This window comes from Coregonus lavaretus (genome assembly GCF_964263955.1).
Source record: "Coregonus lavaretus genome assembly, contig: HAP1_SCAFFOLD_601, whole genome shotgun sequence".
NCBI lineage: Eukaryota > Metazoa > Chordata > Actinopteri > Salmoniformes > Salmonidae > Coregonus > Coregonus lavaretus.
This window is the reverse complement of record NW_028165085.1, coordinates 145,001-200,000: the sequence shown is the minus strand read 5'-3', so window position 1 is coordinate 200,000 and position 55,000 is coordinate 145,001. Positions and strand designations below refer to the sequence as shown.

The 55,000-nt window shown below is 44.3% G+C and overlaps 2 protein-coding genes across 3 annotated transcripts; one reads left to right on the top strand and one right to left on the bottom strand.

The window, feature by feature from the left end:
* The first annotated feature begins 11,817 nt into the window (after positions 1 to 11,817).
* Positions 11,818 to 32,221, top strand: LOC311116287 (5-azacytidine-induced protein 2-like). 2 transcript variants are annotated; one of them, XM_084191390.1, is made up of 8 exons: positions 11,818 to 12,026; positions 13,564 to 13,799; positions 15,610 to 15,726; positions 17,403 to 17,502; positions 19,123 to 19,256; positions 19,536 to 19,585; positions 22,066 to 22,196; positions 28,948 to 32,221. In XM_084191390.1, exons 2-8 carry the CDS (start codon positions 13,575 to 13,577, stop codon positions 29,331 to 29,333), a joined length of 1,143 nt encoding a protein of 380 aa, XP_084047516.1. In that variant the 5' UTR covers positions 11,818 to 12,026; positions 13,564 to 13,574; the 3' UTR covers positions 29,334 to 32,221. The 2 variants fall into 2 exon arrangements, with proteins under 2 accessions (XP_084047516.1, XP_084047515.1); XM_084191389.1 differs by having other exon boundaries at positions 11,870 to 12,026; positions 13,568 to 13,799.
* Positions 32,222 to 37,755: 5,534 nt separating this feature from the next.
* Positions 37,756 to 48,697, bottom strand: LOC311116288 (COX assembly mitochondrial protein homolog). Its single transcript, XM_084191391.1, has 4 exons — positions 48,582 to 48,697; positions 47,274 to 47,366; positions 40,188 to 40,278; positions 37,756 to 38,716 (listed from the first exon to the last, which is right to left on the bottom strand). The coding sequence occupies exons 1-4, from the start codon at positions 48,598 to 48,600 to the stop codon at positions 38,596 to 38,598; spliced, it is 324 nt and encodes a 107-aa protein (XP_084047517.1). The 5' UTR covers positions 48,601 to 48,697; the 3' UTR covers positions 37,756 to 38,595.
* Positions 48,698 to 55,000: the final 6,303 nt, after the last annotated feature.

Sequence of the window (55,000 nt, the reverse complement as noted above, 5' to 3'; positions counted from 1 at the left end):
ACAACACTTTAGGACAATCAACACATTATTCAAACAACACTTTAGGACAATCAACACATTATTCAAACAACACTTTAGGACAATCAACACATTATTCAAACAACACTTTAGGACAATCAACACATTATTCAAACAACACTTTAGGACAATCAACACATTATTCAAACAACACTTTAGGACAATCAACACATTATTCAAACAACACTTTAGGACAATCAACACATTATTCAAACAACACTTTAGGACAATCAACACATTATTCAAACAACACTTTAGGACAATCAACACATTATTCAAACAACACTTTAGGACAATCAACACATTATTCAAACAACACTTTAGGACAATCAACACATTATTCAAACAACACTTTAGGACAATCAACACATTATTCAAACAACACTTTAGGACAATCAACACATTATTCAAACAACACTTTAGGACAATCAACACATTATTCAAACAACACTTTAGGACAATCAACACATTATTCAAACAACACTTTAGGACAATCAACACATTATTCAAACAACACTTTAGGACAATCAACACATTATTCAAACAACATTTTAGGACAATCAACACATTATTCAAACAACACTTTAGGACAATCAACACATTATTCAAACAACCCAGTGTCACGCCCTGGCTCTGGGGACGCTTGTATGTTGAGCCAGGGTGTGTGTTCTTTGTTTATTCTAGTTCATGTATATCTATGTTGGCCAGAGTGGTTCTCAATCAGAGGCAACGAGTGTCAGCTGTTGCTGGTTGTCTCTGATTGGAAACCATATTTAGACAGGCTGTTTTTCCCACAGTGTTTGTGGGATCTTGTTCCTGTGTAGGTTTGTGGTTTGCACCTTTGGACGTCAGGTATCGATTTGTTGTTTTGTTCGTGTAATCATTTAAATAAATAAATGAGTATGTTCACCTTCCACGCTGCGCCTTGGTCCTCCTCTCTTCCCGACGATCGTGACAGAAGATCCCACCAAAACTGGACCAAGCAGCGTGTCCAGGAGCCATCACCAGGGGAATCTTTAGCGGATCTCCTTTGCCTCCTCGACTGGGTCAAGCCGTGTGAGGAGGAGAGAGGCTGGACTTGGAAGCAGAGGAGCGAAAGTCTGGCGAGAGCTATGGAGGCCTGGCCCACGGGGAGGAGAGACCCCCAGAACATTTTTCGGGGGGGGCTCACGCCGTGGACGACGGGGCAGCAGGAGGCCGCGATAGAGCGGTCCAGCGGGTTTGCAGAGGAGGCCGCCAGGTTAAGGGGGCCACTGGTCACAGAGGGGAGGGAAAGTGTAGAGGCACGGCGAGAGGTACTGGGGTGTGTTACCAGTCCGGCCCGTTCCTGATCCCCGCACCAAGCCTATGGTGCGCGTTGCCAGCCCGGCCCGGCCTGTTCCTGCTCACCGCACCAAGCCTGTGGTGCGCTTCGTCAGCCCGGTCCGGCCCGATCCTGCTCCCCGCACCAAGCCTGTGGTGCGCGTTGTCAGCCCGGTTCAGCCCATTCCTGCTCCCCGCACCAAGTCTGTGGTGCGCGGCGCCAGCCCGGCCCGGCCCGTTCCTGCTCCCCGCACCAAGCCTGTGGTGCGCGTCGTCAGCCCAGTCCGGCCCGTCCCTGCTCCCCGCACCAAGCCTGTGGTGCGCGTCGTCAGCCCAGCCCGTCCCTGCTCCCCGCACCAAGCCTGTAGTGCGCTTCGTCAGCCCGATCCGGCCCGTTCCTGCTCCCCGCACCAAGCCTGTGGTGCGCTTCGTCAGCCCGGTCCGGCCCGTTCCTGCTCCCCGCACCAAGTCCGTGGTGCGCTTCGTCAGCCCGGTCCGGCCTGTTCCTGCTCCCCACACCAAGCTAGTGGTGTGCGTCGTCAGTCCGGCACAGCCCGTGCCTGTTCCACCGGTGCCTGGTTCGGCACGGGTCAGCTGCGTCACGCCGGAGCTAGAGCAATCCGCTCCACCAGTGTTCAGTCCAGCTCCGGCCAGCAGGGCCAGACCGGACCAGGGGTACTGTGGGGGTTAGAGAGGGAGTGGGGATCATGCCCGGAGCCGGATCCGCCGCCAAGGCGGAGTGCCCACCCGGTCCCTCCCCTGTGGTATTTGGTTGGCGCGGTCGGAGTCTGCGCCTTTGGGGGGGGGGGGGGTACTGTCACGCCCTGGCTCTGGGGACGCTTGTATGTTGAGCCAGGGTGTGTGTTCTTTGTTTATTCTAGTTCATGTATATCTATGTTGGCCAGAGTGGTTCTCAATCAGAGGCAACGAGTGTCAGCTGTTGCTGGTTGTCTCTGATTGGGAACCATATTTAGACAGGCTGTTTTCCCACAGTGTTTGTGGTATCTTGTTCCTGTGTATGTTTGTGTTTTGCACCTTTGGACGTCACGTATCGTTTGTTGTTTTGTTCGTGTAATCATTTAAATAAATAAATGAGTATGTTCACCTTCCACGCTGCGCCTTGGTCCTCCTCTCTTCCCGACGATCGTGACACCCAGTCAATCTCTAACTCCTGCCATTACTTATTTAGTGAGGCTTCTTCTAAATAGATTTTGGCACGACAAGAATCGGCCTGATAACTTACTTTATATTGTGTTTGGAGGTCGTAGGGTGTGTGTATGAAAGTGAGGAGGAGAGTTTTTCCTGTGTAGCCAAAAGGAAGTTATTAAACATAACTGTAGAACTGAAAATAGGCAACTCAGCGGTATACGCTCTTTCAGAGAAAGTGTGGGGATTTCTTAAAGCAGTAACACATCATCCAGCACTTCAAACCGCGGGTTGGAGGTGATTCTACTATTCAGTTAGCTGTTTTTCTATTCAACATCCTATTCAACACTACGCACATAATGGGAGAAACTCACAATACACTTTTATGACCGACGCAGGCAATGTTATGCAGCACCACTGCAACTACCAAGATGTGGGGTGCAGTGCACGCACGCACACACACACACACACACACACCTTTCTGAGCTCTCAGTAGGAGCTCTGCAGTCTGCAGTGTCGTTAAAAGAAAAGCCATGGCTGCAGCATCACATTCCCCTGCTGTCTATCTGTCAAGCTGAGGTCAAACTATCAAGGACAGGTGGCCGTGATTAAAGCATTTCCGGAACCTTTCAAAAGATTCACAAACTAGCAACAATACAAGAGAGAATTCCGCAGTCTACGGCTGTCCCAAATAGCACCCTAGTCACTATATAGTGCACTAGATCTACTTTTTTACCAGAGGCCATAGGGCTATACACTATAAAGGGAATAGGGTACCATGTGGAACGCAACCTTGTCTGTTATGATATGGAGTATGGCATGGCTTGGTCCCGCCACACCCAAGCTCACATTTTTCACAGCTGATAAATGGACTGCTGCAAGGCCTGAATCGATTGAGCCAGACATTAATGTACACACACACACACACACACACACACACGCACACACATACACACACACACACACACACTAGCAGGTCTAGTAAGCCTACCTTGAGTTGTGAGAGGATGTGAGAATTCAGACGTTCCACTCCATTGCATTTTCCCAATTTGGCGCAAAACACATTTAACAAATGTTTGCTATAATAAATGTTTAGTTATCATCCTTTTGTTTTTCACGACATACCCCACAGTTGGTATACAACATATTAACAGCGAATATAAATGTTAAAATAGTTTTTCAGAGTTTAAAGTTACATTGTATCTTCGACCAGTACTCCCCACAGCGAATTGTTTGTGGTCTGATTTGGAAAAGCGCACGGGGACATCCACATAACATCCAAAATGTTTGCATGCTCACGTTCTATGTTGAAGGGTTTTTCTAATATCTTTATTAGTTGAATAGGTACTGTCAGTTCCAAAATTATTGACACCCTTGATAAAGATGAGCAAAAAAGACTATAAAATAAATAATACAAATACTGAGCTGTATTGTATGCTAAAAATATATATATTTTTTACTAATACACAGTGGTGTAAAGTACTTAAGTAAAAATACTTTAAAGTACTACTTAAGTAGTTTTTTGGGGTATCTGTACTTTACTATTTATATATTTTTATTACTTTTACTTCACTACATTCCTAAAGAAAATAATGAACATTTCCCCTGACACCCAAAAGTACTCGTAACATTTTTAAGGCTTAGAAGGACAGAAAGGACTCATTCAAGGTTTTTTCTTTATTTTTACTATTTTCTACATTGTAGAATAATAGTGTAAACATCAAAACTATGAAATAACACCTATGAAATCATGTAGTAACCAAAAAAAGTGTTAAACAATTCAAAATATATTTTATATTTGAGATTCTTGTAATAGCCACCGTTTTGCCTTGATGACAGATTTGCACACACTTGGCATTCTCTCAACCAGCTTCATGAAGTAGACACCTGGAATTATAGTCCCACTAAGGAAGAATGCCAAGGGGGGTGAATACTTTCGCAAGCCACTGTACAGTATAAGTTCTTTATGTCTGACAAGTAGTATGGAGCTGTGGCTTGGCGGTTTGGAGTATTGTTTCTTCATCCTATGTAATGTATTCTCAGTGAATTTGGTTGTTGTTTTTTTTCTGTTCAGAGAAATTAGTCATTGAAGTTGTTAGGTTTATGTCCCATCCTACAGTGTGTTGCAAAAGTATTCACCCCCCTTGGCGTTTTTCCTGTTTTGTTGCATTACAACCTATAATTTAAATGGATTTTTATTTAGATTTCATGTAATGGACAAAATAGTCGAAATTGGTGAAGTGAAATGAAAAAAATAACTAATAAATAAATAACGGAAAAGTGGTGCGTGCATATGTATTCACCCCCTTTGCTATGAAGCCCCTAAATAAGCTCTGGTGCAACCAATTACCTTCAGAAGTCACATAATTAGTTAAATAAAGTCCACCTGTGTGCAATCTAAGTGTCACATGATCTGTCACATGATCTCAGTATATATACACCTGTTCTGAAAGGCCCCAGAGTCTGCAACACCACTATGCAAGGGGCACCACCAAACAAGCGGCACCATGAAGACCAAGGAGCTCTCCAAACAGGTCAGGGACAAAGTTGTGGAGAAGTACAGATCAGGGTTGGGTTATGAAAAATATTTGAAACTTTGAACATCCCACGGAGCACCATTAAAACCATTATTAAAAAATTGAAAGAATTAGGCACCATAACAAACCTGCCAAGAGAGGGCCGCCCACCAAAACTCACGGACCAGGCAAGGAGGGCATTAATCAGAGAGCCAACAAAGAGACCAAAGATAACCCTGAAGGAGCTGCAAAGCTCCACAGCGGAGATTGGAGTATATCTGTCCATAGGACCACTTTAAGCCATACACTCCACAGAGCTGGACTTTACGGAAGAGTGGCCAGGAAAAAGCCATTGCTTAAAGAAACAAATAAGCAAACACGTTTGGTGTTCACCAAAAGGCATGTGGGAGACTCCCCAAATATATGGAAGAATGTACTCTAGTCAGATGAGACTAAAATTGAGCTTTTTGGCCATCAAGGAAAACGCTATGTCTTGCGTAAACCCAACACCTCTCATCACCCCGAGAACACCATCCCCACAGTGAAGCATGGTGGTGGCAGCATCATGCTGTGGGGATGTTTTTTCATCGGCAGGGACTGGGAAACTGGTCAGAATTGAAGGAATGACGGATGGCGCTAAATACAGGGAAATTCTTGAGGGAAACCTGTTTCAGTCTTCCAGAGATTTGAGACTGGGACGGAGGTTCACCTTCCAGCAGGACAATGACCCTAAACATACTGCTAAAGCAACACTTGAGTGGTTTAAGAGGAAACATTTAAATGTCTTGGAATGGCCTAGTCAAAGCCCAGACCTCAATCCAATTGAGAATCTGTGGTATGACTTAAAGATTGCTGTACACCAGCGGAACCCATCCAACTTGAAGGAGCTGGAGCAGTTCTGCCTTGAAGAATGGGCAAAAATCCCAGCTTATAGAGAAATACCCCAAGAGACTTGCAGCTGTAATTGCTGCAAAAGGTGGTTCTACAAATAGTTATGCATGCTGAAGTTTTCTGTTTTTTTGTCTTATTTCTTGTTTGCTTCACAATAAAAAATATTTTGCATCTTGAAAGTGGTAGGCATGTTGTGTAAATCAAATGATACAATCCCCCCCAAAATCATTTTTAATTCCAGGTTGTAAGGCAACAAAATAGGAAAAATGCCAAGGGGGGCGAATACTTTCGCAAGCCACTGTACCTCCTGATATTACCAGGTTGTTGTACATTGAAATGATACATATTGAGAAGTATTAATTATAGTCTAGACTTTGGATAATCACAGTGTTAGGGGTTGGGCTTTTAACCTGGTGACTAATTTTCGAGGAGATGCTGGAGTGACATGCCAGGAAGGAATTATTGATGCTTTGTCAAAGTCCAAGCTCTGTGTTATGGGCGCTCTGCCTAGTTTAAGGAGCTCTGCCTAGTTTGAGGTGATCTGCCTAGTTTAAGGAGTTCTGCCTAGTTTGAGGAGCTCTGCCTAGTTTGAGGAGCTCTGCCTAGTTTGAGGAGCTCTGCCTAGTTTGAGGAGCTCTGCCTAGTTTGAGGAGCTCTGCCTAGTTTGAGGTGGTCTGCCTAGTTTGAGGAGCTCTGCCTAGTTTGAGGAGCTCTGCCTAGTTTGAGGAGCTCTGCCTAGTTTGAGGAGCTCTGCCTAGTTTGAGGTGGTCTGCCTAGTTTGAGGTGGTCTGCCTAGTTTGAGGTGGTCTGCCTTGGAAGCCAGTAGCTTCAGTGAATTGGCCGTTAGTTTACAACAGATGGACATCCTCAGGTAACCCTATCAGTATGTATGAGTGAGAGCTTGTGCGTGTGTGTGTGTGTGTGTGTGTGTGTGTGTGTGTGTGTGTGTGTGTGAGAGAGAGAGAGAGAGAGAGAGAGAGAGAGAGAGAGAGAGAGAGAGAGAGAGAGATAGCGAGAGACAGAGAAAGAGTGGGAGATAGCTAGAGTCACACATTACTAACCACCTCCACTACACTGTGATAAATAAACCAGAAACGTATGAAAACCCCGCTGACCAGTTAAGAACAGAAAACATCAAGTAGCCATAGACTCTCTGCCACTGTGAAGCTGTTTAGACTCATAGGATGTAGGAAGAAGGTTGTGGAGTGTCATGCTTCATGGCCAAACTCAAGCTTATACTGCTATATACAGTACATTATCCTGCACCATACTGCTATATACAGTACATTATCCTGCACCATACTGCTATATACAGTACATTATCCTGCACCATACTGCTATATACAGTACATTATCCTGCACCATACTGCTATATACAGTACATTATCCTGCACCATACTGCTATATACAGTACATTATCCTGCACCATACTGCTATATGGCTTTCAAAAAGCTGCATAGCAAGTTTGTGTTTAGTTTGGTAACTTGGGCAATTAAGAAGTGATTGTTGATGCACTACCGTGGTTGTGTTGTCTGATACCAACGTTTATTTCTTACATTGTCTGAACTTTAAACAACATGAGGAATACAACATGCAGCCGTATTGCACTGGAATAACAATAACACAAAATTACTATTAGAGAATAAATGAACACAGTGAGAGATTTAACAAACCAGCCAAACAGAAGACTGTACTGAGGTTGAAGGCTTCTTTATACTGCCAGTCACCAGAATTCAACAATGACCGCAGTAACAACTATTTTAGGAAAAACTCAAATTACAAATACATATCATGAATGTAAAGCAAAGGATTAACACGTCTTTTTAGAAACACTCTCTGGGAAATGTTCCAATCTCTTATTTCTTGGTTGGTGCAGTCATGAGGTCCTCCAGACACGTAGCACTCTCAAACCTGAAGCCTTCTATGATCACAGTGTCTCCATCCTCCTCGACGCTGGCATCCCAAATCCTAACCACCTGGTCCCGCCGTCACAACATCAGTACAAAACATAACATGTAGCAAATATATACATAACATGGCGGTGTCATTTTCCTAATTGAAAAAAGTCAATCAATGATGTACATGTATGTACAGTGTCACATCCTAATAATAGCAGTGGATTCTGGGTACCCAGGAGAATGGTTAGTAAAATACAGCAGAACATACTAGAACACGAATGTCTCTACCTTGCCCTGGTTGTCCTGCTGGTTTGAACATTCTTTGAGCATCCTCTCAATAGCATGCATTAACCGCTGAGCCTGACTCATCACTGCACTGACACACAGTCACGGGGGGGGGGTCACATCATGCAACACAGAATCAATACATTATCATCACAGAACTATTTTGGACAACAGCATGGCACCCATCTCCATATATCTGAAGTTATTTTCTTTTTTTAAACATTTTGATCTGTCTGCATATTTCAAATATGAAACCTATTTCAAATATGAGACATTGGAACCCAATTCTGGGACAATTCTGAATGCCGTTAAAAAAAACAAATGTAACATCTTCAAAAAGACACCGGTCAGGTTCCAGTATCTCAGAGACTCTATTAGTGCGGTTATTCAGATGTAGTTCTACTCACATTCCTGGGGCTGGAAGTGGCTGAACTGCAGTCTCTCCTCACATCCCATCTCCATGACCTTAGCTACCTCCTCCATCGCCACCTCATAGGACTTCCTCATAGCACCTTGCAGGTTCCTGTATTTGGGCTACCACCGAAAAAAAAAACACTCATTTTGTTTCTCAGACACAGATTAAGCCTAGTTTTGGACTGAAAACACTTTCATTAGAGATTCTCCACTGAGAGTTTTTTTTTCTAGTTTAAGACCTGGCTAAATCCATGTCTGGGAAAACCAGCCCCAACATCGTTTCAAATGTTTTTAAATCCTTCCAAGATACAGTATGTCTCGTCATATCACTGAATCTTTCATCTCTATTCGCCTTCACTAACTAACATTAAAGTTGTCACACAAATAAAAAAAGATAAGATACTTTGGCCAACGACGTGTGGTAGAGTTCTACATGCTTAGCAGCAGCCCAGTATCTGGTGTGAGGTCTCCCCAGGAACTCAACGTGGTAGTGCTCCACATAACCTTCGCTGCCCAGCCTCACGTACTCCTCCACGTTGGGGTCTGGACTCAGGATGGCTGGCCACCTGGAGAGAGTTAACGCTTTATGGCTGACACTGGTATGGCTGAATTCAACAGAACTAACTGTGGTAGCTAAGGGCCGGTTTCCAAGGAACTAGATTAAACCTACAGTACCAGTCAAAAGTTTGGACACCTACTCATTCAAGGGTTTTTCTTTATTTTTTACAATTTTCTACATTGTAGAAATAATAGTGAATAGTCAAAACTATGAAATAACACATATGGAATCATGTAGTAACCAAAAAAGTGTTAAACAAATCAAAATATATGTTATATTTGAGATTCTTCAAAGTAGCCACCCTTTGCCTTGATGACAACTTTGCACACGCTTGGCATTCTCTCAACCAGCTTCATGAGGAATGCTTTTCCAACAGTCTTGAAGGAGTTCCCACATATGCTGAGCACTTGTTGGCTGCTTTTCCTTCACTCTGCCGTCAGACTCATCCCAAACCATCTCATTTGGGTTGAGGTCGGGGGATTGTGGAGGCCAGGTCATCTGATGCAGCACTCCATCACTCTCCTTCTTGGTAAAATATCCATTACACAGCCTGGAGGTGTGTTTTGGGTCATTGTCCTGTTGAAAAACAAATGAAAGTCCCACTAAGCCCAAACCAGATGGGATGGCGTATCGCTGCACAATGCTGTGGTAGCCATGCTGGTTAAGTGTGCCTTGAATTCTAAATAAATCACTGACAGTGTCACCAGCAAAGCACCCCCACACCATCACACCTCCTCCTCCATGCTTCACGGTGGGAACCACACATGCGGAGATCATCCGTTCACATAGTCTGCGTCTCACAAAGACACGGCGGTTGGAACCAAAAACCTCAAATTTGGACTCATCAGACCAAAGGACAGATTTCCACTGGTCTAATGTCCATTGCTCATGTTTCTTGGTCCAAGCAAGTATCTTCTTCTTATTGGTGTCATTCAGTAGTGGTTTCTTTTCAGCAATTCGACCATGAAGGCCTGATTCGCACAGTCTCCTCTGAACAGTTGATGTTGAGATGTGTCTGTTACTTGAACTCTGTGAAGCATTTATTTGGGCTGCAATCTGAGGTGCAGTTAATGCTAATGAACTTATCCTCTGCAGCAGAGGTAACTCTGGGTCTTACTTTCCTGTGGCGGTCCTCATGAGAGCCAGTTTCATCATAGCGCTTGATGGTTTTTGCCACTGCACTTGAAGAAACTTTCAAAGTTCTTGACATTTTCCGTATTGACTGACATTTATGTCTTAAAGTAATGATGGAGTGTTGTTTCTCTTTGCTTATTTGAGCTGTTCTTGTCATAATATGGACTTGGTCTTGTACCAAACAGGGTTATCTTCTGTATACCCCCCTACCTTGTCACAGCACAACTGATTGGCTCAAACGCATTAAGAAGGAAAGAAATTCCACAAATTAACTTTTAACAAGGCACACCTGTTAATTGAAATGCATTCCAGGTGACTACTTCATGAAGCTGGTTGAGAGAATGCCAAGAGTGTGCAAAGCTGTCATCAAGGCAAAGGGTGGCTACTTTGAAGAATCTCAAATATAAAATATTTTTTTATTTGTTTAACACTTTTTTGGTTACTACATGATTCCATATGTGTTATTTCATAGTTTTGACGTCTTCACTATTATTCTACAATGTAGAAAATAGTAAAAATTAAGAAAAACCCTGGAATGAGTAGGTGTGTCCAAACTGTATTTCTGGACCGAAAAGCCCTTTCAGGCCTAGGCTTGATCTGAGTCCGGGAAATCGGCACATAAGCACCAACAGTCAACCATCCCGTACCATGGCCATTTGCATGCTTTCACCAGCACCAGGCTCCCGACAGGCAGCAGGGAGCACACAACCTTCAGGCCATGTTCCTTGAACTGGGAATTATTGGGGAAAGGGCCCTGAGGGATGCTGCAGTGGCTGAAGATAGGGTCTGGGTTCATATGACAGTACCAGGGCTTGCCATGGTCCAGCTCAGCCCTAGCTTCATCACCCTTTGGCACCAGTCTCCACTTCAGGCATCTGGGGGACTCGCACTGGACCCAGGTCTTGTCTGCATAGTAGGATGTTTCATCCTCATTGGCTTTCAGGTCAGGAAGAAGACTCATTTTTTTTTTACAGCTGAACTGAGAGATCTTGGCTGACCTAATCAAGCAAACACAAACATATTGGCTAGCTAGCCCCATCTGATATTGTCATAGAGAAAATAAATAATTAGCGTCAGCGGTCTTGAACGTATTTGCTAAGAAGGAATGAATGGCCTTTGCTAACGATCCACACACATTTAGATCGTCATGATTCTAGCTAGCAAACGTTAGCCAACTAGCTAACAACATTCTAGCTTTGGATAAAATCATTCTTATTAGCAGTGCACCTAGATAACGTCCCTCTTTGTTCAAGTCATTTCAAAAGGTATTCATAGGTACTTACTGGCTGGCTAGCTATCCCCGAATAAATGTATTTAACCTTACACAGATTGAATCCCTAGTGTGTATCACTACTACTAGCTAATTTAGCTAGCTAGCTCGCCAACTTTTAATTTTCCTAGTTACCCAGCCAGGTAAAATAATCGAGTGTCGAACTTTGTGGGGCGAGGTCAGCGGAAACCCGAGTCCAGAATGCTGTTCATGTCACGAAAAAATATTATGAATACACATGCTATTGTTTCTATAATCTCTAAACCATAGTTTGGAAGCTTTTCAAATATTATGGGATTCATCCGAGTAACATAGCTAGCTACAACCAGATTAATAGTTTTTTTAAGTCGAGGATGACGTCGGGGCTTTTATTTTGAAAATCACATCACCCCGGAAGTTTTAAAAGTGTCATTTCACAAAACGGTGGATGTTTCCTGGTTCATGGTTAATGACACATTTATTTTATATCGAAAATATATAAAATAACGATTTACAACAGATAAATATTTGGCGTCACAGTCGTCCCGTGAGTTGGTACCAAACCATGCTCGATAGATACACAACGTGATATCTTCGAAAACAACATCAACGAGGTAAAATAAGCTAACGCGGCTAGCTAGCTAGTATCAATTGATCATCAGCTGGCTGCGTGTTTTTGTGTTGTTTAGGTGCCAGTTAACTGCTACCGCTGTCATCGCAAACTGGCTCACGGTTGTAAGGTCTAGATGACCAATTTAGCACGAAAGATAACACATCAGTCTTTAGTTTGGGTTGATCCATATTGAATAATGGCCTGTCCCAAGTTGCTAACTAGCTATGCTAACGTCCTTCGAAATGCTGCTGTTTTGATTTTGCTTTGTGTGGTGGAAAAGGGACGTGTTTATTTGATGACAACCTGATATGTTTACTAATTGTTCTAACTAATAATACTTGATGGTGGTTTGAATAATCGATAGATTGATTTCAACAAGTGTCATGACATACTACATTGGTTTTGGTTTCTCTTTGATGCAACAGTTCCTTAGCTCTCACTTTCGTTATCGTGTAACGTTGGGACACACCATCAGGAGTCTGTGTATTGGGAGTCCAATACACAGACTCCCGATGTTGTGTCCCAGGCTGGTTATCGCGGTGTCTTACACACGCTGCCAAGCCCAATGTAGAGCAGGTTATCGTGGTGTCTTACACACGTAGCAAAGCCCAATGTAGAGCAGGTTATCGTGGTGTCTTACACACGTAGCAAAGCCCAATGTAGAGCAGGTTATCGTGGTGTCTTAGACACGCTGCCAAGCCCAATGTAGAGCAGGTTATCGTGGTGTCTTGCACACGCAGCCAAGCCCAATGTAGAGCAGGTTATCGTGGTGTCTTACACACGCAGCAAAGCCCAATATAGAGCAGGTTATCGTGGTGTCTTACACACGTAGCAAAGCCCAATGTAGAGCAGGTTATCGTGGTGTCTTACACACGTAGCCAAGCCCAATGTAGAGCAGGTTATCGTGGTGTCTTACACACGCAGCCAAGCCCAATGTAGAGCAGGTTATCGTGGTGTCTTGCACACGCAGCCAAGCCCAATGTAGAGCAGGTTATCGTGGTGTCTTACACACGGAGCCCAATGTAGAGCAGGTTATCGTGGTGTCTTACACACGTAGCCCAATGTAGAGCAGGTTATCGTGGTGTCTTACACACGTAGCCAAGCCCAATGTAGAGCAGGTTATCGTGGTGTCTTACACACGGAGCCCAATGTAGAGCAGGTTATCGTGGTGTCTTACACACGGAGCCCAATGTAGAGCAGGTTATCGTGGTGTCTTACACACGGAGCCCAATGTAGAGCAGGTTATCGTGGTGTCTTACACACGTAGCAAAGATAAGAAAGAGACGAAGAGTTCAACTGACGCCTCCTATTTATTTTACTACCGAGACCTTTTCTCTGCATTTTCAAAGGTCAACTCGTAGCTAGAATCTCAATCATGGACTTGTAGTACAACTGGCATGAAACACAATGATTGTCATTCTAAAATATGCTGGAAATAAATTAATTTGTTCCCAAATATATGCTACTCTGTGTCAGACTTGTTGCATTGTCTTAGTTCTGTATAACTGACTCCTCGGTCTACCTCTGCTCTCTGCTAGCTAGGCCTGGTATGGAGCCTGGCATGGAGGCAATGGAGGACGATATCTGCATCCTGAAGCACGAGACTGCATATGGTGGAGCAGGGGAGAGCCCCGTGTCTGTATGTGCGGGGGATGAGTCTGTGGCCTCCCACTTTGCCCTGGTCACGGCATACGAGGACATTAAGAAGAGGCTGAGGGACACGGAGAGAGAGAACACGCTGCTGAGGAAGAGAGTCAAACAACTGGAGGATAAGGTACAGCATGGGGGGGGGGGGGGGGCTTCATTAGACACAACAGTCAGCAGACCCGGCACCCAAAATAGGTTGAAATACTGCTCTGCTCTAAGAACTTCATACATACCTTGATACAGCAAGTAAGTTCTCAGCAGTAGCAGTAAAATAAAACGTTATTATTCCGATAGGGTAATAGATTTTTTTTTTGGGACAGATAAAACCTCAGATGGTCAAAGTACATCTAGCACTATTGCCATGAGTTGTTCTCACAATAAGAACAATGTCACTATCAATGTGTTGAGCTAATCATGAGATTCAACAGCTGTGTGTTGTAACCTGTAGCTGTGTCGTAACCGATGATGTATGGTTGTAACCTGTAGCTGTGTGGTAACCGATGATGTATGGTTGTAACCTGTAGCTGTGTCGTAACCGATGATGTATGGTTGTAACCTGTAGCTGTGTCGTAACCGATGATGTATGGTTGTAACCTGTAGCTGTGTCGTAACCGATGATGTATGGTTGTAACCTGTAGCTGTGTGGTAACCGATGATGTATGGTTGTAACCTGTAGCTGTGTCGTAACCGATGATGTATGGTGGTAACCTGTAGCTGTGTCGTAACCGATGATGTATGGTGGTAACCTGTAGCTGTGTCGTAACCGATGATGTATGGTGGTAACCTGTAGCTGTGTCGTAACCGATGATGTATGGTTGTAACCTGTAGCTGTGTCGTAACCTGTAGCTGTATGGTTGTAACCTGTAGCTGTGTCGTAACCTGTAGCTGTATGGTTGTAACCTGTAGCTGTGTCGTAACCTGTAGCTGTATGGTTGTAACCTGTAGCTGTGTCGTAACCGATGATGTATGGTTGTAACCTGTAGCTGTGTCGTAACCGATGATGTATGGTGGTAACCTGTAGCTGTGTCGTAACCGATGATGTATGGTTGTAACCTGTAGCTGTGTCGTAACCGATGATGTATGGTTGTAACCTGTAGCTGTGTCGTAACCGATGATGTATGGTGGTAACCTGTAGCTGTGTCGTAACCGATGATGTATGGTTGTAACCTGTAGCTGTGTCGTAACCGATGATGTATGGTGGTAACCTGTAGCTGTGTCGTAACCGATGATGTATGGTTGTAACCTGTAGCTGTGTCGTAACCGATGATGTATGGTGGTAACCTGTAGCTGTGTCGTAACCGATGATGTATGGTTGTAACCTGTAGCTGTGTCGTAACCGATGATGTATGGTTGTAACCTGTAGCTGTGTCGTAACCGATGATGTATGGTTGTAACCTGTAGCTGTGTCGTAACCGATGATGTATGGTTGTAACCTGTAGCTGTGTCGTAACCGGTGATGTATGGTTGTAACCTGTAGCTGTGTCGTAACCGATGATGTATGGTTGTAACCTGTAGCTGTGTCGTAACCTGTAGCTGTATGGTTGTAACCTGTAGCTGTTGTAACCGATGATGTATGGTTGTAACCTGTAGCTGTGTCGTAACCGATGATGTATGGTTGTAACCTGTAGCTGTGTCGTAACCTGTAGCTGTATGGTTGTAACCTGTAGCTGTGTCGTAACCTGTAGCTGTATGGTTGTAACCTGTAGCTGTGTCGTAACCGATGATGTATGGTTGTAACCTGTAGCTGTGTCGTAACCTGTAGCTGTATGGTTGTAACCTGTAGCTGTGTCGTAACCTGTAGCTGTATGGTTGTAACCTGTAGCTGTGTCGTAACCTGTAGCTGTATGGTTGTAACCTGTAGCTGTGTCGTAACCGGTGATGTATGGTTGTAACCTGTAGCTGTGTCGTAACCGATGATGTATGGTTGTAACCTGTAGCTGTTCAGGCCTGAAGCCCCTTCCCCTGAAGGACCCCAGTATGTCAACAAGGCCTTCAGTGCCTACCGTGGCATCTACATCCAGAAGGAGGACCTGCAACTGGAGCTTCATAAACTGGTATGTACAGTCTAGTTGGTATGTACAGTCTAGTTGGTATGTACAGTCTAGTTGGTAGGTACAGTCTAGTTGGTAGGTACAGTCTAGTTGGTAGGTACAGTCTAGTTGGTATGTACAGTCTAGTTGGTATGTACAGTCTAGTTGGTATGTACAGTCCAGTTGGTATGTACAGTCTAGTTGGTATGTACAGTCTAGTTGGTATGTACAGTCCAGTTGGTATGTACAGTCTAGTTGGTATGTACAGTCCACGAGGTCCAGTTGGTATGTACAGTCCACGAGGTCCAGCTGGTATGGACAGTCCACTAGGTTCAGCTGGTATGTACAGTCCAGTTGGTATGTACAGTCCACGAGGTCCAGCTGGTATGTACAGTCTAGTTGGTATGTACAGTCCACGAGGTCCAGCTGGTATGGACAGTCCACTAGGTTCAGCTGGTATGTACAGTCCACGAGGTCCAGTTGGTATGGACAGTCCACTAGGTCCAGTTGGTATGGACAGTCCACTAGGTCCAGTTGGTATGGACAGTCCACTAGGTCCAGTTGGTATGGACAGTCCACTAGGTCCAGTTGGTATGTACAGTCCACTAGGTCCAGTTGGTATGGACAGTCCACTAGGTCCAGTTGGTATGGACAGTCCACGAGGTTCAGCTGGTATGTACAGTCCACTAGGTCCAGTTGGTATGGACAGTCCACTAGATCCTGATCCAGCTGGTATGGACAGTCCACTATGTCCAGCTGGTATGGACAGTCCAGCTGGAATGGACAGTCCTCTAGGTCCAGTTGGTATGTACAGTCCAGTTGGTATGTACAGTCCACTAGATCCTGATCCAGCTGGTATGTACAGTCCACTATGTCCAGCTGGTATGGACAGTCCACTAGATCCTGATCCAGCTGGTATGGACAGTCCACTGAGCTCATCAAGTTATGGTGGTTACTAACTTCATCATCTCTTCAGCGTCTACTGTGTTCTCCTTATGAAGCTATTAACCAATACATGTATTGATGACACGGCTGTTAGGTTCATATCTGAGATGTTATGTTAGCAGCACAGGTCTGACTGTCTACTTCCTATACTCCAGCCAATCAATGACTCTTCCTGTCTATATCCTGTCTCTTTGTAAGTGTCTTTCCTACTGCTTCACTGACTCATCATCTCTTTATCCTGTCTCTTTGTAACTGTCTTTCCTACTGCTTCACTGACTCATCATCTCTTTATCCTGTCTCTTTGTAACTGTCTTTCCTACTGCTTCACTGACTCATCATCTCTTTATCCTGTCTCTTTGTAACTGTCTTTCCTACTGCTTCACTGACTCATCATCTCTTTATCCTGTCTCTTTGTAACTGTCTTTCCTACTTCTTCACTGACTCATTATCTCTGTATCCTGTCTCTTTGTAACTGTCTTTCCTACTGCTTCACTGACTCATCATCTCTTTATCCTGTCTCTTTGTAACTGTCTTTCCTACTGCTTCACTGACTCATCATCTCTTTATCCTGTCTCTTTGTAACTGTCTTTCCTACTGCTTCACTGACTGTTCATCTCTTTGTAACTGTTTCTTCTACTGCTTCAATGACTCTTCCTGTCTATATCCTGTCTCTTTGTAACTGTCTCTTCTACTGCTTCACTGACTCTTCCTCTCTTTCATATACTAATTATCTTTCTTTAACTCTGTTTCTCTAGAAGAGGGAGAAGAGTGAGTCTGAGAGGCGCCTGAATGAGCAGCTGCAGGCCAAAGAGATGGAGCTGCTGCAGTTAAAGACAGAGATGGAGACCAGCCAAGGTACTTTAATGACCAGGGACTTAACCTCAGCCAAGGTACTTTAATCACCAGGGACTTAACCTCAGCCAAGGTACTTTAATCACCAGGGACTTAACCTCAGCCAAGGTACTTTAATCACCAGAGACTTAACCTCAGCCAAGGTACTTTAATCACCAGGGACTTAACCTCAGCCAAGGTACTTTAATCACCAGGGACTTAACCTCAGCCAAGGTACTTTAATTACCAGAGACTTAACCTCAGCCAAGGTACTTTAATCACCAGAGACTTAACCTCAGCCAAGGTACTTTAATCACCAGGGACTTAACCTCAGCCAAGGTACTTTAATTACCAGAGACTTAACCTCAGCCAAGGTACTTTAATCACCAGAGACTTAACCTCAGCCAAGGTACTTTAATCACCATGGACTTAACCTCAGCCAAGGTACTTGAATTACCAGAGACTTAACCTCAGCCAAGGTACTTTAATGACCAGAGACTTAACCTCAGCCAAGGTACTTTCATCACCCGGGACTTAACCTCAGCCAAGGTGCTTTAATCACCATGGACCTAACCTCAGCCAAGGTACTTTCATCACCAGGGACTTAACCTCAGCCAAGGTACTTTTAATTACCAGGGACTTAACCTCAGCCAAGGTACTTTCATCACCAGGGACTTAACCTCAGCCAAGGTACTTTAATTACCAGGGACTTAACCTCAGCCAAGGTACTTTCATCACCAGGGACTTAACCTCAGCCAAGGTACTTTAATCACCAGAGACTTAACCTCAGCCAAGGTACTTTAATCACCATGGACTTAACCTCAGCCAAGGTACTTTAATTACCAGGGACTTAACCTCAGCCAAGGTACTTTAATCACCAGGGACTTAACCTCAGCCAAGGTACTTTAATGACCAGAGACTTAACCTCAGCCAAGGTACTTTAATGACCAGAGACTTAACCTCAGCCAAGGTACTTTAATCACCATGGACTTAACCTCAGCCAAGGTACTTTAATCACCAGAGACTTAACCTCAGCCAAGGTACTTTAATGACCAGAGACTTAACCTCAGCCAAGGTACTTTCATCACCCGGGACTTAACCTCAGCCAAGGTACTTTTAATTACCAGGGACTTAACCTCAGCCAAGGTACTTTCATCACCAGGGACTTAACCTCAGCCAAGGTACTTTTAATTACCAGGGACTTAACCTCAGCCAAGGTACTTTCATCACCAGGGACTTAACCTCAGCCAAGGTACTTTCATCACCAGGGACTTAACCTCAGCCAAGGGACAGTATCATCACCAGGTTTTCCTCTTATTCTCACCAACAGACTGACAGGAAGTGTCATCGTGACCAAGCAGGGACTGTCCCTTACGCACAGCCAAGGTGTGATGACCAGGAATGTCCCTAATGTCCAGCTAAGGGACAGTTGATGCCCATGACCTTTTACTGAGCCTAGAAGCACAACTCCCAATGTGCCCACTATCCCACAGACAAGCTAGAGTGTTTATCGTTCAACCTCCCTACCCTGATGTTCAACGTTTCTCCCATCCTAGCAGAGATACAGAAGTGGAGTGGGACTGATGTCAAGTGACACGGAAGTGACAAAGTGTATGTAACTATGCATGTTCTCTCCCTCCACAGTGATGAAGTCTCTAACCAGTACTCAGGACGACTGGCAGGTGGACAGGGTCAACAGTGAACTGAAGATCCACACTCTGCAGGAGGAGTTGGAGAGGATGACTCGGGAGAAGAACCGACTGCAGGAGCATTGTGGGGTAAGACTATGGGAATATAGAACCACAAGTGTGTTTCATTCACAAAAGTCCCGATGAAGGTCTGTTGACCAAAACCCGATGAAGGTCTGTTGACCAAAACCCGATGAATTTCTGTTGACCGAAACCCTTGTTTGAGGTCCATGACGACACATTGTGGAGCAACAAGAATTCCAGTGTAGTGTGCTGGGCTTTCATTTCCAGACATGGGATGTGAACTACGCTCTTTTTCTAGGGTTTTATTTATAACCCTTTTGAAGCCGTATGTCCTCCTCTTCCTAGGATTCTTCTGGAACTGACTGTGACCAGAATGACATGGAGTCTAACCCCAGGTATGTCCTTCATCTCCCCAGATTGGTGCTTTAGGTTTTGACCCCAGGGAAGATCTCACTAAATTGCAGCAGAATGAGACCCATTTGAAACACCTGTCGTAGTGTAGATGCTATGACCAGCCACCAGGAGGAGACAAAGCTTTGTTTACCTCAGAGCCAGGTAGCACTATGTCTGTAGTTTACCTAGCAACAGGGTTCACTTTCAAGAAAGAAACTCATCTGAGTACTGGCACATGCCACTCAGACAGACAGATCATATTAGAATAGACTGAGATAATGCCACTCAGACAGATCATATTAGAATAGACTGAGATAATGCCACTCAGACAGACAGATCATATTAGAATAGACTGAGATAATGCCACTCAGACAGACAGATCATATTAGAATAGACTGAGATAATGCCACTCAGACAGACAGATCATATTAGAATAGACTGAGATAATGCCACTCAGACAGACAGACAGATCATATTAGAATAGACTGAGATAATGCCACTCAGACAGATCATATTAGAATAGACTGAGATAATGCCACTCAGACAGACAGATCATATTAGAATAGACTGAGATAATGCCACTCAGACAGACAGACAGATCATATTAGAATAGACTGAGAGAATGCCACTCAGACAGATCATATTAGAATAGACTGAGATAATGCCACTCAGACAGACAGATCATATTAGAATAGACTGAGATAATGCCACTCAGACAGACAGACAGATCATATTAGAATAGACTGAGATAATGCCACTCAGACAGACAGATCATATTAGAATAGACTGAGATAATGCCACTCAGACAGACAGATCATATTAGAATAGACTGAGATAATGCCACTCAGACAGACAGATCATATTAGAATAGACTGAGATAATGCCACTCAGACAGACAGATCATATTAGAATAGACTGAGATAATGCCACTCAGACAGACAGACAGACACAGACAGATCATATTAGAATATACTAGGACACATGCCATAGAAAGTCAAGGCATCTGTTGTTGCAAAACAACTCTGCCAGTTGTCCCATGCTGATTAGTAATAACATCTGATCTCTCATCTTGCACTGGGCTCAATAATCACTCACTGGACTCTACTCACACATACTACACTGCCACTCCAACACACACACACACACACACACACACACACAACATACGCTCACACACACAAAACACACACACACAACATACGCTCACACACACAAAACACACACACACACAACATACGCTCACACACACAAAACACACACACACATGCGTATTGACGCCACACACACTTTCACACTCTACACCCACGCTGCTGCTACTCTGTTTATTATCTATCCTGATTGCATAGTCACTTTTACCACTAGCTACATGTACATATTACCGCAACCTCCTGGTACCCCTGCACACTGACTCAGTACTGGTACTCCTTGTATATAGCCTCATTATTGTTATTTTATAGTGTTACTATTTCCTTTTTTATTTAGCTAATTTTTCATACTTTTTAACTCTGCGTTGTTGGGAAAAGGGCTCGTAAGTAAGCATTTCACTGTGAAATCTACAGCTGGACCAGGAGCATGTGACAAACACAATGGGATTTTGATCTAATTAGGGAACGTGTACTAGATCTCCAGTACATTATTATGTCCACTAGTGGGCACTACATACCCAGAGTTTCATTCATAGAGATCCGAAGTAAAAGCCTTTATCGGCACCGAACAGGTGCCTGTCTGAAACGATTCCTTCTCCATCCTGTGAATCTCACAGAGAAATTCAGCCTAATATCTTTTAAGTGTAATGTTTGAAAAACACTTCACAAATAAATATATTATAATTCTGTAAAAAAATCAGTAACACTGTAGATGTTAGTTTTTTATCCCGTGGTCCATCTTCTCTCTCTGCTGAGTCGGGTTTTAGTCAACGTCGTGCATGAGATCTGTGCTCCTCTACGAGGCTGTTTTTAGAGGTGCTGCCGCCAGCATCACTTCTCTAACTCCATTTAACTACTATCTTGGCTCTAGATCGAAAAAAATTTATGCATTTAGGTCTTTGCATTAAAGTAGAGTTTTTTAGGATTTGTCTTCTGTTATCAATGAAATGTGTTTGTATTTATTTCAATAGTCTGGAATTGCTAGGAGCATGGGGAAAGAGGCAGCATTACTGTTTTCACAAATGTAAAAAATTAAATAAAATAAAAAAAACATGTAAATTCTGTGTACTCCTGTCCTGAATAAGTATGTATTGTGTAAATGTGCATAAGCCTGTAGATGAATATAGGAGTGATGTCTTGTCTCATTGTGTGGTCCTCTGCAGCTCAGCTGGTAGAGCACGGCGCTTGTAACGCCAGGGTAGTGGGTTCGATCCCCGGGACCACCCATACGTAAAAATGTATGCACGCATGACTGTAAGTCGCTTTGGATAAAAGCGTCTGCTAAATGGCATATTTATATTATTTATTTATTGTAGTTCTTGTATTGTTATTTACAGCGCTGTGACTGTTCTACAGTCGTATGAGGCCCTGGCCACTGAGATCTCAACTCTACACTCAGTGTTGAAACAACAGTCTGACCTGGTGAAGAAGCTCGGTGACAAACCACAGCTAGCAGCTAACAGACGAGGTGAGTTACAAACCACAGCTAGCAGCTAACAGACGAGGTGAGTTACAAACCACAGCTAGCAGCTAACAGACGAGGTGAGTTACAAACCACAGCTAGCAGCTAACAGACGAGGTGAGTTACAAACCACAGCTAGCAGCTAACAGACGAGGTGAGTTACAAACCACAGCTAGCAGCTAACAGACGAGGTGAGTTACAAACCACAGCTAGCAGCTAACAGACGAGGTGAGTTACAAACCACAGCTAGCAGCTAACAGACGAGGTGAGTTACAAACCACAGCTAGCAGCTAACAGACGAGGTGAGTTACAAACCACAGCTAGCAGCTAACAGACGAGGTGAGTTACAAACCACAGCTAGCAGCTAACAGACGAGGTGAGTTACAAACCACAGCTAGCAGCTAACAGACGAGGTGAGTTACAAACCACAGCTAGCAGCTAACAGACGAGGTGAGTTACAAACCACAGCTAGCAGCTAACAGACGAGGTGAGTTACAAACCACAGCTAACAGACGAGGTGAGTTACAAACCACAGCTAGCAGCTAACAGACGAGGTGAGTTACAAACCACAGCTAACAGACGAGGTGAGTTACAAACCACAGCTAGCAGCTAACAGACGAGGTGAGTTACAAACCACAGCTAGCAGCTAACAGACGAGGTGAGTTACAAACCACAGCTAGCAGCTAACAGACGAGGTGAGTTACAAACCACAGCTAGCAGCTAACAGACGAGGTGAGTTACAAACCACAGCTAGCAGCTAACAGACGAGGTGAGTTACAAACCACAGCTAGCAGCTAACAGACGAGGTGAGTTACAAACCACAGCTAGCAGCTAACAGACGAGGTGAGTTACAAACCACAGCTAGCAGCTAACAGACGAGGTGAGTTACAAACCACAGCTAGCAGCTAACAGACGAGGTGAGTTACAAACCACAGCTAGCAGCTAACAGACGAGGTGAGTTACAAACCACAGCTAGCAGCTAACAGACGACATGAGTTACAAACCACAGCTAACAGACGAGGTGAGTTACAAACCACAGCTAGCAGCTAACAGACGAGGTGAGTTACAAACCACAGCTAGCAGCTAACAGACGAGGTGAGTTACAAACCACAGCTAGCAGCTAACAGACGAGGTGAGTTACAAACCACAGCTAACAGACGAGGTGAGTTACAAACCACAGCTAACAGACGAGGTGAGTTACAAACCACAGCTAACAGACGAGGTGAGTTACAAACCACAGCTAGCAGCTAACAGACGAGGTGAGTTACAAACCACAGCTAGCAGCTAACAGACGAGGTGAGTTACAAACCACAGCTAGCAGCTAACAGACGAGGTGAGTTACAAACCACAGCTAGCAGCTAACAGACGAGGTGAGTTACAAACCACAGCTAGCAGCTAACAAGTTCCGGAAGGTTGCAGACAGAAATGTCTTGAGCTGGCTAGATCCCCTATACTACATGGCAGAGGTGTGTGTATTTTCTAGGTAGGGTATTTCTATCTGAACAATCCAGGATAATGTGCCCTCCTTAACATAATCCCTGTGTATGAGGGAGAGCTGAACAATCCAGGATAATGTGCCCTCCTTAACATAATCCCTGTGTATGAGGGAGAGCTGAACAATCCAGGATAATGTGCCCTCCTTAACATAATCCCTGTGTATGAGGGAGAGCTGAACAATCCAGGATAATGTGCCCTCCTTAACATAATCCCTGTGTATGAGGGAGAGCTGAACAATCCAGGATAATGTGCCCTCTTTAACATAATCCCTGTCTATGAGGGAGAGCTGAACAATCCAGGATAATGTGCCCTCCTTAACATAAATCTGTCTATGAGGGAGAGCTGAACAATCCAGGATAATGTGCCCTCCTTAACATAATCCCTGTCTATGAGGGAGAGCTGAACAATCCAGGATAATGTGCCCTCCTTAACATAATCCCTGTCTATGAGGGAGAGCTGAACAATCCAGGATAATGTGCCCTCCTTAACATAATCCCTGTCTATGAGGGAGAGTTGAACAATCCAGGATAATGTGCCCTCCTTAACATAATCCCTGTCTATGAGGGAGAGGGCCTCAACTGACCATGTGCTAAAGAGCAGATATTCTGACGTACTGCTGCTACTCATTAGGTGTAGAGAAATGAATGTTTTCACCTCAAGTTCCCTTGTCAACATCTCATGAGTTCCCCCTTCTCTCTGAGTGATAACTAAACCCACCCTGTCTTTTCACACATCTTAAAACAACATGCCATCAACAAGGAATCTTTCAAAATAAAAGTTGTTGATGAAAGAGAGTCTTCAATACTACTGTAGGCTAGGTGGAGAAAGACATGCTACTGTAGGCTAGGTGGAGAAAGACATTCTACTGTAGGCTAGGTGGAGAAAGACATGCTACTGTAGGCTAGGTGGAGAAAGACATTCTACTGTAGGCTAGGTGGAGAAAGACATTCTACTGTAGGCTAGGTGGAGAAAGACATGCTACTGTAGGCTAGGTGGAGAAAGACATGCTACTGTAGGCTAGGTGGAGAAAGACATGCTACTGTAGGCTAGGTGGAGAAAGACATTCTACTGTAGGCTAGGTGGAGAAAGACATTCTACTGTAGGCTAGGTGGAGAAAGACATGCTACTGTAGGCTAGGTGGAGAAAGACATGCTACTGTAGGCTAGGTGGAGAAAGACATTCTACTGTAGGCTAGGTGGAGAAAGATATCCTACTGTAGGCTAGGTGGAGAAAGACATTCTACTGTAGGCTAGGTGGAGAAAGACATGCTACTGTAGGCTAGGTGGAGAAAGACATGCTACTGTAGGCTAGGTGGAGAAAGACATGCTACTGTAGGCTAGGTGGAGAAAGACATTCTACTGTAGGCTAGGTGGAGAAAGATATCCTACTGTAGGCTAGGTGGAGAAAGACATTCTACTGTAGGCTAGGTGGAGAAAGACATTCTACTGTAGGCTAGGTGGAGAAAGACATCCTACTGTAGGCTAGGTGGAGAAAGACATCCTACTGTAGGCTAGGTGGAGAAAGACATTCTACTGTAGGCTAGGTGGAGAAAGACATTCTACTGTAGGCTAGGTGGAGAAAGACATTCTACTGTAGGCTAGGTGGAGAAAGACATTCTACTGTAGGCTAGGTGGAGAAAGACATGCTACTGTAGGCTAGGTGGAGAAAGACATCCTACTGTAGGCTAGGTGGAGAAAGACATTCTACTGTAGGCTAGGTGGAGAAAGACATCCTACTGTAGGCTAGGTGGAGAAAGACATGCTACTGTAGGCTAGGTGGAGAAAGACATGCTACTGTAGGCTAGGTGGAGAAAGACATGCTACTGTAGGCTAGGTGGAGAAAGACATCCCAGCTATTATCATAGCACTACAATTTTAGAGGATATATTATGATATGAAGACTTCCCTCTGTCTCTCTTTCCCGTTCCGATGTTTTTCACCCCTGGAGAGATGTAGTTTTACTGTTCTCTTTGTGGAACAGAGGACCAAACAAGAGATGTAGTTTTACTGTCATCTTTGTGGAAAAGAGGACCAAACAAGAGATGTCGTTTTACTGTTCTCTTCGTGGAACAGAGGACCAAACAAGAGATGTAGTTTTACTGTTCTCTTTGTGGAACAGAGGACCAAACAAGAGATGTCGTTTTACTGTTCTCTTTGTGGAACAGAGGACCAAACAAGAGATGTCGTTTTACTGTTATCTTTGTAGAACAGAGGACCAAACAAGAGATGTAGTTTTACTGTTATCTTTGTGGAACAGAGGACCAAACAAGAGGTGCAAATTAGAATGAAATATAAAGAGCAAATGTATTTATTCTAGTGAATATCCCAGACTAATCCTGTTTCGTAGATGAGGGAGACAGAAAGGGAGAGATGTATTTATTCAGAGACACTGAGCATCTGTATTCGTCTGAGGTTTTTACCACGGAATCACTTTTATTCAAATGGAGCTCTCATGAGACTGTTTCTGTCTCCCTCCCGCTCTTCCGTCGAACACAGAGGAACTCTCATTTAAACTTTTATTATTATCCGCTCAACATGATGATTGGATAGAAAACCAATGATGTGTGTATCTAATGTTGCATGCCTTTGTGCTGAATATTAAAGAGGATGCGTGGGTGTGTTAAAAAGTTTGACAGGACTGCTCTCAGATGCTCTTTACCATAGAAAGGCTATATAGAAAGATATCAGGCTCTCTTTACCATAGAAAGGCTATATAGAAAGAAATCTCTATTCTCTTTAAATATTTTTCTAAGCCATGTTATCTCTTAGTTGTATCTCTCAGTATTCCTGAGGGATGCATCTCTCTAAAAGCCTTAATCAGGCCTGTGTGTGTTGTCTTTCTGAAGCCTGTCTAGTTCTGAAGGGGATGTCAGAGGTGTGATTCTCACTCCGTCTCTCCTCACACTACTCAGCCCAATTAGCTATACAGCCTCTGGGAACTACAGTGTCTGGCTGTCTGTCTGGCTGTCTGTCTGGCTGGCTGTCTGTCTGGCTGTCTGTCTGGCTGTCTGTCTGGCTGTCTACATGTCTGGCTGTCTACCTGTCTGGCTGTCTACCTGTCTGGCTGTCTACATGTCTGGCTGTCTACATGTCTACATGTCTGGCTGTCTACATGTCTGGCTGTCTACATGTCTGGCTGTCTGGCTGTCTACATGTCTGGCTGTCTACATGTCTGGCTGTCTACATGTCTGGCTGTCTACCTGTCTGGCTGTCTGGCTGTCTACATGTCTGGCTGTCTACCTGTCTGGCTGTCTACCTGTCTGGCTGTCTACCTGTCTGGCTGTCTACATGTCTGGCTACATGTCTGGCTGTCTACCTGTCTGGCTGTCTACATGTCTGGCTACATGTCTGGCTGTCTACCTGTCTGGCTGTCTACATGTCTGGCTGTCTACCTGTCTGGCTGTCTACATGTCTGGCTGTCTGGCTGTCTACCTGTCTGGCTGTCTACATGTCTGTCTACATGTCTGGCTGTCTACCTGTCTGTCTGTCTACCTGTCTGGCTGTCACTCTGCCCGACGCTCTGCCTGTCTGCATGCCTGTTTGTCTGTCGGTCGGTCTGTCTCTTTGTCTGTCTGTCTACCTGTCTGGCTGTCACTCTGCCCGACGCTCTGCCTGTCTGCATGCCTGTTTGTCTGTCGGTCGGTCTGTCTCTTTGTCTGTCTGTCTACCTGTCTGGCTGTCACTCTGCCCGACGCTCTGCCTGTCTGCATGCCTGTTTGTCTGTCGGTCGGTCTGTCTCTTTGTCTGTCTGTCTACCTGTCTGGCTGTCACTCTGCCCGACGCTCTGCCTGTCTGCATGCCTGTTTGTCTGTCGGTCTGTCTGTCTACCTGTCTCTGCCTGTTTGGCTTTCTATCGCTCTGTGCTTGTCTGTCTGTTCATCTGTCTGTCTACCAGGCTGTCTGTCTGTCTGTCTACATGTCTGTCTGTCTGTCTACATGTCTGTCTGTCTGCTTCCTTGATTTCTAGAGGAGAAAACTAAACTAAAATGCTGGCTGAATGTAAGATAATCATTTCTTAATAAATAATTTGTCTATTCTATTCACACACGGTTGACTAATTCCTTTTCAGCATCACCCAACCCAACCACATGTCCCTAAAGGTACATTCTTTCACCATCAGCCAACCCAACCACATGTCCCTAAAGTGGCACGGGAACATTCTTTAATTAACTAGCCTAGTTATTGGCATTCATCCAACTTAGAGGAGAATGGATACCAATCAACAGCATTCAGAGTTGATTATTGAGCCCAAATGATTACTGGAACCAGTCACACTAACTGAAATGATTACTAGAACCAGTCACACTAACTGAAATGATTACTGGAACCAGTCACACTAACTGAAATGATTACTAGAACCAGTCACACTAACTGAAATGATTACTGGAACCAGTCACACTAACTGAAATGATTACTGGAACCAGTCACACTAACTGAAATGATTACTGGAACCAGTCACACTAACTGAAATGATTACTAGAACCAGTCACACTAACTGAAATGATTACTAGAACCAGTCACACTAACTGAAATGATTACTGGAACCAGTCACACTAACTGAAATGATTACTGGAACCAGTCACACTAACTGAAATGATTACTGGAACCAGTCACACTAACTGAAATGATTACTGGAACCAGTCACACTAACTGAAATGATTACTGGAACCAGTCACACTAACTGAAATGATTACTGGAACCAGTCACGCTAACTGAAATGATTACTGGAACCAGTCACGCTAACTGAAATGATTACTGGAACCAGTCACACTAACTGAAATGATTACTAGAACCAGTCACACTAACTTCATCATCAAGACAGTGGAATAAATTGTGTGGTGTTGTGATATTAATTTGTGAGTGTTCCATGGACAAAGATTGGAACATAATCCAAATGAATATTCCCTGGTCTTCATGAACAGTCAGGTGTGATGAGGTGCTTTGTTTGAATTTGGTTGAATTGATTTGTTTTCTTGAGTGCTGCTTTGGGGTAAGTGGCAAGGGTGAGGGTGCCACATTCTGGGTCTTGTTCAGTAGGGTACAATGTAGAAGAACATTATGCAACTGAAAACAACAATGAGTGTTATTGTACCAGTTCAGGTAGTACCAAAATGTAATACCAAAACAACAGTGTCAAAATGTTTCCTCCTGTTTGACTCCTACTGAACACAACCAGGTAAAACATTCTAATCATCTGACAACTTGCTTGAAGCAGTCTAGTTAAAGAAATAGTGTTTGTGCAATTTTGCCCTTCTCTCTAGCTGCCTCAACTGTCCCTGTCCAGTGCCTGGACGATGTGGAGAAGAACCTGAACCATCGAACAGTCCGCATCTCCGTTCCCCGTCCCCCTAGTGCCCCACCTGTCCCCTCCAGCTCTGGCCGGCCCTGCCTGCCCCCCGTGGGCCCCCCGGCTCTGGAGGGTCTCAGGGAGGACTACTGGCAGAACGGTCCCTGGTCCAGCCACTACCCTGGAGCCCTGGGTCTGGGCAGTACCAGCCCCGTCCTCCTGCCTCCTCCTCCTCTCAACCAGCCCTCTCTGGATGACTCCTCCTGGTCATTCCCCTCCCCGCCCAAACCCAGCGACGCCCTCTTCTGGGAGGGGCCACGGGCAGGGTCTGAGCCAGGGCAGCCCAATCCACTCCTCTAGGGGCAGTACCCCCCATGAGCCCTAATGGAGACTGGGCCAAGCCCCCACCCTACTGAGGATGGAGACCCCCCCCCCCCTGGCTCCAAGCCTGCCCTGCCGTGCAACACCCAACCTGCCTTAAGATGAGGAGACGACTCTGGACCCTCCAGCCGTGGGGAAACTAGCTACAGGAGGATTCAACTAGCCACAGAGCAACCACGGGAGAGGCTTCTGAAGGGGCCACCCTCTGACCCGATAAGGGTCCACCCTGACCCAGCCCAGACACACTGATGACTCCCCCTCCCTTGGGGTCTGGTGGCAGAGAAAGGAAGTTTCATACATCCACGAGGGAAAGATGATGGTAGACTCTGGACAGCGAGATTATGGCTGTGTGTGTATCCACACTGGTATTTACTAGAGCTCAAAGCTGTGGTGAACTGATCCCCGGTCAGACTGGTTTTGCAAACTGGTTTTCAATTGTAGCCACCCTAATGTGAGTTATTTTACATGTTCCTATAGTCAAGTATTATAAAGGTAAATAGTCACTCCCTACGTTATCTCACCATAATACTGTAAAGGTTATAGTGTGTCTGTAACAGATAATGGCGTATATACCCCCAGTAGCACCGAAAGCTGTTTTTATCACACAACACAAGGTACAAAACCCCACACACCTTGCTTTGTCCTAAACCTCAAAACAAGACACATTTTAACTTAGCTAATCTGTCAGTTGTTTTAGAAACTGATGGCTAATTTGTATAGTATTTGTTTTACAACTTATTATGGCAAAACAAGCATTGGAGAAATCCCCTGAAATATAAAGGCCTTTTAACCCAGTACTGCCCCCTACAAGTTCTGGAGAGCTTACAGGCCAAATCCACAGCCGGTATCTTCACGTCAAAAGCGATCTTTATTTTCTATATCACGCACCCTCTTTTCCAGTGATTTTATGGTTCAGCTATTCTGCTTTGAAGTCAATGGAAGTAGGGCTTGTCTTTTACACCGAAACCATGTCAATACAATAATCTATATGTATATTAAAGAGGTGTTATGTTATGGGAAGCACTTTTAATCATATGAGAGTTGGGGTTCAGTAGCAGTACAGTCTTGTTTCTAGCTGGCCAGTGGCCCGTGTCCCAAATCACACCCTATTCTCTGTATACAGTGCCTTTGGAAAGTATTCCGACCCCTTGACTTTTTCCAGATTTTGCTACGTTACATCCTTATTCTAAAATGGATTAAACAGTTTTTTTCCCCCCTCATCAATCTACACACAATACCACATAATGACAAAGCAAAAGCAGGTTTTTAGAAATGTTAGCAAATTTATTAAAAATGAAAAAACTGAAATATCACATTTACATAAGTATTCAGACCCTTTACTCAGTACTTTGTTGAAGCACCTTTTGGCAGCGATTACAGCCTCGAGTCTTCTTGGGTATGACGCTACAAGCTTGGCACACCTGTATGTCTTGGCTGTGTGCTTAGGGTCGTTGTCCTGTTGGAAGGTGAACCTTCTCCCCAGTCTGAGGTCCTGAGCGCTCTGGAGCAGGTTTTCATCAAGGATCTCTCTGTACTTTGCTCCGTTCATCTTTCCCTCGATCCTGACTAGTCTCCCAGTCCCTACCGCTGAAAAACATCCCCACTGCATGATGCTGCCACCACCATGCTTCACCGTAGGGGTGGTGCCGGGTTTCCTCCAGACGTGACGCTTGGCATTTAGGCCAAAGAGTTCAATCTTGGTTTCATCAGACAAGAGAATCTTGTTTCTCATGGTCTGAGAGTCTTTAGGTGCCTTTTGGCAAACTCCAAGCAGGCTGTCATGTGCCTTTACTGAGGAGTGACTTCCGTCTGGCCACTCTACCATAAAGGCCTGATTGGTGGAGTGATGCAGAGATGGTTGTCCTTCTGGAAGGTTCTCCCATCTCCACTGGGTTCTTGGGGACCGTCAATGCTGCAGAAATGTTTTGGTCGCCTTCCCCAGATCTGTGCCTCGACACAATCCTGTCTCGGAGCTCTACGGACAATTCCTTCGACTTCATGGCTTGGTTTTTGCTCTGACATGCACAGTCAACTGTGGGACCTTATATAGACAGGTGTGTGCCTTTCCAAATCATGTCCAATCAATTTAATTTACCACAGGTGGACTCCAATCAAGTTGTAGAAACATCTCAGGGATGATCAATGGAAACAGGATGCACCTGAGCTCAATTTTGAGTCTCATAGCAAAGGGTCTGAATACTTATGTAAATAAGGTATAATTTTTTTTTTTTTTTAATCTAAACATGTCAAACTATTTTTGCTTCGTCATTATGGGGTATTGTGTGTGTAGATTGATGAGGAACATGTTTGATTGAATCCATTTTACAATAAGGCTGTAACGTAACAAAATGTGGAAAAAGGGGAAGGGGTCTGAATACTTTCACGAATGCACTGTAGTGCACTACCTGGTCAAAAGTAGTTTACCATATAGGGGATAGGGTGCCATTTGGGAGGTGCTGAGATGATGTAGAGTCGTATAGTATGTTTATGTTTTCTGCCAGGCTGAGTTGAGTTCACTCCGGTGTTTAAAAACCTCCTAGCATATAGGAGCCTCTCCGTGGATAGAAAGTGAAAATATCATCTAAAAATGTGATGTGACTTCTGTCTTGTCTGGAACGGGCCACGATGGTAAAGGGATTTTTTTTCTTACCTCCATTTTCTCCTTCAGTCCTTTTATAATTGTGATCAATGATTGTTTCTATATATTTTTTTTAAACCAATGTTATTTTCCAGCAGTTGTTTCATACTCACTCCTGTAAAAGATTTGCAGGACCACAATGCAATGTACAGTAGATATGGATTATATTTTAGAACCTTCCACTGGTATGTAAATATGATTTTAAATTAAATAAATGAATGTGAATGTCTTTGGTTCATAGCCCACTACTTATCATGTTTTTCTTAGCTTTACAAGATTCTACATCATTTGTCTTTGTGATACACATATTGTGGCCGCCAGTCGTAAATATTTATTGACTGGTTAGAAAATGGGTTGGGTGGGTTTGGTTTACAGTCGTCAGTGCTGACCTCAACCACAAAGTTAGAAAATGAAAATGCAAAATGATAAAAGGAAAGGAGAATGTAGCAAAGTGAATACACTCTAATAAAGATCACGCTGCCAAAATGTGTGAATAAAGGTGTTCACTCACATCTATTTTTCTGTAACGGATAACTGACCAACCAGAAGAGAAGCACAAGCAATAGTTGCCCTTTGTTAACCCACTCAGACAGAACCCCTCTCTCACTACAAGGATAATGTCTCATGGTTACCCTTTGTTAACCCACTCAGACAGAACCCCTCTCTCGCTACAAGGATAATGTCTCATAGTTACCCTTTGTTAACCCACTCAGACAGAACCCCTCTCTCACTACAAGGATAATGTCTCATAGTTACCCTTTGTTAACCCACTCAGACAGAACCCCTCTCTCACTACAAGGATAATGTCTCATAGTTACCCTTTGTTAACCCACTCAGACAGAACCCCTCTCTCGCTACAAGGATAATGTCTCATAGAGTTACCCTTTGTTAACCCACTCAGACAGAACCTCTCTCTCACTACAAGGATAATGTCTCATGGTTACCCTTTGTTAACCCACTCAGACAGAACCCCTCTCTCGCTACAAGGATAATGTCTCATAGTTACCCTTTGTTAACCCACTCAGACAGAACCCCTCTCTCGCTACAAGGATAATATCTCATAGAGTTACCCTTTGTTAACCCACTCAGACAGAACCTCTCTCTCACTACAAGGATAATGTCTCATGGTTACCCTTTGTTAACCCACTCAGACAGAACCTCTCTCTCGCTACAAGGATAATGTCTCATGGTTACCCTTTGTTAACCCACTCAGACAGAACCCCTCTCTCGCTACAAGGATAATGTCTCATAGTTACCCTTTGTTAACCCACTCAGACAGAACCCCTCTCACTACAAGGATAATGTCTCATAGTTGCCCTTTGTTAACCCACTCAGACAGAACCCCTCTCTCTCTACAAGGATAATGTCTCATAGTTACCCTTTGTTAACCCACTCAGACAGAACCCCTCTCTCGCTACAAGGATAATATCTCATAGAGTTGCCCTTTGTTAACCCACTCAGACAGAACCCCTCTCTCACTACAAGGATAATGTCTCATAGTTGCCCTTTGTTAACCCACACGCACACGCGCACACACACACACACACGCACACACGCACGCGCACACACACACACACACATTTGACTGCTCCACCAACAGGTTAAGACTACTGAGGTGTTAAGCCCAGGTCATCCCAATATGATGCTAATAACATCCCCCTCTCAGAACAGATTTAGAGGAATCACATCTGGGAGAATGCTTCCGGGAACATGGAGAAGTCCGAATGTGAGGAGTAACTGTCCATTTTTACTCAACCAGGTATTGAGTGGTGAGACTTTAGTCCCATGACAGGTACAATAGCAACATAATCTAAAGAGGTGCAAACTGCGCCACTCCTGAGTGGCGCAGTGGTCTAAGGCACTGCATCGCAGTGCTAACTGTGCCACTAGAGATCCTGGTTCAAATCCAGGCTCTGTCGCAGCCGGCCGCGACCGGGAGACTCATGGGCGGCGCACAATTGGCCCAGCGTTGTCCAGGGTAGGGGAGGGAATGGCCGGCAGGGATGTAGCTCAGTTGATAGAGCATGGTGTTTGCAACGCCAGGGTTGTGGGTTCAATTCCCACGGGGGGCCAGTATAAAAAAAAAAATGTATTCACTAACTGTAAGTCGCTCTGGATAAGAGCGTCTGCTAAAATGACTAAAAAATATATAAAAAATAAAAATAAAAAAAAGTATTCACCGCCTTTGTTTAGGCAAGCCTAAATTGGTTCAGGAGTTTTTTTAAATGTGGCTTAACAAATCACATAAATTACATGGACTCACTCCATGTATGAAATAATACAACGTACAACACCTGTAAGGTCCCTCAGTCAAGTGTTGAATTTCAAGAACAGATTCAACTACAAAGACCAGGGAGCTTTTCAAAAGCCTCATAGAGAAGGGCAGTGATTGGTAGATGGGTAACAATAATTGGTAAGCCGCTCTGGGTAAGAGCGTCTGCTAAATGATGTAAATGTAAGGTAAATAACAAATCAGATATTGAATATCTCTTTAAGCATGGTGGCTTAGTGGTTAAGAGCGTTGTGCCAGTAACCGAAAGGTCGCTGGTTCTAATCCCCGAGCCGACTAGGTGAAAAATCTGTCGATGTGCCCTTGAGCAAGGCACTTAACCCTGATTGCTCCTGTAACTCGCTCTGGATAAGAGCGTCTGCTAAATGACTAAAATGTAATGATGTATTAAGCCACCCAGACACGAAGATAATGTAATCCTTCTGAACTGAGCTGCAGGACAGGAAGGAAACTGCTCAGGGATGTCACAGTGATGATTTTAAAACACTGACTCTGTGACCAATATGATTTTAAAACGGCTACAGAGTTCAATGGCTGTGATGGGAGAAAACTGAGGATGGATCAACAAGATTGTAGTGACTTATGTATGGCCTTATGTTTGGGGCAAATCTAACACATCACTGAGTAACTGCCTCCTTATTTTCAAGTATGGTGGTGGCTGCATCATGTTATGGGTCTGCTTGACATCGGCAAAGACTGGGGAGTTTTTCAGGATAAAAAGAAATGGGATGGAGCTAATCACAGGCAAAATGCTAGAGGAAACCCTGCTTCAGTCTGCTTTTCCCCCAGACACTGGGAGATGAATTCACCTTTCAGCAGGACAATAACCTAAAACAGAAGGCCAAATCTACACTGGGGTTCCTTACCAAGAAGCCAGTGAATGTTCATGAGTGGCCAAGTTACACTTTTGACTTAAATCTGTTTGAAAATCTATGGCAAGACTTAAAAATTGTTGTCTAGCCATGATCCCCAACACCTTGACAGAGTTTGAAGAATTTTGAAAAGAATAATGGGCAAATATTGCACAATTCACGTGTGGAAAGCTCTTCAATAGGTCCCGATTCCGTTCCGACTCGAGTTAAGCTCTTAAATGGAATGTACTTCCCCTTTTTATGCACTGTTCTCTCTCTGCGTATTCTGACCTTGAACTTAAGCATGATAACAGCACGCTATTCACCCGCTATTCGTTAGAGGTGGAGCTCGAATAAATGAAATAGTGGCGGAGGTGTGTGTCTGCGGATACCTAAAAAACAGAATTCTGACCTTGACTTAATTCCTTCATAATTCCAACACCGCGAGGAAACCATGAATAAGGTCGAGCGAACCTGCCGGTTCCAAGTGGGAAAAAAAGCAGCTACTTTCTTTTTACGATAGAAATAATAGCATTCTCCATGCACTGTAATATTATAAATTGATAAGCGCTATTGATAAGAGCTAGGTAAATGAGTAATCCGTTTGGAGAAGGCGATTGTCAATACACATAGCAATTGTTTTAGATTACGTTTCCTTATGATCCCTGGAGGCGAATGTGAAACCAGCCATATGGAAGCAAACTGAAAATCATATCAACATGACATGTATTGCAGGCCCCTTTTCCACAGTGTAATGTGATATAAATAGCTTCGCCATAATTCCGAATTTTAATTGTGTGCCCTCTTAATTTGCGTGGATGAAATTTGGAGACCCAATCTATAGGCTTCCGTAGGGCTGAACCTGCCGAGTTGATGTATGCGCTTTACAATGTTTTGATTATGTCCGGCCTTTTCTCCGTTTTATTTTACAATTTGTATCATGTTAAATATTAGCCAATATCAGGAGCCACGTCAGTAATGCCCACATACATTTATTTTTTTCATCATTTCATTCTGTTTACAATTCTTTCCTCTGTCACGTCCTTGTAAAGTGTTCCTGGGCGTCGCTAGAATTAGTGGATCATATTAGGCTAACGTTGTGCAATCATTTGGAACTTGTAGCCTATTTGAATCATTGTGGAACTCAGACCACACGTAGCAGGTTAAACCTGGAGCCTGGTGCACGGTTCAAGTCGACAGGACCGTTGTCATACAGTTCCATGATTAGTGAGAATTAGGGTAGATTTGTAAGACTATTGTTCAACCCCTATTGTACACTTTTCCCCACCTTCCAATATTTTATTGATTGAACATGACATATTTCAGGATGAATTAAACCACTGTATTTTTTACTCAACATATTTCGTGCGTAAAGGCTCTCCAACCCGTTTTTTTTTATACATACATATATACTTTTCTCAACCTAAAATTTGCTTAAATAATCTACAAGATCAGAATGTTTTTAAATCTACTAGTTGGTGCAGAAACGGAGGCGAATATGCATAGATGGCTTTCTTTCATTGATCCCTATATTCTGACCCCGTTCTCTCAATGTATTATATGGTTTGTCGATAAAATTCTAATGAAAGGTACCCCGTATTTAAAAGGATGGCTTAAGATAAATGTACTGAAACCTCCATTGAATTAAAACTCCACGAAAAATTATATATTGGTCAGGAAGTGGGAGGGTTTTCAGCGGTTGAATGACATTTATTCAGAGCGCGCACGTTTTGCTACTGAAAAAGAAATCCTGTGCGTAGGAAAGGCATATTGAGATCGGCCCCTTAGAGACACCCAGAAAGACTCAGTTGTAATGCCTGCTAAAGGTGTTTCTAACATGTATTGACTCAAGGGAGTGAATAGTTATCCAATCAAGGTATATTAGGGTTTTATTTTTCATTAACCTTTAAAACAAAATGTTCGAATTTCACTTTGAAAGAGTATTTGGTGTAGATCATTGACAAAAAAAAAGAAGACAAATCCATTTGAAATCCCACTTTGTGACCACAAACGTGAAGAAATCCAAGGGGGTGAATACTTATGACAGGCAGATATTTTGTGTGATATTTCATGAACAATTGTCTCACTTGTGAGACTCGCACTTCACAGCTGAACATAGAAATGACACTCCCGTGGCTCATTGTGTTGCTATTCCTGTCTTGTAGCATACAGCATCAGGCTTGTATGAATAAAATGAATAGAGATGAACAGATGTCATGTAAAGGTAGGTGAGATATGGGTGACAGTCAGTGAACCACATACAGTATAAATCAAGGCCGTGTGGATGTATGACAGTAACAAACAAGCCTAGGTGAGTCAGTAGTAAGACTTCAAATAGGTATTTAGCTTAGTGGTTAAGAGCGTTGTGCCAGTAACCGAAAGGTCGCTGGTTCTAATCCCCGAGCCGGCTAGGTGAAAAATCTGTCGATGCGCCCTTAAGCAAGGCACTTAACCCTAATTGCTGATGTAAGTCGCTCTGGATAAGAGCGTCTGCTAAATGACTAAAATGTAATGTAAAAATGTATTTCGAGGTACATTGAAAGGGTGATTATGAACCTGGAAGTCATTTTTCTGACACCTGTATGATTTAAAAAAAAAGCTGAAGTCACAACACACGGAGGCTAGGAGCATCTGTTTCCCTTTATTTATAATGTGCGTTAACACAATGAAGTGTCAGTCAAATCAAATGTTTTATAATCATACCTTTTTTTACAGCAACTCTGTCCACGATGCTTCAACTGTCATCCCAACACTAGTTATGGCAACTCACCAGGGAATCCTAATTACTGGGATAAGCCTCTACGCAGTATCAATCTGTGCATAACCATTTGGAACAACCTCAGTGGAGGATGTTGGTGTCAACACCCTGAATATTATTAATGTACTTTGGACAGGTCTAATCATTGGAATCAATCACCCTTTGGACAGTATTGGTTGCTAACAAGCTCAACATGAAACGCTCCAAAGCATAGACAGAAAAAAAAATCTTCATAAATATACAAACTGCAGAGCAGACCGACCGCATCAACAACAAACATTATTGATCATTCTGAAATACAGGAGAGTGTGATTTCCATCATGACTGTTTGATAAGATTAACCAGAGTGACTCTGTGGAGGAGACATCCGTAAGAGATTCCTTTTCAGTACATACGGGTGAATGGAGGCCTATAGACAACCCTGGCTCGTAGTCGTTACATAGGTCACTTAGGTCAAGAAATAGGGGGACGGCCTAGAATGTCCTCCTGCCCTGATCTATGTCCTCCCGTTGGATCAATGAGCATCCCAATCTGATGTACAATAGACACACTGCAAAAGCAAAGGCCTGTGGGTAGCACTCACTCCCCCTGTCCACCCTCTTGACCCCTAACCCCTACTACCTAACCACTCCTGTAGATCTGAGAGGATTGGATAGGTGCTAGCAACATGGCAACATGTTCCGGGGTAGGGGTCAATTTGGAATCTACATGCTGGTTGGTAGTTTTTGTGATCGGTTCTTAGCCGCTACCCCAGTCCTCTGAAACTCCAGCTTCTCCTTGATGTACTCCTGCTTGCACTCCTCGAAGAATGCTGAGTCTCTGTAGCTGTGAGACAGAGAGAGTAGTGTACAAAAAACAGTTATCATTAGAACACTGAGTCAGAACTAGTATGAAGAACAGTTATTATTAGAACACTGAGTCAGAACTAGTATGAATTACAGTTATCATTAGAACACAGTCAGAACTAGTATGAAGAACAGTTATCATTAGAACACTGAGTCAGAACTAGTATGAAGAACAGTTATCATTAGAACACTGAGTCAGAACTAGTATGAAGAACAGTTATCATTAGAACACAGTCAGAACTAGTATGAAGAACAGTTATCATTAGAACACTGAGTCAGAACTAGTATGAAGAACAGTTATCATTAGAACAGTCAGAACTAGTATGAAGAACAGTTATCATTAGAACACTGAGTCAGAACTAGTATGAAGAACAGTTATCATTAGAACAGTCAGAACTAGTATGAAGAACAGTTATCATTAGAACACAGTCAGAACTAGTATGAAGAACAGTTATCATTAGAACACTGAGTCAGAACTAGTATGAAGAACAGTTATCATTAGAACACAGTCAGAACTAGTATGAAGAACAGTTATCATTAGAACACAGTCAGAACTAGTATGAAGAACAGTTATCATTAGAACACTGAGTCAGAACTAGTATGAAGAACAGTTATCATTAGAACACTGAGTCAGAACTAGTATGAAGAACAGTTATCATTAGAACACTGAGTCAGAACTAGTATGAAAAACAGTTATCATTAGAACACAGTCAGAACTAGTATGAAGAACAGTTATCATTAGAACACCGAGTCAGAACTAGTATGAAGAACAGTTATCATTAGAACACTGAGTCAGAACTAGTATGAAGAACAGTTATCATTAGTCCTCTGTAGCTCAGCTGGTAGAGCACGGCGCTTATAACGCCAAGGTAGTGGGTTCGATCCCCGGGACCACCCATACACAAAAAAAATGTATGCACGCATGACTGTAAGTCGCTTTGGATAAAAGCGTCTGCTAAATGGCATATTATTATTATTATTATATTATTATTACAGTCAGAACTAGTATGAAGAACAGTTATCATTAGAACACTGAGTCAGAACTAGTATGAAGAACAGTTATCATTAGAACACTGAGTCAGAACTAGTATGAAGAACAGTTATCATTAGAACACTGAGTCAGAACTAGTATGAAGAACAGTTATCATTAGAACACTGAGTCAGAACTAGTATGAAGAACAGTTATCATTAGAACACTGAGTCAGAACTAGTATGAAGAACAGTTATCATTAGAACACAGTCAGAACTAGTATGAAGAACAGTTATCATTAGAACACTGAGTCAGAACTAGTATGAAGAACAAACCAGAAAGAAAAAAAAATGTATAGTACTTTATGTAAAACAAAATTGGTCTTAAATGGTTATAGAACATGAACTAAATATATGTTTGAATTTAATTGTAAATAAAATAAGTGTTATTGATTTCATGAGGTGTGAGTTAGTTGACTCACTGTACGGTTAGGCACTCCTTCAGGGCAGCGTTCTGATCCCGACACTTGAACACCATGAGGAAGCCAGTCTCTTTACAGCACTGGTTGAACGCTGAAACCAGATAGATGGAAGGAGACCTATAGATTTAGCCTGTAAATCATCACCATGAGGAAGCCAGTCTCTTTACAGATAGATGGAAGGAGACCTATAGATTTAGCCTGTAAATCATCACCATGAGGAAGCCAGTGGTTGAACCCTGAAACCAGATAGATGGAAGGAGACCTATAGATTTAGCCGGTAAATCATCACCATGAGGAAGCCAGTGGTTGAACCCTGAAACCAGATAGATGGAAGGAGACCTATAGATTTAGCCGGTAAATCATCACCATGAGGAAGCCAGTCTCTTTACAGCACTGGTTGAACCCTGAAACCAGATAGATGGAAGGAGACCTATAGATTTAGCCAGAGTAGTCTTGAAATCCAAACTTAAATCATGAATACCAGGCTGAATTAGTAAAGTAAAACCATTGCTAAACGTAGCGTGATTCAGTTTGGATTTCCAAGCTATGATACCGTAAAACAGGGGCCTTTTAAAAAACAGCCAGGGTAAGAGCCCCAGTCTAAACAGCTCATGTCTCTTCCATATCTGTCCCCTTCTGTCTATCTGAGCGTAGCCACAGGCTGAGAGGAAAGCCAACCATACTGTCCCCCTGCTAGCCATCTCTGCCACACGGTGACAAACCTGGTCAAAGTGGTTGCTACTGTAGTGAGTACTGACAGACCTCTTATCTTAAAACCAGACCATGTTTCCTCTACCGCCAGGCTGAAGTAAAAGAGTGTCTCCATCATATGTATTCACACCTGTGGTTGGTGTTTTCTGTCCACATTGGCACCAGTGTAACTATCTGGCTGGCATGGACCACCATTATAAATATGTCCTCCACACTGACCAGGCCTATCTGGGTATTAATATGAATGGAAAAGAGCAGCAAGCTATTCATACAGAGGAGAGACCATACATGAAGAATGGTGCTGAGCCATTAGGGCTTTTTGAGGTCGGTTCAGTTTCGGTTCGATAATTTTTTTAAAGAATCACGGTTTTCGATTTCGGTTTTGATAACGTATTATGAAATATAATAATGTTACAATGATTTTAGAGCATTCAATTTCCAAAACATTGAAAATATTATATTGTCTCTGTCAGGTCCACATTGGGAAGACATCAATAGAACAACAGGAAATTACTATGAAATAATAAAATATTTCAGTTGCGTATATATTACTTAGTTTTTATTTGATTAATTTATTATTTTTAATTCCTTAAAGTAAATAATCTCATCTCTGCTCAGGCAGTAGCAGTCAGCCAGCCAGACTATCTAATGTTATGTGCTCCCCATACTGTCCTGTCTTTAGTCATCCTATTTAGCTAGCCTGCCTAAGTACGCTGCAGAGCTGTCTGCTCAAATGATTTGACTAGTTCTTCAAAGTAGATAAGGCATACTTTCACTAACAGTATCTATCCCTCTCCTAGTTGTGTTGTGTCCAGTCCTCTCTCATGTTGTCTGTGTGTATCTAAGGTAACGTAGCAGGCGTAATGATCACGTCTCCGCCCTAACGACGGGAGTGTTTGTCCCGAAGGTGGGAAGGCAGGCGACAAGCTCAGGTCCAAAATAAACTCAGAAACGCATTGGGATTATTTTGGACAGATTTTGGCGAGAGTGAAACCTCTTGCTGCGCCTCTTCCTCTTTGATCCGTCTCTGTGTCAGAAAAAAATTGTGCTATGGATTTTGGTCATTATATACTGAACAAAACTATAAAACGCAACAATTTCAAGATAAGGAAACCAGCCAATCAGAATGAGTTTTTCCCCACAAAAGGGCTTTATTACAGACAGAAGTACTCCTCAGTTTCATCAGCTGTCCGGGTGGCTGGTCTCAGACGATCCCACAGGTGAAGAAGCCAGATGTGGAGGACCTAGGCTGGCGTGGTTACACATGGTCTGCGGTTTTTAGTCCGGTTGGACGTACTGCCAAATTGTCTAAAATGACGTTGGAGGTGGCTTATGGTAGATAAATTAACATTAAATTATCTGGTAACAGCTCTGGTGGACATTCCTGCAGTCAGCATGCCAATTGCACACTCCCTTAAAACTTGAGACATCTATAACATTGTGTTGTGTGACAAAACTGCACATTTTAGACTGGCCTTTTAGTGTCCCCAGCACAAGGTGCACCTGTGTAATGATCATGCTGTTTAATCAGCTTCTTGATATGCTACACCTGTCAGGTGGATGGATTATCTTGGCAAAAGGAGAAATGCTCATTAACAGGGATGGAAACAAATTTGTGCACAAAATTGAGAAATAATATTTTTGTGTGCATGGACATTTTCCGGGATCTTTTATTTCAGCTCATGAAACATGGGACCAACACTTTATATGTTGCGTTTATATTTTTTGTTCACTGTAGTTCATTACCACGTTTCTGTGCTGAACTAGGTTGAATATTTGCTTATGAAAACTACAACTCCTTTCAGCCCAGCATCCCACATAATTATTGACTTGATTTCTCAGATTTATCTCATGAATTATTTGATTTCTCTCTAGAGAAACGGCGCGTTGGGCTCCCCCACCTCAAAAAAAAGGAAATAAATGGAATTCAAGTAATCGAGTTGTTTAATAACCAGAATAAATACAAAATGGCAGTTAATCGCTCAACACTAATGAAGAATAAAGTGGGAAACAAACAAGCCCTGAATAACGTACAGAACTCTAAACCAACGAGTTCTATAGTTAGCCTGAATAACATACAGAACTCTAAACCAACGAGGTCTATAGTTAGTCTGAATAACATACCGAACTCTAAACCAACAAGGTCTATAGTTAGTCTGAATAACATACAGAACTCTAAACCAACGAGGTCTATAGTTAGTCTGAATAACATACAGAACTCTAAACCAACGAGGTCTATAGTTAGTCTGAATAACATACAGAACTCTAAACCAACAAGGTCTATAGTTAGTCTGAATAACATACAGAACTCTGTAAACCAACGAGGTCTATAGTTAGTCTGAATAACATACAGAACTCTAAACTAACGAGGTCTATAATTAGTCTGAATAACATACAGAACTCTGTAAACCAACGAGGTCTATAGTTAGTCTGAATAACATACAGAACTCTAAACTAACGAGGTCTATAGTTAGTCTGAATAACATACAGAACTCTAAACCAACGAGGTCTATAGTTAGTCTGAATAACATACAGAACTCTGTGCCACAGCCTCTGTGTCTCTTTTAGTTTGACCGTAAAAGCCACATTTAGGGCTAAGATGGTTGACTTAACAAGTATAAAAATACATGTTGTTTGCCAAGCAGTTGAGACCCTGACAAACAGCCGAGTGCAAGGTGAATTCTAGAGAGATGGAGTCGGCCATCAGGCCTACCTGTATTAGACCTACAGAGATAAAAACAAGGCGTTTCCTGTCAATCCTTTAACTGATATCAAGGTGTTGTAGATGAAAGGTACCATTGTGTTGTTGGTGGTGCTAAAGAGGTGTTGAAGGGTCCTGGCCTTGTCTCGTCACGCTGTTAGCCAGGTCTTTGGCAGACTTTAATTAGCCTCGTCCCCGTCTCCAGCGCCTCAGAAACAACCATGGATGCGTCCCAAATGGCACCGTATCCTAACCCCTTATAAAGCGCACTACTTTTTGACCGGAGCCCTGCTCAAAAGTAGTGCACTATATAGAGAATAGGATGCCATTTGGGGACGCAGGCCCATCGTAATAATCTCCCTGTTATCATCAGCGTGATTACCACGACTACTTGCTTTCATCTGAATGCAGAAAACCTGCAGAAGCAATTTGAAGAGGCAGAACAGTGTGACTAATCTAATCAGCGGAACAGAAACTCAGGGAGATTGTACAGGCCTAATGCTGCCGCTGGTACCAACACAGTGACAGAAAAGACCACAGTGACAGTGATCTCAGTGCCTGCCTCCCAAATGGCACCCTATTCCCTATATATAGTGCGCACTACTTTTGATCTGGGCCCATAGAGCGTTGGTTAAAAGTAGTGCACTACGTAGGGGGATAGGGTGCCATGTGGGATTCAACCATTGTTCGGTGATCTCCCACTCGAGACTACATGGTAGTCAGAGGAAGGGGCCTTCGGGAGGAGGTACGGAGTGGTTAGGGATTATCAGAACCCCCCCCCCCCCCCCCCCACTAAAATGATAATCTGAGTCCCCAGATAAAACTTGACATCAATGAACTCTACATAATAATCTATGTGGTGATGAAATAAGCAGAGCTGACTGTTCTAAAGTAGCTGATCAAATCAGTGCAGTACTAGGGAGGAAAGGACCCATTATTCTTAGAAAAGGGCAGGACGTGGGTTTGGAGAGGTGATGTCATTCAGTAGTCTAGTGGGGAAAGAAGCTGCAGCATTACGGGTCGTCGTCAGATCAGTGGAAGCGTCAAGAAAACACACCCGTCTCTGACAGATGTTTATGGAGCTGCATTTAGCTAACATCACATAAAACACGCATGCACAAACACACAGATCAGAACCAGGACAGAGCCAGGTCAGAGCCAGGACAGAGACAGATCAGAACCAGGACAAAGCCAGGTCAGAGCCAGGACAGAGCCAGGACAGAGCCAGGACAGAGACAGATCAGAACCAGGACAGAGCCAGGTCAGAGCCAGGACAGAGCCAGGTCAGAGCCAGGACAGAGACAGATCAGAACCAGGACAGAGCCAGGTCAGAGCCAGGACAGAGCCAGGACAGAGACAGATCAGAACCAGGACAGAGCCAGGACAGAGCCAGGTCAGAGCCAGGACAGAGACAGATCAGAACCAGGACAGAGCCAGGTCAGAGCCAGGACAGAACCAGGTCAGAGCCAGGACAGAACCAGAGCAAACAGCCACTGCAAGCATCAGTAATCCTATAGAGTAATAAGCAGGCAACACAGCAGCTAGGGCTGGGTGGAGGTGTGAAAACGAGGGGGCAGAGAGGAGACCAGAAGGGGATTTCCACAGCCCTGTCACCTCTAGGGCTAGGTGGTGTCTCTCTGGGCGAGCAGCAGGCGTACAGCCTCAGAGGATGAAGAGGACAGACTTTAGGCCTAACCACAATCGAAGCACCGACGCAACACCAAGAGTTGCTGTTGGGCAATCCCACAGTAACAGAATAATGCTGAGACTTTTTCACTTAAAAAAAAAAAACTGCAGTTAAATGTTGAATGCTTTTGTTAACATCTCTAAATTCACTTTATGCAGCTGTCATCAACATTTATTTATTTTGAACCTTAAGGAGTCTCGAGCCGCTGCAGGAATGTTGTTGCAGGGCAATTCCACAGTAACGGAATTACGCGGAGACTCAGATTTTTCACTTTAAAATGTATGTCAAACTAAAAAACCAATGATTGCAAAGTTAAACAAACCATACAACTCGATGCACAATGACTACTTTTAACAATTTTCAAAGAACATTTTACAAAAACACATTTACTTGAAGAACAGCGCAGATGTAAAGTTTGGTAACAGAATGACGGTTTGTGCTGTCGGTGCCAAACTTTGCATCTGTGCTGTTCTTCAAGTAAATGTGTTTTTGTAACATTTTAAGTGGAAATTATTAAAAGTAGTCCTTGTGCATTGAGATGTATGGTTTGTTTAACTTTGCAATCATTGGTTTTTTGTTTGACATACATTTTAAAGTGAAAAATCTGAGTCTCAGCGTAATTCCGTTACTGTGGAATTGCCCTGCAACAACATTCCTGCAGCGGCTCGAGACTCCTTAAGGTTCTAAATAAATAAATGTTGATGACAGCTGCATAAAGTGAATTTAGAGATGTTAACAAAAGCATTCAACATTTAACTGCAGTCTGTTACAAATATCTTCCAGTAAAAAGGAGAAAACTGGGCTCCCGAGTGGCGCAGCGGTCTAAGGCACTGCATCTCAGTGCTAAAGGCGTCACTACAGACCCTGGTTCGATTCCAGGCTGTATCACAATCCAGCTGTGATTGGGAGTCCCATAGGGCAGCCCAGGTTTGGCCGTCATTGTAAATAAGAATTTGTTCTTAACTGACTTGCCCAGTTAAATAAAGGTAAAAAATTTAAGAAAATGGCCAAGTTTCTGTTAGGCCTACCCTACACGTTGAGCTATAACACTATCAGACCAATGCTCTACACTCCTTATAATAAAGTTATCATAAAACCCTGATATAAAAAGGGACGTTGGAAGCAGAAAAGAGGAAGTTAATAATTGTATCAAGAGGAATCTTCATAATTAACCACCATATCAGGTCTGGTCTAGATAGAAAAAGACTTGAATGTATTTAGTTCTTTATGAGGTCATCTACTTCCGGCTGGTTTTCAGACAGGGCATGACAGCCAGATGAACGCAACAGAAAAACACAAATATACGCCACAGGGGAGGTATCCATTAACACTTTGTCATGGCTCAGGGCATTAATAGGGCCTTTGCTTGAGATTGTAACTGGGAAGGTGCATTGGGTGCGCATCTGAAATTAGCCCACCCAACTACCTCATCCCTATATTGTTATTTATTTTGCTCTTTTGCACCCCAGTATCTCTATTTGCACATCATCTCTTGCACATCTAGCATTCCAGTGTTAATACTAATTGTAATTATTTTGCACTATAGCCTATTTATTGCCTTACCTCCATAACTTGCTACATTTGCACACACTGTATATATATTTTCTGTTGTATTTTTGTCTTTATGTTTTTTTTTTACCCCATATGTAACTCTGTGTTGTTGTTTTTTATCGCACTGCTTTGCTTTATCTTGGCCAGGTCGCAGTTGTAAATGAGAACTTGTTCTCAACTGGCTTACCTGGTTAAATAAAGGTGGAATAAAAATTTTTAAAAAAAGAGACTTCAGCAACGCTACAATGTGTGAAAACAGTGGAGGGCGATCATTCCCTAAGGTGAACTACGGATATATCTCTGTGACCATCTGGGGTTCATGCCCGTATCTCCTGGGTGCCACAAAACTTGTGTAAGCCCGCTGACCTAAAGCCTAAGCATTTGTTCAGGGAGCTAAACACAAGTCATCAGTTGTTATTAAATCGCAGATATTCACCTGTAACCTTTTCAGCACAGCGCTCCTTGGCTTTCTCCCTCATCATCTTGGGGATGAGTACGTCCGTCTCCACGTGCCTCAGGAAAGGCTCCTCTGGAACACAATAACACACACATCAGACATAACTGCCCTGTTGTACCTGGGCTAACATATCCATCAAACTAGCTAGCTAGCTAACTATAGGTAGAGCATGGCGTTTGCAACGCCAGGGTTGTGGGTTCGTTTCCCATGGGGGGCCAGTATAAAAAATAAAATCAAAAAATTATAATGTATGCACTCACTAACTGTAAGTCGCTCTGGATAAGAGCGTCTGCTAAATGACTAAAATGTAAATGTATAAAACTAACAACATCTAGCTAACCCAGTAGTACACATCAGACATGACTGTGAGTGTGAGATTGTGTTGCAAAAAGTATAGCCGAGCATGTACTCACCTATAACTCAGATTCACTTAGTGTGATTAACTTATAGCTTTTTCAGGCTACCAAAACGTTAAATTAACACTGTATATGCATCAGACTGATGTAAATAAATATTATGGTCCTCTGTAGCTCAATTGGTAGAGCATGGCGCTTGTAACGCCAGGGTAGTGGGTTCGATCCCCGGGACCACCCATACGTCAAAATGTATGCACACATGACTGTAAGTCGCTTTGGATAAAAGCGTCTGCTAAATGGCATGTTATTATTATTATTACCCTGTTGTACCTGGGCTAACATATCCATCAAACTAGCTAACTATAGAGCTAACAACATGCTAGCTAACCCAGTTGTTTCTGAGCATGCAAGCAATGGACGTCGAGAATCAGATGAATGATAACTAGCTAGTAAATCAGCAAACAATCTAAAAGAGGTCGAGGTAGCTAGCTTGCTAAATATACAAATGACAGCTCCGTCACTTGTCGATGAATAAACTCAACTCCAGAGTTGAGTTTAATCGGCTACGTCGCTTGCTAACTATGCTAGTTAGCCAACTGAATTGCATGCTGATTCTACTGCAGCTAGCTTAGCTAGCCCTAGCTAGCGACATCTCCCTGCTAGTACTAGCATTAATGCTATACAACTATTAAAGAACAAGAAGGCCCGCACAATGTTGAAGCTCCCAATTCACCGCTTTATTGACAACGTTTCGATCCGTTTCAGTGTGCGGGCCTTCTTGTTCTTCACTAATATTCTTTGTTAGCCCAGCACCTATATTTTTAAGGACGTGCGTATGGCCACCAACTTTTCTATAGATGCTTATAGTGTAACAATGCCGTAAGAGCGACATATGAAAAGTATACTCAACATATTATTGTCTATATAATACCTGCTTTGGTTGCTTCCATAATTATCGGCAGTGTTGCTGAATCAAAACATTACAAAACTGAAGCAATGTGACCTCTCTTCATCAACACGTTACTTCCGCGTGCGTCACTCAACAGTGAAACGAACTACAATCCCCATAATCCTCCACAACCAAGAACTACAAAGGGCTTGATTGGAAGCTTGTATACTTTTACATTTGTAATACGTTGTCCACCATGCATAACTGTCAAGTTAAAGAGTGGTTCAATTATCTGTTTAAATGAGACTGGATCTACCAAGTGAACTGATAAGTTCCTGGGGTGACTTTAACCTCCCTACGTCTACCTTTGACGCATTTCTCTCTGCCTCCTTCTTTCCACTCCTCTCCTCTTTTGACCTCACCCTCTCACCGTCCCCCCCTACTCACAAGGCAAGCAATACGCTTGACCTCATCTTTACTAGATGCTGTTCTTCTACTAATCTCACTGCAACTCCCCTCCATGTCTCCGACCACTACTTTGTATCCTTTTCTCTCTCGCTCTCCTCCAACACTACTCACTCTGCCCCTACTCAGATGGTAATGCGCCGTCGCAACCTTCGCTCTCTCTCTCCTGCTACTCTCTCCATCCTATCATCTCTTCCCTCTGCTCAATCCTTCTCCCTCCAATCTCCTGATTCTGCCTCCTCAACCCTCCTCTCCTCCCTTTCTGCATCCTTTGACTCTCTATGTCCCCTATCCTCCCGGCCGGCTCGGTCCGCCCCTCCTGCTCCGTGGCTTGACGACTCATTGCGAGCTCACAGAACAGGGCTCCGGGCAGCCGAGCGGATATGGAGGAAAACTAGACTCCCTGCGGACCTGGCATCTTTTCACTCCCTCCTCTCTACATTTTCTTCCTCTGTTTCTGCTGCTAAAGCCACTTTCTACCACTCTAAATTCCAAGCATCTGCCTCTAACCCTAGGAAGCTCTTTGCCACCTTCTCCTCCCTGCTGAATCCCCCCCCCCCCCCCCCCCCTCCTCCCTCTCTGTGGATGACTTCATCAACCATTTTGAAAAGAAGGTTGACGACATCCGATCCTCGTTTGTTAAGTCAAATGACACTGCTGGTCCTGCTCACACTGCCCTACCCTATGCTTTGACTTCTTTCTCCCCTCTCTCTCCAGATGAAATCTTGCGACTTGTGACGGCCGGCCACCCAACAACCTGCCCACTTGACCCTATCCCCTCCTCTCTTCTCCAGACCATTTCCGGAGACCTTCTCCCTTACCTCACCTCGCTCATCAACTCATCCTCGACTGCTGGCTACGTCCCTACCGTATTCAAGAGAGTGAGAGTTGCACCCCTTCTCAAAAAACCTACACTCGATCCCTCCGATGTCAACAACTACAGACCAGTATCACTTCTTTCTTTTCTCTCCAAAACTCTTGAGCGTGCCATCTTTAGCCAACTCTCTTGCTATCTCTCTCAGAATGACCTTCTTGATCCAAACCAGTCAGGTTTCAAGACTGGTCATTCAACTGAGACTGCTCTTCTCTGTGTCACGGAGGCTCTCTGCACTGCTAAAGCTAACTCTCTCTCCTCTGCTCTTGTCCTTCTAGACCTGTCTGCTGCCTTTGATACTGTGAACCATCAGATCCTCCTCTCCACCCTCTCCGAGTTGGGCATCTCCGGCGCGGCTCACTCTTGGATTGCGTCCTACCTGACAGGTCGCTCCTACCAAGTGGCATGGCGAGAATCTGTCTCCGCACCACGTGCTCTCACCACTGGTGTCCCCCAGGGCTCAGTTCTAGGCCCTCTCCTATTCTCACTATACACCAAGTCGCTTGTCTCTGTCATATCCTCACATGGCCTCTCCTATCATTGCTACGCAGACGACACACAACTAATCTTCTCCTTTCCCCCTTCTGATAATCAGGTGGCGAATCGCATCTCTGCATGTCTGGCAGACATATCATTGTGGATGACGGATCACCACCTCAAGCTGAACCTCGGCAAGACGGAGCTGCTCTTCCTCCCGGGGAAGGACTGCCCGTTCTATGATCTTGCCATCACAGTTGACAACTCCGTTGTGTCCTCCTCCCAGAGTGCAAAAAGCCTTGGCGTGACCCTGGACAACACCCTGTCGTTCTCCGCTAACATCAAGGCAGTGACCCGATCCTGTAGGTCCATGCTCTACAACATTCGGAGAGTACGACCCTGCCTTATACAGGAAGCGGCACAGGTCCTAATCCTGGCACTTGTCATCTCCCGTCTGGATTACTGCAACTCACTGTTGGCTGGGCTCCCTGCCTGTGCCATTAAACCCCTACAACTCATCCAGAATGCCGCAGCCCGTCTGGTGTTAAACCTTCCCAAGTTCTCTCACGTCACCCCGCTCCTCCGCACGCTCCACTGGCTTCCAGTTGACGCTCGCATCTGCTACAAGACCATGGTGCTTGCCTACGGAGCTGTGAGGGGAACGGCACCTCCGTACCTTCAGGCTCTGATCAGTCCCTACACCCAAACGAGGGCATTGCGTTCATCCACCTCTGGCCTGCTGGCCCCCCTACCTCTGCGGAAGCACAGTTCCCGCTCAGCCCAGTCAAAACTGTTCGCTTCTCTGGCACCCCAATGGTGGAACAAGCTCCCTCACGACGCCAGGACGGTGGAGTCACTCACCACCTTCCATGAGACACTTGAAACCCCACCTCTTTCAAGGAATACCTGGGATAGGATAAAGTAATCATTCTACCCCCCCCCCCCCCCCCCCCCCCCCCTTACCACTGGCTATAAGGTGAATGCACCAATTTTGTAAGTCGCTCTGGATAAGAGCGTCTGCTAAATGACGTAAATGTAAATGAATAACTAGATGTATTGTCTTTAACAGCAAATTAAGAGTTGAGAGTGACAGCTCATCTGATATCCAACAGGCTTTCATTACATTTACATGTACATTTTCGTCATTTAGCAGACGCTCTTATCCAGAGCGACTTACACATTTCATCCTACCATTCTTTTTTTTTTTAGAATAGCCAGTACTTTGTGTAAACAACTTGGTATACGGTAGCAATAACCACATTCACCTATATGTACTTCAGCTTTGACCACAGCTGCATTCAATGTGGTGCTGGAGTCTCTTCTCACAGCCTACGTGACGGATGCTGGATGCTGACCACATTTCTTCTGTGAAGTGTAGGCCTATTGTAGCTGTAGACAAGCAGTCTGGAATTCATGTGAGGCACAGGTGTTAGTGTATCAGTGTCTGGTCTATCTATGAAAAGGTCTGATAATGCTTTTAACACAACACCTGGACCACCACAACAACAGATAGACAGGGCACAGGCGTGAGGTAGAGGACCCGTCTAATCCTGTCTGTCTGCCTTCAGTTCTCACACAGTCCTCTAACCTTAAACATTAAACACTACCTCTCCTTTCAGCCCCACTAGAAGAGGAAGGTGGTGTGGCAGATTTTTTTTTTCTTCCATCTATCAAAGAAAAATACCAGAGAGAGAGAAATGGAAGAGAATGTGCAGCTGCTTTTTAAGACGACAATGAGACAAGCTGAGAACAAGGAGCTGGGTTCAAATGGGACCACAGCAAGTCTGTCACCTCCACTGTCAGACGTGTATATATGTGTGTGTGTCTGTCTATGTGTGTGTGTGTGGGTGGGTGGGTGTGTGTGTGTGTCTGTGTGTTTGTGTGTGTGTGTGTGTGTCTGTCTATGTGTGTGTGTGTGTGTGTGTGTGTGTGTGTCTGTGTGTTTGTGTGTGTGTGTGTTTGTCTGCAGCCTGGTTGCGGAGCAGTGAGTTGGTGAGGTGTTTGTGTGTGCAGGGGGCTGTAGGTTCAGACATAAACAGGTATCAGGTGACATTAAATACACGGTGTGTAGGTGGCTAGTTCGCACCTCCTTAGATGACGTTGCTATTGTACCTGTCATGGGACTAAAGTCTCACCACTCAATACCTGGTTGAGTAAAAAGGGACAGTTACTCCTCACATGCTGACTTCTCCATGTTCCCGGAAGCATTCTCCCAGATGTGATTCCTCTAAATCTGTTCTGAGAGGGGGATGTTATTAGCATCATATTGGGATGACCTGGGCTTAACACCTCAGTAGTCTTAACCTGTTGGTGGAGCAGTCAAATGTGTGTGTGTGTGTGTGTGTGTGTGTGTGTGTGTGTGTGTGTGCGTGTGCGCGTGTGCGTGTGTGTGCGCGTGTGTGCGCGTGTGTGTGTGTGTGTGTGTGTGTGCGGCTGGGAATTGCCAGGGGCCTTCACAATACGATATTATCACGATACTTAGGTGCCGATACGATGTGTGTTGCGATTCTAGATTTAATCATGATTTTCTCACGCACGATTCTACATGTATTACAATTCGATACTGCGATTCTGTTGCAATTTGATGTTCCAGATATATTGCTCACTATATGTCTGCTGCAGAGAGACAAGAGAGAGCATAACAAAACGAGTTTTGATCAGTCATTGTCATGGAAATAAAAGTGCTGAAAACATGGCTCCCCATTTAAAAATAAGATTGAGGCCAAGATATAGAAGGAGAAATATCAAGTTTTGGCACTACCCAGCAATAACAAATACAATAAAATTTAGAATCGATATATCATATACTGTATACATTATTTCCTCAATCACTATTTGTGTATGTGTGTGTGTGCGTGCGTGTGTGTGCGTGCGTGTGTTTGCGTGTGTGTGTGTGTATGTGCGTGTGCTGTGCTGTGTGTGTGTGTGTTTGTGTGTGTGTATGTGCGTGTGTTGTGTGCGTGTATATGTGCGTTTGTGTGTGTGTATATCTCTGTGTGTGTGTGTGTTTGTGCGTGTGTTTGTGTGTCTGTGTGTATGTGCGTGTGCGTGTGCGTGTGTGTGTGTGTGTGTATGTGCGTGTGTATGTGTGTGTATATGTGCGTGTGTGTGTGTGTATATGTGCGTGTGTGTGTGTATATGTGCGTGCAAACTTGTTCATGTGTGCAATCTATCCACAACTGTAAGTGATTGTTGAGGCAGATATATGTGATGATCAACCTGGTATATTGCTTTCAAACTGTACAAAATGAGGACCTGAGCATTCCCCTCCCCTTCCCATGGCCAGTCCTGAGCCTCCCCTTCCCATGGCCAGACCTGAGCCTCCCCTCCCCTTCCCATGGCCAGACCTGAGCCTCCCCTTCCCATGGCCAGACCTGAGCCTCCCCTTCCCATGGCCAGACCTGAGCATCCCCATCCCATGACCAGACCTGAGCCTCCCCTTCCCATGGCCAGACCTGAGCCTCCCCTCCCCTTCCCATGGCCAGACCTGAGCCTCCCCTTCCCATGGCCAGACCTGAGCCTCCCCTTCCCATGGCCAGACCTGAGCCTCCCCTTCCCATGGCCAGACCTGAGCATCCCCATCCCATGACCAGACCTGAGCCTCCCCTTCCCATGATCAGACCTGAGCCCCCCCTTCCCATGGCCAGACCTGAGCCTCCCCTTCCCATGGCCAGACCTGAGCCTCCCCTTCCCATGGCCAGACCTGAGCCTCCCCTTCCCATGGCCAGACCTGAGCCTCCCCTTCCCATGGCCAGACCTGAGCCTCCCCTTCCCATGGCCAGACCTGAGCATCCCCTTCCCATGGCCAGACCTGAGCCTCCCCTCCCCTTCCCATGGCCAGACCTGAACTGGCATTAGCCTGCCCTTGTCTTTAGCAGGCTGGCAACAGATGCATCCGTCACAGGATTGTAATCAAGAAGTGTACCCTCCCCCCTCCACCCCCTTCCCCGTGCAGACTAACCCATCCTCCCCCCTCCACCCCCCTTCCCCGTGCAGACTAACCCACCCTCCCCCCTCCACCCCCCTTCCCCGTGCAGACTAACCCACCCTCCCCCCTCCACCCCCCTTCCCCGTGCAGACTAACCCACCCTCCACCCTCCACCCCCCTTCCCCGTGCAGACTAACCCACCCTCCCCCCTCCCCCTCCACCCCCCTGCCCCGTGCAGACTAACCCACCCTCCCCCCTCCACCCCCCTTCCCCGTGCAGACTAACCCACCCTCGACCCTCCCTCCCTGGCTAACTCTTCTGGCTGATTACTCGTAATGTAATTTTAATTAAAAACCGCGGTGTCAAAGGGCTTAGTGGGCTTGAGAAGTGGGCCCAGATTGCAGCGCTGTGGTAAAACCCCTCACTTGGTTGAGAGGAAATGCATCCTGACACCAACCGGTGTGACCTGGACGACCTACGACAAGATGAACAAAGGCAGGTGTACTGTACAGGGCTGAGGGCACGGTCTGGCCACGGTACAGGGCTGAGGGCACGGTCTGGCCACGGTACAGGGCTGAGGGCACGGTCTGGCCACGGTACAGGGCTGAGGGCACGGTCTGGCCACGGTACAGGGCTGAGGGCACGGTCTGGCCACGGTACAGGGCTGAGGGCACGGTCTGGCCACGGTACAGGGCTGAGGGCACGGTCTGGCCACGG

What these genes read in the sequence shown, in the direction of transcription:
- LOC311116288 (XM_084191391.1), bottom strand. An exon ending in CTGTGCTGAAAAGGTTACAG is followed by an intron (nt 40,279 to 47,273) that starts GTGAATATCTGC and finishes ATCTGGTTTCAG; the next exon opens with CGTTCAACCAGTGCTGTAAA. An exon ending in AAGGAGTGCCTAACCGTACA is followed by an intron (nt 38,717 to 40,187) that starts GTGAGTCAACTA and finishes TCTGTCTCACAG; the next exon opens with CTACAGAGACTCAGCATTCT.
- LOC311116287 (XM_084191390.1), top strand. Translation starts at nt 13,575, where the DNA reads ATGGAGCCTGGCATGGAGGCAATGGAGGACGATATCTGCATCCTGAAG. An exon ending in TCAAACAACTGGAGGATAAG is followed by an intron (nt 13,800 to 15,609) that starts GTACAGCATGGG and finishes TGTAACCTGTAG; the next exon opens with CTGTTCAGGCCTGAAGCCCC. An exon ending in GACATGGAGTCTAACCCCAG is followed by an intron (nt 19,586 to 22,065) that starts GTATGTCCTTCA and finishes TGTTATTTACAG; the next exon opens with CGCTGTGACTGTTCTACAGT.